This window comes from Rousettus aegyptiacus, unplaced genomic scaffold (genome assembly GCF_014176215.1).
Source record: "Rousettus aegyptiacus isolate mRouAeg1 unplaced genomic scaffold, mRouAeg1.p scaffold_m13_p_1, whole genome shotgun sequence".
Classification (NCBI taxonomy): Eukaryota; Metazoa; Chordata; class Mammalia; order Chiroptera; family Pteropodidae; genus Rousettus; species Rousettus aegyptiacus.
The window spans coordinates 104,633,090-104,705,178 of NW_023416284.1; the positions used below are offsets into that span (position 1 = coordinate 104,633,090).

The window sequence follows — 72,089 nt, forward strand, 5'->3', positions numbered from 1 at the left end:
ATAGTAAATATGGCCCTTTACTTTGAAAAGGACCAGAATTTTGCTTGTGGAAGGAGGTATTAGAAGAATTGTAGCTTCTGTGTTACTGTTAACTGATGGAAGAGGAGTTATTTGTAATCAGACAGAAAGTTGTAATACCACGTGAGATGGATGTGACTCATAGCACTTGATGAACTAAAGTAAATGGTAGATACTGGAAGTGTGTTTGTGCATGTGTGTGTTTTGTGTACAAGGCATGGTTCAACTGAATGCAATTTTATGTGTTCATGTTTCTTGCAAATGAAATCATGCTTCAGCAAACACCAACTTTTTGCTATGCTTAAATTGTTTCTAAATATGTCAGTTGCATTGGCACAAATTCATATTCTAAAACAAGTGTCAAAATAGAATTCATTTTTATAGAAATACATATTAAAATAATTATAGATACAAATGCAGACATTCACACACATTTATATTTCCTATTTCCAGCCACTGAGAGGGCCTTGGTGAGGCAAAATCCCAATAGCAATGAGCATATTTAGCTTTCAGATCTCAGAACCTAAATACCGCCAAAAAGAATCAGGATTTAGAGAAACAGCTCATTCTAGAGCTGAAACAGGGAAAATATAAGATAAGCACACATGAGAAGGGCATAGAAACCAGCCTGAGTAGTTTCCCACTGGCCAAATTCCTGAAAATTTTATCATTACAATGAATAATGATTGTAACATATTATAAACTATGAAAATAAGAAGTTATGAGTCTCTACTGATAAATTAGTAAATGAAAAAATTAAACAATTGGGGAGGGATGGGATATTTTACATCATTTTCTCACAAAACAATGATAATTACAAAAGTAAGAACAAGAAACAGGCACAGCTTTCATCAATGACCAAAGCAAGCAATCATCAATCATAAAATAAGTTTGAAAACAAGTTCCATTCTGTAGGATGCAATGAAAAGCACATAGGTTCACTTTTGCCGTATTGCTGTTTTAAGTTGTATAATCTGAATCTAATCATTAGGAAACATAGAGCAAACCAAAATTGGAGATATTCTGAAAAATAACTGGCCTATAATGTTCAAAAGCGTCAAGATCTTGAAAGTCAAAGAGAGGCTGAGGAACTGTTACAGACTGAAGGACTAGAGAAAAATGACAACTAAATACAAAATGTGATTCTGAACTGAATCTTTTTGCTATGAAGAACATTATGGGGATATTTGCTGAAATTTGAATGGAGTCACGATTTGATAGTTGTTATGGACTGAATTGTTGTTGCCACCCTTCCACCATACTTCAGTTCATATGATGAAGCCCTAACTTCCAATGTGACTATATTTGGAGACAGAGTGTTTAGGAGGTAATTAAGGTTAAATGAGGTCATAAGGTAGGGTCCTAATCTCATAGAACTGGTGTCCTTATAAAAAGAGGAAGAGTATACTCTCTCTCTATGCACACACATTAAGGAAAGGCCATGTAAGGGCACGGAGAGAAGGCAATCATCTATAAGCCAGGAAGAGAGCACTCACCTGGAAACAAATCAGCTCCTTGACCTTGAACTTTCCAGAATTGTGAGAAATAAATTTCTGTTGCTTAAGCCAACCAGTGTATGATATTTTTTAATTGAAGCTTGAGCTGACAAAGACAATGGTCATAATTTAACAATGCTAATTTCCCGATTTTTATGGTTGTATTCTGATTGAGAAAATATATTTTTTTATATAGGAAATATACACCAAAGTATTCAGGAATAATGAGGTCTGAAACTTAAAATGGTTCAGGAAAAAAAGTTCTTTGTAGTGTATTTTTTTTTCTAAAAATTTGAGATCGTTTTCAAATAAAATTATTTTAAAAACTCTCTCTCTCTCTCACACACACACACACACACAAAACCTCACAGAAGTTCTAGTTATTTTAAAGAGGTATTAAGCAAACTAAATATTTGCTAAGGACATTTGGCCTTGGTTTAATAGGTGTAATTTCAGGGGTATAACAATAAAATACACAGAAAAAACACATTTGTTGATGAAAAAAATATCAACTAGGCTAGTTTAGAATAATTTTCTTTTTAAACCAATTGACCTGCATATCCAAACAAACTTTCTGGAGTAGATTAGAGCTTTAACTACTGAAAGGCAGAAACAAAAGGGAAACTGAGACTCTTGGCTTTAGCACTTATTGCTTGTGTGTTGGACATTGTGCTGAAAAACTCTCATACATTAAGCAAAATATAGCCCTTTTCCTAGTACATTGCTTTAAACCAGAAATATAAAACTTGACCCTGAGAACAGGTAATGTACTCTTTCAGATTTATTTGTTTTTTGGGGGGACAGGATTATTCTGTTCATTGAAACCATACCTTGTATAAAAAGGATATTTTTCAAATGGATTGTTTTCAAGTTATTTACAGATATTCCTTTGTGACCAGGAAAACAACTTTTACTCCATTTGTCATTTTATCTGATTCACATATGGAAATCAGTAAATGGACAAAAATGTGAAGGACCGATATTTTGGTATTTTGATATTTTTTATTGATGTAAATGAGTTATGGATCTTAGGAGAAATATATCACATATCAATTCTATACTTTAAGGGTCAAAATATTCCCACAATACTCATCGCTCAGTCAATAGTGACAGAATGCTCATCTTTTTCTCTAGGTCTGAAGAAACTCGATCAAGTCTGAAGTAGGCTGCTGGTTGCATAATGCTGATATCTCTCTATTAATCTTTTCAATAATATCTGAAATTCTACCAATAGAGATTTATTTTTCTGTGCTTCTATGACTTAGTTTATAGAAAAAGCATTTGGAGTTGGTTGTTAAAAAACAAAATTTGAGGTCAAAAGATCTAAGCTTGAATCCCACCTCTGTCATTTAAGAACCCTTGAATTAATATAAATTCTTTAATCAGAATCTCAACTTCTTCAGTGATAATGTCTAACTCAAAGGTCCATTGTAAGGTTAAACTGGATAATTTATGGAAAAGGCCTCTAGTTAATATAAATAACTTAAAATTTTAAAGGAATATTAAGAGAATTTAATTCTGACTTTTCTTAAGTAATCCTAAATGTCTAAAATGTTAGCCTTTATCCTCAAAATAACTTTTCAAAGTAAGTATTATCTCTTTTTATAGGTGAGTGAAGAAACTCAAAGATATAAAGCATTTTTTCCTAAAGACACTTAAACAGTAAAAAACTAAGCAGGAATTAAATTCAAGACCTGGTACACTAATGGGCACCAAACGAAAAGAGAAGGACTTTGTTCAAAGAGGACCTTCAGGATCTATACTTATTGTCAAATTAATTCTCAGAAGTGTCTGGTTAACAAGGCCAGGGTGCATTGCTTGGAGACGACCATAGCTGCTGATTTAGGTTGGGTAAATCTGGGATAGCGACTCTACTGAGAGATTTTCAACGAGATTTCAAAATAAAGCCAGGATAAAAGCCAAGGTCAATAGTTGGAAAAGACTGGATTTTGTACTGCTAAAAAGGCCAGCACCTAGGTCTTGGGGTGGACATGGATAGAGGTTGGTGATTTTAGGAAATAAAGTACACAGTGGAGAGATGTGACAGTTCATGGTTTTATTAACCAACTTTTCCCCCCTTGCTACTCTTCTCAACTGACCTATCCCACCGACCCACATTCACATAAACACACACACACACACACACACACAAGTAACTTATGTCTTCAAAAAGAAGAAAGTATTAATTGAACAGACTTCTGATCTTTCATTACATGAGTAATGTGGTCTCCAGGAGAAAGAGTGTTGGCTTTATTTTCGGTAGAGTTGAGACTTAACTCAGTCTCTGCCTTCTGCCTAGCTGTATGCTTTCCTTACATACTTTTTTTTTTTTTCTGGCAAGTTTTCCTTCAGTGGATGAATTATATTTAGATTTTCCTCTCCTCTTATCTATAACATACTTTAGTCTATCATTGATCCACTAACTATACTTTTGGCTGAGCTATAAACATATATACATACATTTGAGGTCAAGGATTTTATTTAATATGACTCTATTTACAGAGTCTAGTACCTAGCATGTACATAATAAATTACTAAATAAACAAGTAATAGAATAAATCAGAAAAATACTTTTCCTTCTTTGAAGCTAATTTTTTTGTTCATTCAATTTATATCCACTCATCCACTGAACAAACATCCTTTAAGCACATACTCTGTTCAAATGTGAGGGTTACAAAGAAAAAAAATGAGAAGTATCAGCTCGTAAGAAACTTACTTTTTTCATCTTCAAAAGGAAAATGTAACATTAACAAGGTGTAAAGTACATGGAATGACATCTTTATGCCTTGTTTAAATGGAGGTGATGTGAGCTTGAATGTATCCTTCCCAACCTCATCCTACAACTCTTATCAAACTATGGTACCTGTCCTGAGCTAAGTAGTGGCTGGGCCTGGGGGATGTGAAGCCTTTTGCTTCTGGGAGGAAAAACAAAGCTGATAGAGAACTTCTGTCCTCTGTATTGGAGGAGAGATTGGAGGCAGTTGATAGAGACCCAGGGGCAAGTGTCTGGGTAATACTGGTTTGCAGAGATTTGTGAATTCCTGGGAAATGGTGATATATTTTCCTGATTGAGGGTTTCTCAGATGACAGCAGGTTTCTCTTTTCCCCTAGGAACTTTGGGAGGACTGGGCAGATGCAGTGAGTCCCTCCTGGCCCTGATTCTAGAAGAATATCAATCTTTGCCTGCTGAAAAGACTGAACAGGGAAGCTTCTTCAAGCATCAATCTACAAGAATCATATCTTGGCATTGGGCAAATCACTGACCCATTTTATCAGAAATTACTGTGTCTCCCTCATTCTCAAGATTGTTGGCACCCAAGATACCTCAGCAGCTGGAACCTAACGCTCCTCCACTGCCACCACCAATAAATAGACACCACCTACCTAAGGTGTCCCAGCACCCAAAGTGAAGAGAATCAAGAGAACACAAAATAAATGGCTTCTAACAAAATAGAGCTATTGGCAAAGTCCTCCCTTAGGTCAGCATAGTTCTCTTATCTTGTATAATAAACAGTTAAAGATGATAGAAAAGATGGCTGGGGAAGCATAAAAATATCTCAGCTTTCATAAAACTGTCTGAAATTGCAGTTATTAATTATAGGCCAACCTTTCAGATTTAGATAAGAACAAAGAATAACAAAAACTTCCTAAAATTGATCTAAGTAGATCTTAAAAATTAGCTAGTTAATATAAATATTATTATTTGACATCTTAACCTTTTTTGGGGGGGGGGGCAGGGTCTAAATAATGTTATTTAAGTGTTGACAAAGCTGGGCTAGACTTTGACCTTAAATTTGAACAAAAGAAGCACCCTGATCCTCAATATACAAAATCATACAAACAATTAAGGAGATTCAAGCACAACACACATGTGTGCATGCACACATACACAAAAAACACAACTTTGCTGGATCTATAAATATGGACCATAATTCACAACAAACAAACAAATCGATAAACAAATAGGAGAAACAGAATCTCTGTGAAAACAAATGAAATAAAGAAGAGAAAGAATAGATTAAGAAAACAGATCCAGTCGACTTTCTGTGTGAATAGCAGGGGTGCTCAAAGAAGAAAACTGAGGAAATGAGGAGATTAAGAAGTTATTAAACAGTAGAGGAAAGTTTAGCTGAGTAGAAGCAGACTCAAATCTTCAGGTTAAAATGCTTCACTAAATTTCAAGCAAGAAAGATTTTTAAAAGGACGTATACTATTGTGAATAAAGACCACTAACTTAGAATTTTTTTAAAAAGTAAGCTTTTTACTATTTATAAGAATTGTATTACACGAGGGCAGGAGAGAGTATTCACAAATCGGAGGTTGATGACCATCACAACCTAGTTCCTTAACACATCAAAATTACAGGCTTTTAAAAAATATCTGCATGTACTCAAGACTCTCTAAATTTGCCTTATGGTGAGCACAGAATGAGGGGGTCTCAGGACATGCTGGTAGTGAAGATGATTCTTTATGATGCTCATCAAGGGAGAGTACACTGGGCTTTACAAGTGAGCATATTTCAAAAAACCCATGTAAAAGAGAAACTGATGTACATTTGAAAGGAGTCATATATTTAGTAAAATATTTAGGATCTATAAATAAATTATACTATTTATCCTGAGAAATAAAATATTAAATAATTTACTGTTATAATTTTTAAATTCTAGCATTCAAGAACTGAAATTCTGTCAATTATGTATGGCAAGGCTGATTTCCTAGTTAATACTTTGGCATATCTTGGCAAGATTCCAGGACTCCAGAAAATAAAAGAAAAATCTAAAAAGCTTCTTGAGAGAAGAAAATTATTTGACTTCCCTAGATACAGTTTTATGTGACATGTCATTTACCTTTTCTAAAACTCAGTTGTTTAATACTTTAATATAGCATGAAACATTAACTTGATGTTTTATAGTAAATATATAGTAAGTAACAATCTATTTGGATTGATATGGACTAAATATGAGGGGTGTGTGTATGTGTGTGTTTGTGTGCATATGTGCCTGTTACTAAAATGAATTCTAACTACCAAAGACTAATGCTTTATTTTATAATGACATTTAATCCACTGAAATTTTATGTAAATAGACTTTGGTCAGGCAGAGTTTGAACTCTTGTTACAAATAGTAAACATACAAAAGAAATTAAGCATAATAATATTTGAGCAAAGGCATAACATTACTAATTTGACCATTTTTTAAATCAAGAAAGCACTACCAAATACACTCATATTATTACTTCATATACATGCATTTTTCATATTTCTTATATAGTTTTTTACATACAATATTGTTTCACTGACTTCAGTTTCATAATCTTGAGACTGAAGACATAATACCTACATTTAAGAAACCGATATGATTAGAAAATATTCACTTCTTTGTAAATCTACCTCCACTAGGGTGGGGGCAGGCAGAAATACATGAATTTACAGAAAGTATTCACACTGGCAAGAGTAGTCTGGGAGTGCTAAATAGGATTCATTTGCCCATCCGTTTTATGAGTCATATTTCTTCAACTAAACAAACAGTGAATATCAAGAGACAGCACCAGATTATGTTAGAATATTTTTACGTTGGACATTTGGGGCTCAGGGTCTTCCATTCTGGTCCATATTCTTCTTTGATGCTTTTGTTTATTTAGACTTGATTCTAGATAGTAGGAAAGGAAGGTGAGGCAGAGGAATGGTATTTAGACTTCAAGTTCCAGCTGGCTTTGGCTGCTGTATTCATAAATAATTATCATGTTCTTTCCACCAGGTGCCTTGAAAGAAAACAAGGTTAGGGCACTTTATAGTTTTTTTCCACTGGGCCTGAACAAAGGTATTTTCTGTAATTAATATCTAAGCTTAGAAAGAACTAGGAATAAAAATTGTTTGAGTTGGGGAAAGATAAAAGAACAAAAATATTTACCCCAATCACACTGACTATATTCTCTTTTTCCCAAGCCTGTTCTCCTTGAAAATCTTGTTGAACATACCAAAGCATCTTAGCCTTTGCAGGGAATAATTTGGGGGGGAAAATGTCAATGAAGTAAAGAGGTAGAAACTGGAGGATGATAAGAGGCTGATGTTTTGTTATTCATAGACACCTCTATGTACTGAGATTCTTCAACCTTCCATGTTTCATCAGTTTTTTCCTACTTTTCCATATGGTATAAAATCTCACTCCGCTGCCCAGGATCCCTATTATTTTTAAGAGTACATTTTTTTAACTCTCAGAGGAGTGAAAGGGCACTTGCGTTAGTCTTTTCTTCATCTAGTGTCTGCTTTAGAAAATTGTGTAACTTGTAATTTGACCTGTCTGGACACATTGTCTTAATTTCTCTCTATAAATCGCTCACCCAATGTCATCACACAGGTGCTACACACACATCTAGGCTTGAGGTGAGGAAAACTTTCACTAGTGGAGTCATCATTTATATCCATATTTAGAACATTGTACAGTACCTCCCAATAAACAGAATCATCATAGCAGTTGTGGTCAGGTGGCTGTTCCCAGATGGGTAACTTTAGAATTAAACCTGTGAAGTTGGGGAGAAAATAAGTCATGTTATGATGCTAACAGGAAAACCTACTTGCATAGTAATTAGTTAAATACTATAAAGTAATTACTGTTATAAAATCATCTCCTAGAGTTTATATGATTACTCAGAAGTTCAGAACATTTTTAAATTTATCAATCAATATGATTATTAAATTATGCTGAGAGCATAAGGTACAAGGGAGTGTTTACTTTTATGCTGACCTGTGAACATCCCTCCAAAAACTGCAGTTCCGATAGAAGAACCTAGTGCTGCTGCTTGCATGGCCCAGGTAGATCTAGGAAGCCAAAATAAAAGAATCTTGTTTTTGCAAGAAGCCAGCAAACGAATCTCACCTGAAGGTGTGGATGCCTGCCACCTTCAGGCAAGAATGCAGTATTACATACCAACAACCAAACATTTGTTACACTTTTCCTTTATTTCATATATTTATTTTCTTTGAAACCCTTGAATGATATTTAAAAAGATCTTATGAGCACTTAAACTAGAACCACTCTTTTCTTCAAAATGATAAAAATATCTTCCTTAGATAAGGTTTAGTATTTTCTAAAAATGTGGTACCAGGTTTTGATCTGTAAACTGATTCATTTGACAAATATTTATTGAGTACTTGCTTCCTAGCAGCTTCCCTTCTAGGCACGGAGGACCGAACAATGCACAAAACAAACATGAGCTTCTATCTCTCCTCACCCGATCCCAAAAGAAATAATTGTAATGAAATTTAAAAATCAGTAAGGTCAGAAAAGCTCATTTTAACATATATTGTAGAGAAAACTCATTGAAGATATCAAAGTATATCTCTATATGTCATCTTAGAAGTAGTTACCTTAAAATTAAATGAGTAAAAAATAGCTTATAATTTTGGGAATGGAAGAATGTAATAATAAGCTATCGAAATGCGTAAGGGTGTTACATGAGTTACAAACACACTAGGCATGTAGGAGTCTCCTTAGCACAGGGCCTCACTCTTAGCAGGCAGTTAATAAACAGTTGCTCAAAGACTGAATGAGTGACTGCAGAAAAGCAAATAATTGGAAAATAAGAGTGTGTTGGTGTTTCATCCTCATCATTTAAGGAAAAGAATGTACCAAATAGATTATTTTTCTCTTTACTTGAAGGATTTAAAATTTTCAACTATATAAAAAGTTATAAAAGTAACATAGGATGAATGTAAAAATATTAGAAACCACAAATTAAGAAAAAAAGAGAAAAAATTTAATTTCCCTCAAATATTATCCCCATAAAAATGTAAAATATAAAACATATGTTTTTATAAAAATTCCACCATGTTATAAAACTAATGTTTCCATTGAATCTTGATGTTCTTTATATTAATAAACGTAGATCTGGATCATAATTTTAATTGCTACAGAGTATCACACTGTACAAATGTACTGTAATTATAGTTTCATAGGTCGGATATTTAGGTTGCTTCCAATGCTTTATATTTTATAAAATATAAACCTGTGAGAATACATTCTCTTACAAACATTGTGACCTTGTTCAATAATTTTCCTAAAATGACGTGTATCTAGAAGTAAGATTTTTAGTAAAAGTTAATAAGCCACTTAAGCGCTTTTCCAAACTGAAAATTGTCAATTTATCTCCTCATTTCTTTATTTTAATCACCATTTGGTATTACTGTTTATTTAATCTTTATCAATTTGATAATTAAAAAATTGTTTACTCGTTTTCCTTTTCATTTCTTTGATTTCTAGTAATGTTAGATATTTAATATATACTTTTTTAAAAATTTTCTCATGCTTGATTTGCATTAAAAACACTTTAGTGTTGGGTCTTAAAATTCTGTTAGGTCCTGGAAAGAACTGAAAGAAAATGTGAATATTTCTAGGGTTGCCTCCCAAATTTGCAAAAGGGATAAAAAAGAAACATGCAGAAAAAATGGGTCAGCTATACACATAAAGGAAGAAACAAATTTTCTATTCAGTAGGAAATATGATTAAGTTTTTCAAATATTTGTCATTACTGGTCTCAACAGAGTTAAATTTAAACTTAAAATTGGAGAGAAGTTTTTTCTTTTCCAATTATGCAACTCTAGCCAGTGGCCATCTTGAGACATTTTCAAACACACATTCACCTTCTCTTCATGCTTTCAATTGTCTTTAAAAATTGATATTTTCTTCCTTCTGATTTACTTTCTCAGTAATTTGTACTCTGTGATCTTTGTAGCTGTTTTGCACGGATGGCACTCATAAAAAATTGTTTCAATCACCTTGCTTAAAAGTGACACCTGATGGTTTATGATACCACTTCCATTCTCCAGGATTTGATTATAGCTGCTCTTCCTCTGGCCATTTAAATAAACACTATGCCCACTTTGGGAAGAGTCTAGTTCTGCTAGGATTTTAGAGAATAAATAGTACAACTCTGCTTTTACAGAAGAGGAAGCAAAACCAGAGGAGTTGAGTGATTTGTCAAAGGCTATATAACTAGTTAGTAGTAAAGTTGGAGCCATCTGCCAATTTTTCTGATTCTCCAGATCCATCAGCTTTCCGCGTTATGCTAACTCATTCTCTTTTGTATGGATTGTACTGAAAGGACTGCTCAGTGCATCACGTGTGTTCATATGTCCCATTTTGTGAGGTCAAGTAAAAGAGTAAGGCTACTGTAATCTGACTCTGATTATCAAATTGCCCTATCTGCTAGATGACAGTTGTCTATGGTAGAGGAATTTAAATTAACACTGTTAATTTACCAAAAAACCCCGCAATATTAATGTTAGTTAAGACACATCTTCCAATCCATTTCATTCCCTCAGTTATGTGTATTTTTGACTACGATAAGGACAATACTTAGGAACTACGGTTTGGACTGCTAAAGAAGAAGCTCCCTCATCACCGGATTTCACAAGGTGAGAAAAAACAGCATCAGATTGTGGCAGGGGGAAGGGCCAGGAAAAACCGGTTCTTTCACTCACTTGTCAGACACTCCCATGGCTACTGCCGCAATGCCCGCAAGGCCTCCTATCACACCAGGCAAACCATGCAAATTATGAACACCGCATGTGTCTTGGATCATCAGTTTAGTAGCAAAAAGTGGCTAAAATTGTAAAACAAAGGGTTATTATTTTGTTAGATTTACAGAACTCTATAACTGAAATAAAAGATCATGCAGGAAAAATTCTACCTACAGTCCACTTCTCCATTTGTATCTAAAACCCACTTCAGTCAAAGAATCTGAATACATGGGTGGCAAAACTACTCATTTCAGTCTTTAGCAGATGGATTTGAAGGTGAGTGATCTCAAGTCCTATGCCTTCTTACTTACTGACCTTATCCTAAATGCCCTTAAAAGGGCACAGGATCTTTAATTATACAAAACAAACACCAGCAACAAAAACTTTAATGGAACTGTCTCGAGGAAAGTAGCACAAATATTTAACATTCAATTCATACTAAGTTATAAATAACTGATATCGAATTCTTTCCTGCTACTCAACGGAAGTCAGGAAAGAGCAGAAATCACTGGACACGAATGCAAGTCATATGTCTAACAAGAAGGCAAATGATGCCCCCAAACAAAGAGAAGTGCTTATGAAAAGGGTTTTCATAGCTTTTCTGTGCTGGTGGGATGTGAGGTGATGGTGCAGATGCAAAGTTTGACTTAGAGCATTGTCGTACTTACAGTCAGAAACTTAAATCCAAACACAGAGACCATTCCTGCAGTGCTCCCAATGATCATAGAAACATACAGGCCAATATTCATGTCTGCACAAGTGCCCACAGCAACTCCTCCAGCGAGGGTTGCATTCTGAATGTGAACCTGTGTGAAGCACAGAAACGTGAATGAAGTGAACCGTGTGAGGCAAAGTTCAGAAGGACGGAAGGAATTTAGGATTCGATGGACCCCATTGCACATTCTTCAGTTGCAAGGACTACTATTATTTTGAAAAACAGGGTTCTTTGTAATTATAGAAGGCCTTTCTTCTAAGCAGTTGAGATTTGATATCTTTCTTGCCAGGATTTCTTGGTAGTGTATGAGCGATCAGGTTAGTGAGACCAGTGTGGGGAGGCATGTGGCGAAACCAAAAGAAGTTGCAATAGAAAGGTGGGAGTATAAAGAGCAATTATTCTAGCAGTGTTTTGTCTGCTGATGCAATATTGATATTCCACTACTCAAAGAGGGAATATGGAAATATCAGAGTGTACGCATTACACATAAAAGACAAGAGCTTTCACAAATGTCACTGTACTGAGAACATTTGAGGATAGAGGAAAGAGTCACTAATTTATATTTACAAGAATTCCTCAGAAAAACAATATTTTGGCTACTCTCCCTGAAAAGAAAAGGTTCTCAGTACTTTTACACAAGAACCACTAAGCTGTACATGTTATTTTTTTTTCAACTTTCTCTTATGAAATCATTAGTAGAGAATTGAAATACATGTGCTTTAGCTATGCTTGAAAAATATGACAATATGTTTTTCTTCCACCAGGTTAAAAAAAAGAGAAGCTGTTCATAGGATTACTCCTTCACTGCCATTTCTCTACCTCAGAGGCAAGAAACACAAAAGAGCAACTTGGGGGATTTAAAAAAAAAATGTTATATTTTGAAATGATTTTAGGCTATGTGAAAGTTGTGAAAATACTGGAGAGAGTTTCCATATATCCCTCGTCTAGTTTCCCCCAGTGTTAATATCTTACATAATCATAGAATTGGAAAATTAGCACTGATACAATAATATTAAAGACCTGAATTGAATTTTACTAACATTACCACTAATTTCCTTTTTCCTTTTTCAAAATTTTATTCGGGATCTCGTATTTCATTTAGCTGTTATTTCTTTGAGAGGAATATTTGCAATTAGGAAAATAGAATCCACTTGCATCTTCCACTCTCATTTTCTACTTTTGACAAGTCCTGTTTCTAAGGAAGATGTTCTAAGAATTTAGGGACAGTTAGCTCTATCACTAAAGAAATACGCCTCAAATCTTTGATTTTTACATGACTATATTCCCTACTATAAATTCCTTGATAAATTTTTAAAATTTGACAGAGTATGAATTTGATGAAGAAATGAATGAATAATGTTATCTTCAAAATATTCCTCAAGGTCTGCAGTGTTGTGATTTGTTTCTGGCAGCTCAGCAGTGATGCAGAAACGACCTACTCACTTGAGAAACCATTAGTGTCAATTAGCGAAGCTTCCATGGGGGTGAAGGAGAGCAGTTTTCCACTCCCAAATATACCATTTTGGGAATATCAATTATTTTGTGTTGGTTAATTTTAAGAGACAAAAATCTCAGGAAGAACCTTTGGCTTTTCCTCTATACCTAAAAGAATTTAGACAGAGGACCTGCTCCAGGAAAGGACCTATGACCATAGATAATTATATTTTAATATGTACTACGTGTGACAAACAGGAAGGAACCCAGCAAGGCCCTTTTGATCAAAGTTCTTTCTGTGTTCCACTGTTAAATGTGGTCCAACGAATATTTATTTACCAAACATATGCTTCTCCATCTCCATGTGAATTGTTTTCCTCCCATTCGATGTCCAAACCATCACTCCCCCTTTCCTTTTAGCTCAAGATGGCACACAAACCTCAACTGTCTGATTTTTCCTTGGATCCCATATTCTTATGGATACCCATATATGCATACATAATTACATTTAATTATTTTTCCCCTGTTAATCTGTCTCATGTCAATTTAATTCTTAGGCCAGCCAGAAAAACTAAGAGGGGAAATAGGGAAAAATTTCTCCTTCTCACAGAGGTTAATATGATACTTACCATGTTGAGCTTGCCTCGGTCCTCGACGAGGCTAGAGAATGCATAGGCTGTGAGCACACTGGCAGCGAGAGAGAAGTATGTGTTTACAATGGCCCTGTACCGTTTTTCTCCAGCATCAGCAATGGCTGAATTAAAGCTGGGCCAAAATATCCATAGGAAAAGAGTTCCTGGAGTAAACCACAAAAGAGGAATATTAGTTCTGCATATGGAGGACAGTCCAGGGGAGGTAGTTTGACTTGGGCACTGACAATGTTTCTACTCTTGGGCTTCGTTATCCAAGAGTTAGGGGAAAAGCCAGCATAAACAAAAGTTCAATTCAGAGGATGTTCCCTTCCAAACATCTTCACATCTGTGTTGGAGTTATCTTTCCATTGTGCCTGACCAAATAAACAAGAATCTGGCAAGTTCACTCCTACTCACCAATCATTGCAAACAAATCTGAGTGGTACTCAGACTCCTCATTCTTATGTCCCCTTCTCAGGCCTGGTCGATATAAGATGCCTGCTACAGCCAAGCCAAAGTAAGCCCCAAAGGCATGGATCGTCATTGATGCTCCTATATCAGAGGCCTGATGGGGCAAAACATTTACATAAATAGACGTGAAAATAAATCTCAATACAGGAGTAAAGTTAATGAAAGAAATGCTTTATTGGTTGAGTAATAGATCAAGAGAAAGACAAAATGTGTCAGAGAAAGGGGGATAAAACAAGATAGTGGAGTAGGAGAAATACAGGCTTTGGAGCCACAAAGAACTGACTTTTAATCCCAGGTCAGATACTTTCTTATGATGTGACTTTAAACAAATTACTATGCCTTGCTGAATTTCAGGTTCTATAAAATGGGGAAATATTACCCAGCCAGCAAAAGTGAGACCATGTTGTAAAGTGCTAGGTATTTAGTGGCAATTCAATGCATTTTAGGTTATGTATCCAGGTTAGGGAGATTTTCAGTGAAATATTATGCATTGCACATGGTGTAAAACAAAGACGATTTTTGCATTTATTTGACATTGCAGATAAAAGTCACTTAATTACAGTGCAAAAACTTGAAGCCTCCAAAAGTCCAGGTCTTTCTCATATTTTTTCACTATTTTATAGGGTGATATGAAAACAGGTCTGAGGTCCAAGATTTATTTGAAGAAATATATATTAAGTCCTTCTTTAGTACATTGTATGGCTTTGACCCAGTTTTCTATATTTCCTGCCTTTTGACGGAAAGGGCAGAGTGCCAAACCTAAGGCATTGATAGGAAAATAATATGACTTTATTAATTTATTTAAGATTTTCATACTTAATAAACTTCTATGTACCTTTCAGGTCCAGCTTATCTGTCATTTTCTCAGAGAGCCCTTCTTAGTTCTCCAAATCTAAATTAGGTTTCCCAGTTACATTCTCTCATAGGCTCCTCTACTTATTTTTCATAGTATGTATTATAGTTTATAATAACGTGTGTGTGTGTGTGTGTGTGTGTGTGTGTACGTGCACGCTCGTGTGCCTATGGGTGGGTAGGTGAATTTATGATTATTTGTTTGATGTTTGTCTCCCTCACTAGAGTATACACTCTACAATAATAGGAATCTTAACTATTTTGTTTGTCACTGAATTACCAAAACATGACACCTAGGAAGTTGTCAAAAATAATTGCTGTTGGATTAAATGTTCAATAGAAGCATACACAAAATATTGAAAAGTGCCCAGATATGTTCTATTCATAATCCTTGGGTAACTTAAGGAGATTTTCATGGAGGAGAAGAAATTTGACGAGGCATTAACAAAAGCCTTAGAAAAGGCTATTCACCTAGTAGTTGAAATAGAAATAGGAATTGATCATTGATAGATAATATAATGTAATAAAAAGAGTTTGGGAGTTAGAAAAATCCGAGGTTGAATCCAGATTCAGGCAAGTCATTTAGTATCTGTGCTCATCAATTTTTTGTGTGTATAAGTAGTAATGACAATAATACCTACCTTACAGTGTTACGATGATGAAATGAGACATTTATAAAGCTCCTGGTTTACAGTAGGCATTCAAATAAATGAGGGCTATTATTATTACTTGCTATGGTATCACTGTTGCCAAGGTTTGTCCCTGTATAGAGTGGGCATCCATTATTGTGACAACAATTGATATCCAAAGCTAGATAAGTATAAATGTTCTAACTCTTACCATAAAATTCTCAGCAACCAGATATTCATTGCCAACAAAGACAGTAATTTCTATGATTGTCATGATCAACATTTGGATTGGACTTATTTTTCCCAGGACAGCTCCAAAAGAAATCAGAACTGTGGCTGTGCTGAAATCTGCATTTATCATGCTGAGGGGAAAAGAAAGAATACATTAAAGAATAATGCACACCCAAAATGAAACTTTGAGTTGTAATGAACTCTAGCATCACTTTATCCTGAGTGTAAGGCCCATCTCCCCATCGGTCTACAACAGGCACTTTTTCCAAAACTACTTTTGTCCTCTCCCATTTTCCAACCCCTCCTTTTTTCCATTCATTATACATTCTCTAGTTCTCTAACATTTACTTTATCTTAACCTACCTGGTCTTTATCTCATTTTTGGTTTTACTTTATTTTTATTGATCTGATAAGTGAATTCTTTCCTAAAGTGTTTACAATTCAAAAGTAATCTTGGAAAAATACTTAATGGTAGATTTTTGCTTCCCGTAGCTGAGATGGAAGGAATAATAATTTTATGCAAGGAGATTTCTTATACCCTTAAAGTCAGACCAGAGAGGACATATACATGCATCCATCATCCAGCTCAAGTAGAGCAAGGCTTTGATTTGCATTCTTGGAGCACAACAATCTTCTATTGCCTAAGGAGACAATTTGGCAGCTAGTTCAGAGGCTGACTGACCAGAGACTAAACAGAGAAATAACTGCTCTGAAAACACAATGATTAAAAAGTAAGGGATGCTCACCTTATGATTCCAATGGGAATTGTCTGTCCATGATAGTGCAGGATTCCCCGTATAAGAGTGCCCCATTGGAGGCCCAGAGCAGCAATGAACAGATTGATACCCACACTACTGAAACCATATTTCTTCAAGAAGGTCATGAGGAAGCCAAACCCAACGAATATCATAACATGCACATCTTGGAATACTGTGAAAGAGCGAAGAGAAAATAAATCTGTTAAGGGACTGCTAAGAAAGTATTATGTCATAGTAGATCCCATTTATTTAATGCTACGTCCTTTGCATAAGACACTGCAAAGGGAGTGCATTAACTGGGCAGCCAAAGCCTGGGTTTCCGTGCCAGCTTGACTCCTTACCAGCCATGAGACCTTGGGCAAGTTTTTCAGTATTTGAGCCTCTTCTGGGAACACTGTGCACTAACATCAGTGTGCTTTTCATAGTGTGGCTTTTATCCTCTCCCTGAAGAGTTTTCTATTATTTTCCACCTGAGCAAAATTTTGCAAAACACAGTGCAAGTATTACCTGCTCCTGCAAACTTATCCCATACTCCCAGGGAAAATTAATATTTCCTCTTGTCTTTCACACACAGCTTTCTGTATATACCTCAGCTTTAGCATTTGTCACATTGTATTTGCATTTATTTAGTATGCATCACACTATAATAGTCAATGAGTTGTTCATCTCCTGCACTAGACAGAGAGTTTTCTGATTGATGGGATTAGGACATATTCATCCATCGAGCCCCAGAATTTGGCATAAAAGCTTGCATATAATAAAAGAGGGAATAGTGACTAAATGAATGAGCTACAGTCTCCATTTATCAAATGTGTATAATAGTACCAGCCCTGTAAATCTTACCAGATTTTTATTTAAGTCAAATGGGATAATGTCTTTGTTAGCACTTTTTAAACCAACGTAAGAAATACTGTATCCTTTTTCTTTATCATTCCAGATTTATTTCTGTTCACATACACATGTACATTGATTTTTACAAAAAATATGATCATACTATAAATACCATGTATAATGGTATCTTGGTGTCAATTTAGATCTATATTTTATTGGCTGTGCATATAGAGCTATATCATTAAAACTATATAGCCTTCCACTGTATAGATACACCAAATTTTTTATAATTTTCTGTCACTAGACATTTCTGTTTTATTAATATTTGACATCATAAGCTTTGTCTAAAACATCTTTTACCCCTATCTCTGGTATAATCCTTTTCTTAGGTGAAAGTCATAAAAATGGAATTGCAGCATTTGGAGACTATGAGCATTTTTAAGGCTTTACAACATTGTCTTTAAGGTGTATCGGTTTTATCTTGCTTCCAAACAAATTCCTCTGTATAGCCAGTGCCCCATCTATAGCTTTCAGCACAGGTGAAGACTGCCAGAGCACCCCAGTCGACACTCCTGCCCAGTCTGTTGACCTTGAGGTAGTTGCCCAGATGAGGCATCACCTATAATTCAAATATTCTCTTGGCAACACAACGGCAGTCTGGAACATAATTTTTTGAGGGATATTTTCACTAGAGGCTGAGATGGGGGCAACCTCTCTGCCCTATCTAAGAATTTGTTCAGGTTCCAGGGCTATTTTAATTTTAAACTTCTGGAAAAGTTTATCTTTCCTGGATTCATGTTTTGCCATGGAATGCAATTCTTCCTCAGATACTTCACCCATGTTCCCATAATCTCTGATTCGTCTTCTTTTCCCTCAGCTTCAGGCATAATCTCACCTTCCATTTCAAATTCTGACTTTGTATAAGCCTGCTTATGTCCCAATCTGCAGTCTAGAGTCTGATGCTCATTATTGCAGTAATGTGCCTTGTGACATCTAGAACATGTTCTGGAGCCTCAACAGCCACAGACACTGTGGAAATGAGTGCCAGACTTGAGCCAGAGACACACGGATTTTCCTGCCCCTGGGGAAGGATCCTCAGAAGGTGGCTCATATGAGTAAAAGTCATTTATTCCTAGGTAGCTGGTGTCTAAAAATGCTCAGACAGCCTCCACACGACAGCACCCGGCAGCAAGGGAGGAACTGGCGGCGATAGAAGGCGTTGCTTCTTCGGGACAGGGGCGCCTACAGCTGCAGCATAAAGGCCAGCAGAAGGCCGCATGGCCTGCAGGCTGGCTCCGTGGGCCCAGGCAGCCCTGCTAGCAGTGCCTGGCCATCAGGGCCTCCAGGACACCTTGCTGGGGAACTGCTGGCAGTGCCGCAACCAAGCTGGCACCGCCTCTGCGAAGGCCAGCTGCGCGGCAGGGCTGTGCACGGTCGCCATGGACCACGGGATCCGGCTGCCAAGGCTATGTCTTTTTGAGGAGCAAATACTTGATTTGGTGTCTGGAGGAAAATGCCAATCCTACCACATGATTGTGTGACTTTGGGCAAGTCACTTATTCTCTGTGAGCTTCAGTGTTCTCATCTGCAATCCTGAAAAGGCCTTATTTCACTCAGTGGAATAACCTTGATGGCGAAGGAATGTGCAGTAAAGAACTATACAAATAAAGCATATGCTAAACTATGAGGTTGTGAAAACACAGAATTTTCCCTCAAGAAACTTACAATTTAGTTGGTGAGGCATATTTGGTAGAACCGTACGCAACTGACATTTTTACATTGAAATTGCCAATAAAAATTGTTCTAATATTGGCAATTTCTTCTGGTTCACGTTAATAGATACACAAAGCTAACAGACCAAATCTAAAATATAAAACAAATTTAACAAATATAAAACAAGAGAGAAAATATAAAACAAATATAAACATAAAACAGGAGAGAAAAAAAATAAGACATTTAAATGTTGAATTAATATTAACCACCGTGGCCTGAGGTTTAAGCAGAAAGAGACATGAGGGAGGACATGCCTAGAAGTACATCAGAGGAAGCTGATGTTAGAATCCAATTAACGTATCCAACGGGTGGAGTCAGGATTTGAATTTAGGCCTGACTCCAATTCCTCCATGCCCTGGGCACTGTAGGGATGTAAGGATAAGCAAGGCAGAGTTTCGGCCTCACAGGCCTATTTCTAGGCCTTGGCTTTCTCTACCCCTCTGTCTCCTACCATCAGGCTCAGGAGAAAGTGAGGTTAGAGTGGGAGACTAGGTTACTCAGGTTTGTCAATACCTAAGGGAGGCTAAGGTGCACTGCCCAGATCCTCCCTTCAGAACAGAAGCATTCATTTCTTCCATTTCCTGTGGCTGTTAGTGATGCTGCCAAATGACAGCCCTAAGTTCTCCATCCTCTTGGGACATGCTTTTGTCTTGTCAATGTCACAGACCTCCCCTAGGTAACCTGTACCCAGTGACTGATTCACATGAGAATCCCCTCGCCTCAGGAAAGGAGCACCTACAGGTCCCAGTCTCAGAGTTTCCTGCAGGGTCAGCTGAAGCCTCTCTCTCTCTGTTCAAATCCTTCTTCTGCAGGTGCAGATCCTTAAAACACACCATGATAAACTTCTCTCAGGTTAATGTCTATCTTAGAGTCTGTTTCCTGAGGAACCCAACCTGTAGCATCTTCCCTATAGGCTTCACCCTTTTCTGCAGAACTTTCCTCTCTTTCTCCCTGACACAACTTACATACCACATTTATTTCAAATTTTGCAAATTAAATCCGGGACAGTGATCACACCCAGAAGAGGATGATGAAGCTGGCTTTCTAAGAATACTCAAGCATTTGAAAAAGGCCCCTTGGAAGCATGGGAACTTATCCTAACAGGATAGATAGATAAGGTTAATATCATAGATTAAGTCAGTAGAGTCCTTTGGTGGTCAAGAAGCCAGTCTAACTTTTGCATGAATGCAGCAAATATAAACATAAAGAGAATGAGAAAACCAGACTAATCTTTCTTTGATTCAGGCACACACTAGTGTCATTTACTCCTTCAGCCCTATCCATTAAACAAGGCTTTTGGGTTATTATTGCTCACTGGAGCCACCTCTCTCTCTAAAGAGATAGTATGAGGAAGGTGAGAAAGTGAACAATAGATCTCTGAAAATTGTCCCTTGTCAGCAAATTTGAGGGAAGTCTCAGAGAGGAGAATGCTGCACAATCCTTTTTCTGCGGATGGGTAACTGACAAGTAACATCAACCTGTTTGATTTTTAAAATATAGGTGGCCATCTTTCTTGACAAGTTGTTTCTTCACCATTTAATTTCTGCATGTAAACATTTAATTTAGATTATAAACTAAGTTGAAATGGAACTTAGAGAATGCACATGGTTTACTAACTGGCTGTGGTTTTACTAAACCTTTCTAGGGCAGTGTTTTCCTCCTTAAAGGAAAGTTGGGATTAAATAAAGTCCAAAATCTCTTCCAGCTCCACAATTTGTTTATGGCTATAAAGTTAGAATAAAAATAAGTACCCGCTTTTACTGGTTCTACTGTCTAAAAATTATACCAAGTTATTTTAATGAACATTCTTTTCTTTTTTCTTAGAGTAGTCTTGTTCCTCCTGTAATCTGATTTTAAAATATGCAGTAACCAACTAATTAAAAAAAAATGCTTCATCTAATTTTGTAATATCTCACACTGGTAGTAATTATTCTCCAGATTCTGTCCCCATCCCCCTTTGATGGAAATACAAACCTTTTACATGGAAGGAGTTTTACTTGTATTAACTGAGTTCCGTTTTTTAACCCCACCTCCCAGCCTCACCTCCCCGCCCCTCCCCATATAATTTCTGTTACTGCGTTTTGCCACAAGGGGGCTTAAGAACCCCATCTATTAGGTTGCTAAAGAGAGCTTACGAAATTGTGAAAGCTTTTGATAGATCGTGATTCTGTATAAAATATATGGATAAAACTGTTCATAAACAATTAGAATTATGTATTATCTTTCAGTCTGATCTAAGAATTTGTGGGTAGGGGACGAGGGACAGGGCCACAAGTTTAGTTTTGTGATTCAAGACTGCCATTAAGAGAATAAAAAGACATCTTTGTAGAGGTAAAAGGGATTTCTTTAGTGGTTTGATTTTTTGTGAAGTCTTCTAACAAGTTTTAAGGACTGCCAAGACATGCTTACATCAGATATTCTCAACAAGGGGCGATTTTAGCCTTCGGAATAAATTTGGCAATGCCTGATGTATCTGTTCTATTTTACTTCCACATTTATCTCGCAATAAGATATCTTGCAAGCCTTGATAACTGGACATGTTTAAAAGGCAATATCTACGCCTGCTGCCAAGAAAGTCTTCTGCATCCCACACCCACTCTTTACCTGGCAAACCAGATCTTCTGCACAGTGTTACCAGTATCATTGTGCATGTCCCTCTTATTTTATTTGTTTACCTGTTTATATGTTTTGTTACCCTATGTGCTCGCTTATCATTTATTCAAATAGACCACTGAGTGAGCACTGATAGTAAGGTACACTCTTTTAGGAGAAGTAAATGCAGGTCTGAAGGTAGAAATCATAAGGTGGCTTGTCCCTGGTAGACCCCAGCAGAAAGTCTGGCACCTGTAGCTTTTCAGGAAATGCTTCAGTTATGCATGAATAAATGAATCACTGGTGAGGGCTACTGAGAATTCATCTAATTAGGACTGTAAGGCTCTTATTCAGAAATATTGTTTTTCTGGATTAAGTGGTGAAAATTGTTCAGCTCATTCTCCAATTAGAAGTTTGTTGACTTTTTTGTTTTGTTTTGACTTTTTAAAAATAATTTTTAAATTACAGTTGACACACGATATTATATTAGTTTTAGGTATGCAATATAGTGATATAACTTATGAAGTGACACACTCTTAAAAATCTAGTACCCATCTGAAACCATACATAGTTATTACAATAGTATTGATTATATTCGTGATGCTATACTTCACATCCCCATAACTATTTTGTAACTACCAATCTGTACTTCTTAATCCCTTCCCCTTTTTTACCCACCCCTGCAAGCCCCCTCCCATCTGGCAACCATCAAAATGTTCTCTGTCTCTATGAGCTTTTTTCTGTTTTCTCTGTTTATCTTGTTATTTTATATTCCAAATGTAAGTGAACTCATATGGCATCTGTCTTTCTCTGTCTGACTTATTCCTCTCAGCACAATATACTCTGGGTCCATCATTTTGTTGCAGATGGCAAGCTTTCATTCTTTTTTTATGTCTGAGTAATAGTGCATTGTGTATATGTACCACCTCTTCTCTACCCATTCATTCATTGATGGACACCCAGGTTGCTTCCACATCTTGGCCATTGTAAATAACGCTGCAATGAACATATGGATGTACATGTTTCTTCAAAGCAGTGTTTTGGGTTTCTCTGGATAAAAACCCAGAAGTGAGGTTACTGGGTCCTTCTTTGTCTATTCTTATAGCCTTTGTTTTAAAGTCAATTTTGTTTGGTATAAGTATTGCTACCCCAGCTTTGTTTGTTTGTTTCCACTTTTATGAAATATCATTTTTCATTTCTTTCAGTCTCTGTGTATCTTTCAATCTGAAATGGGTCTCTTGTAGGCAGCATAGATTAAGGTCTTGTTTTCTTATTCAGTCTTCCACCCTATATTCTGATTGGAGCATTTAATTCTTTTTCATTTAAAGTACTTATTGATAGATATATCATTATTGCCATTCTTTATTCATATATATATATATATTCCCCCCCCCCCCATTCTTCTTTTAAAGAAGTCCTTCTAACATTACCTGTAATACTGGCTTGGTGGAAATGAACTCCTTTAGCTTTTCCTTGTCTGGGAATCTCTTTATTTGTCCTTCGATACTAAGATAGTTTTGCTGAATAGAGAAATTTTGGTTGTAGGTCCTGGCTTTTCATCACTTTGAATATTTTGTGCCAGTCTCTTCCAAACTTCAAAGTGTCTGTTGAGAAAACAGCTGCCAGTCTTATAGGAGCTCCCTTATAGGTAACTAACTGCTTTTCTCTTGCTGCTTTTAAGATTCTCTCTTTGTTTTTAACTTTTGTCATTTTAATTATGAGGTGTCTTGGTGTGGGCCTCTTTGAGTTCCTTTTTGGGATTCTCTGTGCTTCTGGGGCTTGTATGCCTATTTTCTTTGTCAGGACAGGAAAGTTTTCTATTGTTATTTCTTGAAATAGATTTTCAATTCCTTGCTCTCTCTCTTCTCCTTCTGGTATCCGCATTGTGCAAGTGTTGCTATGCTTGATGTTGTCCCAGAGACCTCTTAACCTATTCTCATTTTTTGAGTCTTTTTTCTTTTTGCTGTTCTAATTGGGTGTTTTCTGCTACTTTATCTTCCAATTTGCTGAATCAATCTTCCACTTCATTTAATTTGCTGTTGATTCATTCTAATGTATTCTACATTTCAGCTATTGTATTCTTCTTTTCTGACTTTTTTTTGTTTTCTATCTCCATTTTTATGTTTCCTATCTTTTTTTTGAAGTTCTCATTGAATCATTGAGCATCCTTATAACCATTGTTTTGAACTCTGCATCTTGTGTATTGCTTGTCTCATTTTGTTAGTTGCTTTTTTTTTTTTTTTTTGAGATTTGTTCTGTTCTTTCATTTGTGACATTGTTCTTTGTCTCCCTGTTTTTGTTGCTTCCCTGTGTTAGTTTCTATGATGTTTCCAGGTCTGAGTACAGTGGCCTTATGCAGTAAGTGGCCTGTAGGACCCAGAGGTGCAATCTTTTTGGTAGCTCGAGCCAGGTGCTCCAGGTATGTTTCCTGTGTAGGTTGTGTGTGTCTTCCCGTTGTAGTTGTGTGTGTCGTGTGAGTCCTCTTATTGTAGTTGAGCCTTGGTTGCTGTTTGCACATCAATGGGAGGGATTGACCCTCAGGCTGATTGGTTGTGGTGGTTGTAATTCCAGTGGGGGAGCTGTTGTTCAGAGTTTGACTCTATGGAGCAAGATTTGTTTTAGCAGGGCTGTGGTGCTTAGGCACCAAGTCTGTCCTTCGGCTGTGTTGTCTTGGAGGCAGCTGGGTGGTGCTCCAGCTTGGTCTAAAGCCGGCCACTGGGTGTGATGGCCCTGTGACCTCCTGGGCCCCACTACAGGCCAAGTTCAACTATGTCCTGTGCCCTGTCTGGGACCCCTTGGTATGAACCGCTAAGCAATCTACAGATGGCTGCCACTTGTACTGGGCTTGGAGGTGTCTCAAGAGGCCAAGTTGTGAACTGAGGCTAGCTACCACTAATGCCAGGCTTGGGGCTGCTCGGCAAGAGATGTGGGGCACGCCGAGGCAAGATGCTGCTTGTTAAGATTTTGTGAACTTCTGAGAGATTTTAGGTAAGTCCATGCATGATTTGTTTTTTAATGGTTGTCGACCAGAAAGGTATTTGTCATGTGTCTAGCTTTTCCTTTTAGTGAGTTTCAGTCTTCTGAGCCATTAGTGTTGTGTTCTGAACTCATCTTTTCTCAGAAAATAGTATCCTTAGGGTGGTATCTTTCCTCCCCCACTTTCCAAATATTTTAATTTAACATATTTTAAATATTTAGAAAAATAATACAATGAACAACTATATACTATTCACCTAGATTTATCAGTTGTAAATAGTTTCCATATTTGCTCTCTCTCTTCAAATATATATGTATGTATCATTCTAAGTTATTTGAAAGTTAGATAACATTTTGCCCAAAACCACCCTAGCATGAGCCTTTTAAGCAAAACGACATTTTCCTAAAAAACCACAATATTATCCTGACATCCAAGAAACACAACATTAATACAATAATATCATCTAGTATCATCTATATTTAAATTTCTCTAGCTGTCCCTAACTTGTCCTTATACATAATTTTTTTACCCATTATCTATTCAAATTTCGTACTTTTTTTTTGTCATATGTCTTCAGATTCTTTTAATTTAGAGCAGTTCTCCCACATGCCATTTATTGACCATGGTGTTTTGTCTTTTATGTAAAATGTCTCACAATTTGTATTTGTTTGATTGTTTCACCATAATTAAAATCGGACTAAATATTTTGGCCAGAATATTATACAGATGGTGCTGCGTACTTACATAATTTGTTTGCTCTACTCGTGATGGTAACTTTCATCACTCCATTAAGACTGTTCTGCCAGATCTCTCCACTATAAATGCGCCTTTTGCCTTGTAAGTAATAAGTAATCTCTGGGATGATTCTTTCAGACCATGCAGTCCCTAAGAACTTTTCACCTAATGGTTGTAGAACCTACTGATGAATCTTGCTGGAATCAATTATAACATTTTTAATTTCTAAATGATAATTTTCTGTATCTATTACTTCTTTTCTATTAATCAGTTGACATTTTCTGTGGACAAAAACTTCCTCCTTCTCTTCTTATTTCCCTTTAAGGAATATTTCTATGAGCTCACTAAATCCTTTTTTTTTTTTTTTTGAATTTCAATTTGTCATAATCTATTACCATCACAGCATTATTTTTAATGCTCCGTATACTTCCAATTTGTCTGGTTGGTGCTCTTTCAAGCAGGATTCTATATTCTTTAGACATGTTCCAATTAATCTTTATGCATTTGATTTACCTTGTGCTTTCTTCGCCCTGACCTGGTACTAGCAATTTCTCCAACAAGCCCCCGAGTGGGGAATTGTATTTAGAAACTAATATTTGGGTTCTATTTGTGCCTATTGTTCCCAGTTCTTTTGAATATACAAAACTATTTAATTCAAAGGCAACACACAGTGTCCTCCTGCAGGATGCTGATATCTTGTTGTAAGGTCATAAACCACAAGCAATATGCTAATTCAGGCATCGTAAGTATCCTAGGTAACCCTTAGAACAACAGCAAGCAATGTCCTAGGAATTGTTTATACTGCACGAATAAGTTACCTTTTGCCTGTAAATATGTCTAGACTTGCTAAGTCTTTTGGTAATAAATGAGCTGAATGATATCTGAATTAATATAGAAACAAATTCTTAAATGTAGATTTTAAAAAGAAAGCATTATACTTAATCCACTGCTAATATTGAAATTGCTAGTTTAACTGTATTTAAAGTGGTTCCCATGTGTGATTTGAAGATATCTGGATGTCTCAGAGATACTTTTAGGGAGATGGAGAGGTTAAAACTATTTTCATGATACTAAGATGTTATTTTTTTTCTGTTTAGATATTTCCACAGATGGAAAAAATAATGGTATGCAAAATTACTAACACTTAAGTATGAATGGAAGCAGGGCACTAAACTATATTCATAGTCATGGTATTTTTCACCACCATGCACTTGCAGGAACAAAAGCCAGTTTTACTTCAGAATTCCTTGATAAAGCCATAAGAATTGTTCATTTTAACTACTAATTTTCTCTCATACATGTTTTTTTTTAAAATATCCTCTATAAATCAGTATGCCAAAATGCAATGATGCGCAAAACATTACTGAAATCCGATGATTATTTCAGAAAAAAAGGCACTTTTATTATTGTTCGAATTGCAAACTGAATGACAACTTTTTTCATAACATTCCATTTTTACTTAAAACAAGAATTGACATAAAGTATGGTTTTTCACACAGGTAGTTACAATTTCTGAAAGATAAAAGAAGTGATGCTATCATTTCAGTTAAAGGAGCTGACAGTTTTTGCTGACAGAATACATTTTGAGTTTTTAAAACAGAATTTCAGGAAGTTTACGTCTGCCACTATAAGCTTATCAGTTTCCTAATACTTCTCAAAGCTTTTCTGGTGAGATTGACAAATACCTTTTTTTATATGATGAAATATGTCAACATCTGGAATAACTGCAAAACTGTGAATCAATATTCTTCTTGTGAACAAAGTACAATGTTATGCAATCACACATGGGTAAAAGATTCACTCAAAGTGCAAGATAGACTAATGGATCTTAATGTAACAGAGTGCAACGAGATCATTCATGTGGTTTCAATGCCCCATAGGTATTAAAAACTTTGTGGTTATAAAATCTCTAATAAAATGTGAATGGTCCATAAGGGCTTTCTGCTTAAACTCTACTTTAGTATGTCTACCTATTAGCAAAGCTTGGCTGACAGTCACAGTCAAGCTTTATTCTTTGTCAATTTATTTGCCTCAACAGTCTGACCAACCTTTTGCTAGGTTGGAAGCCAAAAACCATACACTATAGGTAGTTTCTCTGATGAGTATCTCTGAGGTCATTCATGACATGAAACATATTCAGATGTGCCATATTGCTTACATGGCTGTTCCCAGGGCTGCTCCCACCCTTGTTTTCTCTGCTATTCAAAAAAGCATAGCAGAATGCAAAGAAATAAGAGGAATGAATAAAATTATATATGATTAAATTTACTTAAAAGATAAATTAATATCCTACTTTACTAATTTGTGAAAAACTCATAACTTTCACTGCACTGCAATTGAGAACTGTTATAACACACTGCAAGCTTCCTAGGCAGGAACCAAGCCTTCCCTATTCTTGAAGCACTGCTTTTGGCATGGTGCATAGCCCTGGGCAGGCACCCCAAAATGCTTGTTGTCTTGAATATTGTAATATACGGGAATAACCACAATCATGTAGTTTATAGGGCTATTCTACAAAATATTTTAACCAGGGATGATAATATAGCTGACCTGAAAAATTAGTACTAGCCATAATTTTAGGTTTTGAGAGCCATCTTACAGAAAAGAAAACTTTTGATTGTGTATAGACTGGGTTGTGGGTAGCATTTTGAATGAGTGAAGACTGCCTTGCATGTAAAACCTCACTTTATGTTCTGCTTAATGCCCATCTTTGGGCCCCCAGGGGCCTCTATTGATCGAATACACTCTCCTTTTCCCTGCCCCCTACCCATGTCCTGGCCCCCTTATATCTGGGGAAGGGGTTATAGTAGTGTGTGTGAGTATATGTGTATGTGTTGTCTATTTATAAGTAAGGCATTTGGCTCATTTTATGTATAATACAAATTGATCATTAATCATCACTACTATTGGTAAGTGTTACTTGATGTTTTCTTTAAAAAATTCACAAGAATCCTGCATTTGATATTGTCTTTGATTCTTCTGCCTTTATGTATATGTATATATATATATATATGCGTGTGTGTATGTGTATATATATATATAAAGAAAAATATATATATATAAAGAAAATATATATAAATATATATTTAACACAGATGATGTATCAGAAAATCCTGTTAGATACACTTTCAGTTATAGTCTGAATTTAACCATTTCCTTGTACTTTTTCCACTACTGTCTTGGTTCAGCCTGCTATTATTTCTCTGCTGGATGACTAGATTGTCTTTATAGTATGTCTTCCTCTTCATTCCTGCAGCTACCTACGATCTATTCTCTACTTAACAGCCAGAAGAATGCTTTAAGGCCTAAGTCACATCATATTCTTTCTCTCAAAGTCATCCAATGGCTCCTCAATTTACTCCGCATGAAAACAGTGTGCTTACAATTGTTTACAAGGTTCTGTATCACCTAGGCTCTCACACCTCAGACTTTATTCTCCACAATTGTTCATTATGTATATTAACCATACCAGGACCTTTGCATTTTGCTATTTCTTGCACACGAATTTTTCTTGCCCTATAAGCATATGATTTGTCCTCTTGCTTCTTTCCGTTCTATTTAATGTCACTTCACATTGGAAAGAACTATCTAGATGAAACATTAACCACCTTTCTCAACCAGATTTCTCATTTTTCACAGAACAAGAAAATAATTTAAATACTATTTCATAAACCTCTCAAAGATGTAAAGGACTGATATCATTCTAGATGAATAGAATAAAAGTTAATTAATTGCATGCAATGGATACCTTGGGCTATAAAAAATTAATTCTTTCCCACTGGCTTGGTTGCAACAAGTTGAAAAGACAACTTCCCTCATCCTTAATATTGCTTCAATTATTTCTGTGGAATTATATTACCATTTAAATGTGTATAAAGTATATAATTATTTTTACAAATAGAAAATATATAAAATTATATATATACACATACACATTTTTTCCACCTTGCGTGTTTATAGTCTGTTTCTTTCCACTGGAATGTAAATTTTGTAAGGGCATGGACTTTGCCTGTTTTGTCAGTTTTGTTTATTCACTACCCAGAGCCCTAGAACCTAGAGACTTAAAGACTGTTTTATAAGAGTTGGGAGGTTAATAAACATTTTCTTAATGTATCACAAAATGAATGAATTTTCATGTTTCTTGTAAGTGAGTATAAGGATGATATGACCGCTAAGCAATTGATAAAATGACATTGTTTAGTAATTCTTCTCTCTGACTTGTTTTTCCCTCAAATTCTGAATTGAAGTTTTGCCTAGGCAATGTGACATTAGAACTTAGAGAATGTAGCTTGAATTATGCAAATTATGAAGCTCTTAAGCTCTAAGGCAACATTATTTTAATAATACTAACTTTAGATCATATTTTGTTTTCTATGCTGTGTTGTAGCCCTTTGTTTACATGTATAACAGACAGCAGAGTCTTAGAATAAAGAGATCATATTTATTTTGTCTTTGAATAAGTTTGCTGTAACACATGCTTGGTACTAAATAAAAATATTTATTACATGAATAAATGAAATATACAAAAGTATACAGAGTTGAACAGAATTCTGTTCTGTTTTGGTGTTCTCTAGCTTGGAAATTACAAAATTATTTAAGCAAGAACCTCTTAGACATCTACATAGTGTAAAAAGAACTAGACTTGGAGTCTGACTCTCTGACTTATGGTTCTAACTCTGTTCTTAACTTGCAATTATGCATTTTGGCTGAGCCATTTAGCAGCTCTAGGTCATAACTTATACATGAGAATGCTCCCCTTTATATAAATCCCCTCTAAAAGTATAGAAATGAGGAAACAAAAGCTGTTTTTAAAAAGATTACACATTCCTTATAAAACTATGATAGTTTTATAATACTTTAAAATTTTTTTGATTGTTTAAAATTCTTTGAGCTTCATCTAAAAAAATAAACAATCTATATTGTAGAGATATGTTACCACTACATCCATGGTTAATGAGGTAATGAACATGCCTGGTTCATCGTAAGCAATCAGTATACAGTAGTAATTATTGTCATATTAACTATGTTATAGCTTGCTCTTCCAAACTTTAAACTAAATACCTTCTTTCCTCTGTCCCATTCCTGGGGGAGGATTCTGCTTTCAAAATGTTAGGTGCTCATACTTTTCTTCTCATCTCAAGGGAAGAAACTGCCTTCCTTTCAGAATTTTATGAAACCCTGAGTACAACCTTTTTGATTAAGACTACTTCTTGTTATACTTTAGGGTCCCCACATGAAATCCTGACTCCTCTTCTAAATATTTTATTTTGTTTCTACTCTCTCTCCTCCAAAGTTAGCTATTTTGTTTTATTATGGGAAGTGATATTTTTATACCTTGCAGAACTAGTGAATCAGTTCAGGGGAAAAAATAAGGTCATTTAGTAGCATGTAGGCAACACAAGAAATTCATCAATTATTTTAATTTTTGGCTTGTTTTAATATTTTAAATAGATACAGATTCTATTCAAACACATTAATTACAGAGACCAGATGCCACAGTGTAAACTTGTAATATCCTTAGCACTCATAACTATCATATGATTCTGTAAGATGCTCAAATGGTTAGAGTATTCAAAGATTTCACATTCTGAAAACCTGGAGAATCTAAAAATATATAATAAAAGGTAGATTGCCTACTCACGAGAGTATAATACAAAGAATTCATCTGTTGACTTGGTCCTGTTGGTCTGCTGAAGAATGTTGTCATCCGTTTCATATTGAACAAATAATTTAAATAAAAAAATCATGGCAACCTCCAGGCTAAGGGCCATGAGAGGGAATTTGAACCTCATGTTTGTGGTGAAGGACAGAAACACACTGAGGGCTTCACAGGCTGTGGGAGGTTGATAAAAACAGAGGTACTGCTCTGCGTGTGGAATTAGGCTGTGTGTTAAAGACACTCCAATGAGATTGCAAGAAAAAAATGGGCAAGACTGTTTAAAATGTTCCACCCATTGGGGAGAGTTACGCCCTCTAATCAAATTGTTCTAAAATGCTGGTTTGAAGAATGTGCAGGCTTGATGGTGGTGGAAGTGATCTATGGCACAAAGTGTATAGAATTCTATTAAACTTAATTTAATACACTTTTTGAGTGCTTCTTGTATAACACAAGAAAATGTAAAATGTGTCTATAACTTTCTTGAGGAAGTTAATAATCTAGTTGGGAAGACAAAAATAGAAGTAATGATTATATAAAATGGATAAGTAATATAACAGTGATTACATAAGCATTAGGGGACATAAATAAGGGAGCAATTTTGTCTTAGGCCAAGAACACTAGCACATGAAATGATATTGATGAAACATAAAAAATAGGCTTTACCAGTAAAACAGATAGAGAGATCAGCATAAAGCACAGTAGAACATGGCACATTTGAACGATAATAATTAGTTAAGTAAATTTGGATTATAGGAGAGATGAAAAGAGAAAGCTATAATTGTGGCTGGGCTGGGTTGTAAAGAGCCTTGAATTCAATATTAACAGTGCTAGATGTTGAATATTAGCTCATGGGCAATGGAGGAATTTAAAGAACTACAAAACGATAATGTTTTTCTTGAATCCTCACTTTGCTTTACACGAATGTAAATATATGAGTAGACAATATATTTTTTAGTTTCAAAAATGAGTGTCGATTTAAATAGAGGTACAGCTTATACTTTCTTGACAAATAGTCACCTTTAAATAAGATGCTAAGCAATTTAAAACTACTATGACAAGTTTTACCTTAATTCTGGAGTTGTTCTCACAGAAGAATAGATCTGTGTTTGAGAAATTATAGCTAGCAGTTAAAAACATTGTTATCACTCAACTCCATTTTCAAAAGACTCTATTTAGAATATAAGGGAGGGAGAAAGTGCAAATGACTGCTGGGCCAAATTCCACATCAAAGCAAATGTTACTAAAAGAAAGTAGCAAGAGTTTTGTTTTGTTTTGTCATGTCTTTTCTTTCTGGTATATTTTTCCACACTAGAACATGAGATATTATGATTAAATTGCTCTCTGACATTTTATAAATCTACAATTCAAATGTTTTGAAAATGGCTATTTCCATTGTTCCTCACTGGATGGCCCAACAGGAATGGGTTCACGTGCCTCACTGTGGGAATACATGTGTATGTTCCACACTTTGATTTCTGGTGTTGCAGTGGCCAAGACTGCTCATGAGGACTCCGACAAATCATAAACGTAAAATGTTTATGTTAATAAACTATGCACTAAGGTTGTAAAACACCAAGTAATATTGCAAGACTATCTAAACAATATCCTAAATAAACGTGGTTTAATTTAATAAAATGATAAAATAGATTAGATATATTGGAGTAGTAGACATTGAGGAGTTCAGATTTGTTGCCCTTCTGAACAACGGACCTTCATACTGAAATTAGCTGAATCATGTACAGTCTGGGAAAATAGTTATATCTCTCTTTTAGATCTTCACTCAGACTGTTCTCTCTAAATGGAAAACCCTTTCCACACATTCTCTCCCCATGCCCTACAAGTATTATCCTTCACTTCTTGGATAAAATGTTATATTCTCAGCAAAGCCTTCCTTGACCATTTTAGCCCATTTTAACCCAGCTTCTCACTCTTATTTCTCATTAAATCATGATCTTATCACTTTTCATGGTTGGTTGTATGTACTATGTTTATGTGGTGTTTGTTATTTATATGACATTTTAAAAAATACTCGTTTTCCTCAATTGCCTATTGCTTCCCAAGGAAAAAAGCTATGCCTCTTTTGTATATAATTTATTATCTAGAGTCAATACCATGATGAGCATACAGTGGACATTTGATAAATATCATTTGAATGAATTAAATTAAGGCAGTCTTGAAGAGGGGAAGAAGCTCAGAAAGAAATCCAAATGGGATGAGGGAGATAAGAGCAGTCTTACTGTATTGTAACAAATTGCATTTAAATTATCAACATGTAGAATTCCACCAGTAACTTTAAAATTGCTCTTCACTCTCTCATTCTAGTCACTGAGGGTGTATCTTCAAGATCTTTTTGGCTTGAAAAGAACTGAGGCTCACACTCAAATTATGAAGCTGGGAAGGACCAAAGATCTGGTACATCCTTCAAATAGCACATGGTATATGACCTTGAAGGTTCTAAGAGTCTTTAAAATAAACCTCTCTCTTGACATTTCTTAACCACAAAAAGAATAGGCTGGAGAGTAGGGGAGTTCTAAAGTGAAAATAATTAGAGACAGTTAATAATTAGATACCTAATAGACTTTCGGTAGGTGAGGTAAATTTGAAAATGTTACGTATGGGTAAGCCGTATTCTCAGCCCAGGTTGATCCTTAACTTACTGTGTGGCTTTAGGGGAGTAATGTCATTTTGGTATCTTAATTTATAAATATATGTAGCAGTTATTATTAGAAACTTTCATTGGAGTTAGCAATGATTGATTTAAATAAGACCATTACTGCTTTTAAATTCTCTTTCTCTCTACCTTTGAAGGATATTGGAGGATGTAAGTGCTGAAAGATTTGCAGCATTTACTATGCTCTGGACCCTGAGTCAGGTGCCTATTTATCTACCATGCTTAATCTCACAACAATTGGGTATGTTTTCCTATTTTACAAATATAACTTGCTCCATTGATTTTAAATATGTAAATAGTTACTCAAATACACACCTGCCATACTGGTACTAAGTCCCTTGACTCCCTGTCATTGCTTCTCTAATGTCTAATTTCCAAAGGGACTGTGAGCTTTTTTCGTCTAATAGGATGGCCAGTTTAACTTCTCTTCTCAAGTGGAAAGAAGACTGGAAGAGTTTTTGCTGCCATATGGTATCTGGAGAAGAAAAGGTTCTTCTTGTTCTCACAAAGTGAACACTTTTGGGCATTTGTTGAAGTCTCTGATTCCCTTATCAAAACACTTTTTAAATGTACAAAATAAAATACATAGAATTATCAAGGAAATCAGTTATACTGAAATTCACTGATAAAAATATAAGAAAATCCAAAAGTCCGATATAGGTTCTTCTTCATAATGCCAAAAGTAACAAAATCTATATAATAACTAGTACAATTTCAAAATAGGAGTAATGAGCATAACCAATTATTACTCATTATTTTAAGATATCTGGAACAAATATAACTGAAAAGAAATAATTTGTCATTTCTATTGGTGACAAAGTTAGAAAAGTACTAAGGGTTGTTGTTTACTATAGTCATAATGGAAATACTAAATTTCAGTTAAATGCACTTTTTTCCCTATTCAAATAAATAGGCCACCTGAATTCTACTTATGGAAACCTTGGTTAAAATTTTGTTTAAACTGTGGCCTTAATTCCCCTTTTCTTCAATGTAATTTTACCTGAGGAGTCTCCTTATCATTTCTTATCCTTGGAAATTCTCAGACACCTTAGTTTATACTGATAGATCTCTTTAACTCTTAATCCCAGAAAGAAGTGGAAGAATATTAGTTAAAATCTTCCTAAGAGACCTTGTACTCCTTAGACAAGTCGATTCAACACTCATATCCCCCATATGATCGGCCTTGTATAAGAAGAACTAGAGGGCCTGTGAAGTGATCCTTAGCAAAGATAAAATAAATAGTGCCAAGTTTGAAGAGAATGCTACCGACCGATGATAAACCTGAGGCTCAGAGAATTTAAGCAACTTGCTCAAAGTTGCACAGTGGATAGTAAGCAAAACCTGAGCAAACACAGGTCTATCCAGCTATCCAGGTCTTTCAGCTATACTATTTCGTTATTCTATAAGATAACTAATATGCGCGCTGATCTCAAGATACTGAAAATATCGAAGAAACTTCTAAAACATCAAAGAAAGAAAATTGAAAAAAATTTTTAGTTGTATTCTTTTTATTGCATTTTATTTTACTTCAATTTTGGAAGTGCTATCAAAGTAAGATAGTTGTCAACTTTCTTACCTGAAGTATTCTTTTCCCAATGAGAATTCATCTAGATAACAGAAAACATCTTTTGTATGCATATAGTTATTTAATAGATGTCCTCAAACTTTGTCCCTGGGTTGTAGTGGCTGCAGAATCCTAAAATTGCTATGAATTTTAAACTTTGAAGACTGAAAAAAAATGTCCAATACACTTTTCAAATCAAAATATTTGAAAAAGGCATCTACATTCTATTGGGGATGACCACATATATATGTCACAAAAGAATTTGAACTCATGTGAAAGTCTGTAATAGAGACTTTGGTAGAGACAGAAAGTAGATTAGTGGTTACTTAGGGCTGGGAAGGGATGTGGGGGTAGGGGGCTGATTACTAAGAATATGAAATTATTTTTGAGGTGATAAAAATGTTCTAAAACTGACTGTAGTAATGATTGCACATGTTGGTGAATACACTAACATCTATTAAATTGTATACTTTAAATGAGTGAATGGTATGTTTTGCAAATTATATCTCAATAAAGCTGTTTAAAAGTTTTTTTAATTTAAAAAAAGTTATCTCTCATCATGGGCTAGGGCAGAAATTAAAAAGTGAATGAAAGAGCTGCCTTCCCTTAGGATGCTTGAATCTAGTAGAGGAGGTTAAAGTTAATAGCAGATAATTTTGTTAGAGCTGTCATCAGGAATTTGAATTAAACTAAAATTTTTGTTTTAACCACATAATATGTCTTCAGTTAGGTAGTTCAGTCAATTTTCAAATCAGGAAAGCAACACTACATGCTGTATGTAAGATCCATTTCTTCATTCTAACAATACCAGACCAAGATGACAAAAGGGGAGGAGGAGACGCTAGAAACTTACTTAATTAACAGCTTCCCTCAGCAACAGTCTTTGTGCTTTTAAGGCTCTGTTCTACCTTGGTTACAATCAAGACCTTTCATTCTGAAAAATTTGAAAGTGTAAATAGCAAGGAGTGACCCACTTAAAAAGGGGGATGTATTTATAAAAAGACTGATTATGGCTCAATACTTACACATGATAACATTCAGATTTGAAGAATCTTTGTGCATGATCATTGATTAATAAGATTTGGTCATTAAACTGCATGTAAGGGTAAGATCCCTACTCTTTCTGGAGCAAAGACAACATTTAAATAAATATACAATGTATTAAAATAATGCAATATATACTATATACTCCCACATACATCATTTTTCTCATCTTTAACATAGCAGTGAATACTCTTGTCCATTTCAAGCAGTAGTTAGTTGTAAAGACTAGATGAGAGAGTGCATAAAATGGTATTTTACAAATCATAAAGAGATAAGAAATCTAGGTCATTGAAGAACTAACCAGGTGACAAATATATGGGACAGATTTTTGGAAAAATTGAAAATTTCTGCATAAGTGCAATAAATTGTAAAAATGAAAGCATACTGTTTAAATAATAAAGTTGTTGAGATGGTTCGATCTCATCAACATTAGAAATCAGTAGAAATTTAAAAATGTTTTTTTTATTTTGAATAATTTTAGGCTTACAGAAAGTTTGCAAAGATAATACAGTCTTTATTACCCTTCATTACATTTCTCCTGATATTAATATCTAAAATAATCACAGTACAATGATTGAAACTAGGAAATTAATGTTGATATAATACTATTAACTAAATACTAGAGTTTTTCACTACTGTCCTTTTTCTTCCCCAGGTTCAATCCATTGTCCTGTGTTATGTCAGTCATCACATCTTCTCAGTCTCCTGCAATCTGTGGCAGTTTCTCATCTTGCCTTGTCTTTCTCGACCTTGATGTTTTTGAGCACACTAGTCAAGAAGAGTACTAGTCAAAAAAAGTACTGGTCGAAGAGATTGTCTGATGTTTTCTCGTGATTAGACCGGGGTTATGAATTTTGGGGTTAAATACCATAGAGGTGAAATGCCCTTTTCATCCAATTATATCAGAGAATACATAGTATCTATATGTTTTCTTATTGGTGATGTTAACCTTTGTTACTTGGTTAAGGTGGAGAAGAGTTTTAATGTTTAGAAATATTCACACTGCAAGCCTTATCAAAAAAAAAAAGTATGTCCCAAACATGTTTTTTTCTCAACTAATAATAAAAATAATTGCAGTAGCTGCTATCCTACTGTACAGAATTAAAATAAAGAAAGAAAGATAAGGAGGAGAAAGTAGAGGAGCGGGACAGGCGACAGAAACTTGAAACTGGTTCAGAGAGATCCCGCCAAATTATTGCTGTGGCCGTTGCACGCAGGACACTGTACAGATTAAAGAAAGGGAAGTCACATAAGCCAGGCACGGTCTTGAGCAAGCTGCTTTTCAAAGATAAGGTTGGAACTGAGGACCTCTCAGAAATATGGCATTTATGTATGTATGTATGCATGTATGTATGTATGTATGTATTTATTCATTTATTTTCCTTCTAGAACTTGGTCTTTTCCCCCACACTTTATCAATGTGCCTCAACTTGCTGAGCCTGAGGCACCAATGCCTTTAGAATAAATGTTTGGTGGTCTTTTTGACATCCACTGGCATCTGCTGCCTGCCAGGCTCTTTACACATGCTAATTATAATCCTTAAAACAGCCCAGGAAGGTAGGTCCATTTCTTATTGTCATTTTACAAATAGGACACCAAGAAACTGAATGACTTCTAAAGTCTAATACCAGTTAGAAAATTTCAGAACCCAAATTAAAATGGAAATCTGTCTGACTCTGAAACTGTTGTTCTTTGGCTAATTGGTTTTTGCGCTGTTCACTAAGTTGTTTTGATATTACAGCCTAGAAAAAGTGCTCTCATCATAGGAATATAAATAATTGTATATGTACATACAGGCAGGGCCTAGCATATGACTGAACTTGTATGTATACATACATATGTATATTTATATTTAGTTTTAGTTTTTAAATTATGAAAGCTATAAACAAATTTATCACTTTTAAATGATAAAGAGCTTTTTGTTCATTCACTCCCGCTCCCATCTCAATAGTCTGGTGTTCATCTTTCTGGTCTCTCTTTCTCTCTTCTATATGCATATATTTAATTTTTTAATATCCGAACCATCATAATATAAGACTCTTATTAAAAACTTAACCACATGTATTGGAATATCATCTTTACTTCTTGATTTTTAAAGATGGTAAAAATGTTTCATGCTATAGATGAACCATATATTCTGATGTTTTAAAGATTCCTTTGAGAGGATTACAGCCCAAAGAATAAAAACTGTACACTGAAGCATCAGGCACCAGGACACGCAGGGAAGGAGGTGTTCGGAAGCATTTCGGAGCATGCAGTATAGATGAACTTCGTACCTCAGACTTTGAATCTAGACTGGCTTCCCATCCCAGGTGCAGTGTTTACTTGGTATGTAAATTTATGTAAGTCAAATTCTACGATTGGTTTTGTTTTCTAAAAGATGGGGATAAAAATTACTTCATAGGGTCATAATGAGGGTTCTAATGGCGGTACACATGAAAGACTTAAGCAAAGCCCAGGACAGAGTAGGGACACATTAAACGTAACTATTACATTTTTTGTCATTGTTGGCTACCCACGTCTAAACTCCATTTTGAGGAAATTTTTAAATAGAGGTCATGTTTTCCATTGTAGAAACTCAAGTTGGGTGGGTAGTCTAATCCTCCCCCACTTCCCTTTGGCAGTTTAAGCCTGTGACGTCGATTTGGTCCACTGAAACTCATTTCTGAAATTGAGAGAATTTGACGGCTGTTATACGAAATACACAGGAGCTGACACCCTGGGGGCTGCTTATAAACAGCAGTAGTGGTGGTTTTCTAACTAACGTGATCCTGTGCTGCCACCCACCTGTGACTTCAGCTTGCCTTAGTGAGACTCGTTTTTGTGATCTGCCTGGTACCCATCCAATAAATCCCATTTTCTCTTTACAAAAGATTCGATTTCTGAAGTTTGCATTTGAGACACTTTATGATTCCTCTCTGTGCCCTTCTTCAATTTCCTTATTCACTCAAAATGTTCACTGAGGACTCTCTATGTACTGACAGAAAAGCCAGAGTGTGTAATATTGCTCCTCCTTAACAAATTCAAGGACATGCCTAGAAAAAATACATTCACACTAAGATACTCTGACTAAACTGCAATGAATTTTTTTATCTGTTGCTGGATTTGGGGCATTTTTAAAAGTTAGAGTCACGAGATTGTTTATCTGCAAAAGTGTTTACCACTTACTTCTGGGGGGAAAAAAGAGTCACTTTAAGGTAAACAAGAAATTAAGTGGCTATTTATGTTTTTAAAAAGTTTTTAAATCTAATAACTTTTTTCTCGATCATATTACATGTAGAAAAAGTATATCAGCAGATGTTGTCCAGATGTAGCAACGTGGAGATTTCCATATGAATTTCTACAGAAACTCCTTATTCAACTGTCATTGGATGATTCTTCTGGCTGAAGCAGTCTGATTATTTACAATGGCTTCTGCTTGATGCACTACTATTAGGCTAAAACTATTTCCCTTTGACCTAATTCAAATCCAACTTCTCATCAACCAAAAGGAAACCTCAGGTTAAATCTCCTTATGTGACTTTATTTTTAATCAGTTTCCAGCTTTAAAGATTAGCTCACTTAAGACCTGGCCGCTCAAGAATTAATTGATCCATTTATAAGGCTCCTTGTGATTTTAAACTCTTAAGAGTCCATGACTTTTTGATTCTTGGCTCTGCTGTATTGTGATGATTTTTGAATTCATAAATTCAAACCAGTGAATTCATACATGCTGTTCCTTGAAGATGATGCCACCCACTGACCAACATTTTCCTTTTTTCCAAATCTTCTGAAACTACTATGCATTATTTTTATGGTATTAAAGAAACAATAAACATCATTTTAAAATATTGATGGATTTGATTATAGACATCAGCAGTGATATAACTTAAAATCTGCAAATTGTAGCTCAAAAGGACTTTTTATTTTCTCATTGGCAGTAAAAATAAAGGCCTTGGAACTTAAATCCTGAAGTCAAATAAAAATATTTAAACACCTTGATGTCCCTTATTTAGCGTGAGGATACTCCTAACTTTAGAACAATTCCATGCCTTGAAGTATAACTTGAGTCATTGTATTTCTAGTCCTACGATGTAGTTTACCTGTTATGCAAACAGGTAAACCCCTGAAAGTTATTCTGTAATATTTAGACTTATGGATACCTAAGATTTTGTTTCAAGAACCAGAAGAAAACAGAGATTGTTTTATGTTTATGACAGAACTCTTTAGTTGCAATGTGACTTGAATCATCATTGACATAACTAAATAGATGGTATTGTCTTAGAAAAACAGATTTATATCATCTACTTTACTGTTATAAATGCAAAAGGGATATCAGCATAATAGAAAATGTTTTTCAGACTTTGGACAAATATTTATATTTGGCTTTTAGCTGCTGTTAAAGGGAGAGTCAAGTAATTGGAAAATAAATAAGAGAGTGATGTAGAAAAGTGAAATGTTCTCAAACAATTTATAAGTCAGGTAAAAAACAGATAGCGGACATAGACTTGGTAAATAAGGAAGAGACCGTCCTTGCATGTATTATTCATTAACATTTTAAGTCCATTTGTTAAGACCTATGACAGCCAAATGAATGTTTATAAGTTGATCCTTTCCTAGTCAAGGATGATCTACATCTGTCCCTATTTTAGGCTGAAAGTTAAGAGATTAAATATATTGTTTTGTTTTCCAATTTAAAAAATTGAAATTAAAATATCAGGATTCTTTAGCCATTGATTACATAAGGTTCACACTTAGTTTGCTTAATTTAATCAAACTATGGGAAAACTTAAAAGTTAAAAACGATCAAATTAATTATTTTAGAAAAATATTACAAAGGTAAATACATTATTCCTTTTAAAGTATATGTTGGGTTTGTATCTACAACTAATTGACCATTTTTTCCCCCTGAGTTGGCTGATCATTTTAGTCAAAGAAACAAGTCAGTTATTCAAAATTTACTCTGATGAACTCAATTTTTCAAGCCAGGCAGAAGACTCAACACAATTATAATCTGCAACTCACTGCTTATCCACAAGTCTAGCAGATGAATGCAAGTTCGGAAGGTAGGAAATAGGGAAGAAGAAACTGGTTTCAGTACAGGTATTTTGTTTTTTTAAGAAGAAAAAAAGAAAGCAAGTTGTTGTGGGTTGAATTGTGTTTCCTATCCTGAAAGATATGTTGCTTTTGTGTTAAATTAATAATTCATAAAAAGATTTTGCCATCGTGACTTTATATAATGCTAAATAAGTGTTAACGATTACTATTTGTTATTACTTTTATTGTCATTATTATTAAATTGCCTAATTTCCATTTCCAGAGATTCTGATCTAATTGTTCTGAGATGGGGACAATTATTAGTATTCTCAAAAGATTCTGAGTGATTCTAATGTGCAGTCAAAATTGAAGAATCTTAATGAAAATAACTTTTGATTCAAACCAGCAGCTGTTCAGTTAGTCTGGATAGCTAGCTCATGTCACTGTCCTAAATTGTGAATGGTCAGGCTTACAATATTCCAATGATTCTTATTATTAAATATCCATTAACAGATCAATGAACCAAGAGGTGATTTTTATATATAATATATTTACATATCATATATATGCACAACGGAATATTATTCGACCTTATGAAAGAAGGAAATCATAAAACACTGGCGAACCTACAGGACATTAAATGAAATAAGCCAGACATAGAAAGGAAAATATTGCATGATCTCACTTACATGTGGAATCTAAAATAGTCAAACTTATAGAAGTAGACAGTAGAATAATGGTTTTCAAGGGGTGGAGGATGGGGAAAATGGGGAGATATGGGTCAAGGGGTACAAAGTTTTAGTTATGCAAGATAAAGAAGTTCTGGAGCTCCAAAGTACAACATTGTGAATACAGTTCACAATACTATATTGTTACTAAGTTGCTAAGAGAGATCTTAATTTTCTCACCATACACACACATATACACAGTTGTAACTATGTGAAATGATGAATATGTTAATTAGCTTGCATTGAGGATATTTCACAATGTAGATGTATATCAAAATATCAAGTCGTACACCTTAACATATACAATTTTTGATTCACAGTTTTAACTTAAGATGAGGAAAAAAGAACAGAATATTAAAAAGGATATTGAAAGAAAAAATGAGTTTAGAAATTAAAAAAATAAATGATGATAGACATTCATAAAATAAATAGGAGCTTTAAAAGATAAAATTGAAGAAAGCTCTATGAAAGCAGAATAATATTGACAGCAAAGAAGATGTAAAATGAGAGAAAAGGTAAAGAAAATAAGAGGAACGATCAATGAATCCAACATCTGAATGTTTGCAGAAAGAAATAACAGGGAAAATAGAAGATACAAAGTTTTCAAAGAAATTTCCCAGAATTGAAGGGTGGAGTTAGGCAGGGCGGTGGAAGATGGGGGGCGGTGTGGGGAGGTGGGGAGTGTGGCAGGCTGGTCAGGGCTGGAGCAGAGGTGACAGGAACCTGGGCAGGCCCCAAAAGGTGGAGTTCAAGATAAAGAAATCCACTGAATGGCTGCTCAGGGATTGAAAGAAAAAAACTCCGCAAATTTACACCAATGCAAATCATCTTGAAATCTGAAAAAAACTACCAATATCTGCTTTCTATGAAAAGTAAGACTTTTAACACTTTTAAAAGAAAATAGGAGAGTATCTTACAAAGTCATACTAAGAAAGTTTTTTAAGAAATATAAAAGGCAAAAAAAGCAACAAAACAGTAAAAGATCAATAAATTCAATTGTATTAAAAATAACTATTTGTATTAAAAGTAATCATTTAAACACTATACAAAGGTAGGCTACAAATATGGAGAAAATATTTTCAAAATATATAACTAAAAATTTTTATCTAGAATATAAAAAGAACATCTATAAATTATTTTTTTTAAAAAAACACCCTTCTCACTGCTATCCTGAATAAACATAGATAATAAGAATAGGCAGTACACTAAAGAGAAATTGCCAAAAGGCCAAGTAACGTATTTGCAACTTTATTAAGTTAAAGGAATACAAATTTAAACCATAATAAGGATCATATTTGTAAATTTTAAAAAATATAATTACACCAAATGTTTTCAAGATATGGAGAAACTGGGAATTCTGTTGTCAGCCACTGGGAATGTAAACTGGTCCTGCTAGTTTGGAGAATAACTAGGCAGTTTCCAGTAAAGAAGAAAATGAAAATTATCTTTGGCTCAGAAATTTTAGTTCCAAAGAATATTGGAGCATGTTAGCAAAAATATGTGTCAAAATGTTTACTGGAACCCTGCTTGTAAGGGTGAGAGATTGGAAACAATCTAAATGGCCACAAATAAGAGAATGAATATATAGTGTTGGAGAATATAATTTAATGTTTCACACAAAAGTAAAAATGAATGTGGAAATCTTCAAAGCATTAGAATGAATGAATCTCGAAAACATAATATTGCAGTAAAAAGACAGGCTATTGATGATATGTACATAAAATTTGAAAATATAAAAGCAATATTAAACACATCTAGGGGTACACATATAGAAAAACTATGTAGTGATATTTATATGCATGATAAGCAACAAATTCAAGATAGAGGCAGGAAGAATAAGGTGGTTTACAGGGAATTTCAACTCCACAATATTTTGTTTCTCATGCTGTCAGGTGAACATACGGGTATTCATTATATTAACCTCTATATCATGTCTAAAATATTTTATAAAACAAATTTGCACAAAACCTTATTCTTTTTGCCAAAACTATTAGAACAGTATGGTATACTATGGCAATAAATATACATTATATAAATCTGCGAAAGATGGTGCTACCAGAAGCACTATGGAGAGAATAGACTAGATAGTAAAGCCATATAAATATATGTGTATGTGTATAATATATATGTATATGTATACATATGTATATATCTACCTCTATCTATTTATCTATCAACTATCTATCTATCTATCTATCTATCTATCTATCTATCTATCTGTCATCTATCTATTCTATCTATACTATTATTATTATTATTATTACTATTATTGCTGTGTAAAGGGAAACTGAGATTATCTTTGCTGGTTGTAATAGGATAAGAGCAATTGTAAGACCATAGATGCATTCCTAGTGCCAGGAAAGCTGTTGATTTTCTCTAATAAAGACTTGACATGTAAAATTACATTTGTGAGTGGGACCACCATGAGATTAAGCTTGCAATAGTCTACAGTTATTATCTGTATGCTGTCTTGCCTTTTCACTAGCTAAATGGACAAGTTAAATAGAGATGGGGTCAAAATTACCATTCCTTGATTTTTTGTCTTGATTGTAACAAAAATTTTTGTAGTACCCAAGTCATTTGAACTTATTTTTGGTTTACTATCTTAATGAGGCTTCTCCTTGGCTTTCTATCACGATAGCCCTTAATCCTTGGGTCAGAGAACCAAGGTAGGGGTTTTGAGAATTTCTAAGTATAATTTTTTTTCTATAGTTTGGAACTGCAGAATTACCCATAAGGTCAGTCTGCAGTCCTACTGCATCTAATCTGAGATTCACTTGGACCAAGATTTCATTGTCTTGACCTTTCTAAGTTCTATTCTGATCCATATGGTATGGGGGTATTTGGAGATTAGCATTGGTTTCATCATTATCTAATAAACAACAAAAAAGTTTTCCCACTCTTGTTGCTTACCTTGATAAATGGATCCATTTCTTTTGAGGGAAGGCTTGACAAAAGGTTCACAGAATGCATTATGATAGCATTGCTTGGTCCTTTCTCTAGGGACATGGCCTCCCCCTCAACTAGGGAGGTGAAATATGTGAATTGATTTAGGTCTAGTAACTGGATAAGTGTTTGTGAATTATCACCATAGCAACTTCTTTCACATTTATGCCAGTGGATTTGATATGTATATATTTTTAATTTCACTGGGCACAGCATCTTCTTTGGTCATCTTTGGCCTGCAGATGTCAGCCAAAACAGAGCTCTTCGAGGATACAGGTGTGTATCTTCATCAACGGATATTTTTAGTGCCTTAGTGAAAAAAAGAGCTTATGAGCCCTGTTTTAAAAATTTCGAATACATTTATTCATAAGAGTTACACACAACTTTAAGCACATTAACAATTATGATGACTAAAGAATTTATTAAATTCAACATTACATTTTTATCTATAGTTCACAGTTACTGAATTTATTGTTTTTGTCACCTGGTTCCTTCATTTGAATATTATCAAATTTAATTGATGAAAGAGGATGTTAAATAGAAGACTTTTTCAAACCTTGTTTGATTGTTTAAAAAAAAAACTAAAATTTTTACAGTAATTTTGATTTTAAGTGGAGTAGCTTTGCTTTTGAGAAAATGCATCACCCTTAAAGAGTATTTTATTTTATTGATGAAGGGCATTTGCAGGTAGCCTGGCACTTTTCTTTCGCTCGTATTGAATCACACCCGTCTTTTCTGACCACATCTTCACAATTTGAGATCTTATCCACATGCATGCAGTTATTGGCTAAAATGAAACAAAAGGCAAATGAAATGCTGTTTTTGAATTAAGGTATTAATTATCCAAAACTACATAATCCCAGGGAAAATCCATTTATTCTTAATATATTCTATTATTCAAAGTCACTACATACATTAGAGGTAATTGTCTTAAACTGCTTAATAAACATACCTGATATAGCTGTTATAGAGTTCACACAATGCAGAAGTTTATGAAATTAATTTCCTGTGTTTCAACAAGGTGCGCAGTAACAGAAATAAACTTAATTTCCAATATATTTCAGGTGCTGCTTATTTAGTCCAGTGTATATGTGTGCGCGAGTATATGTGCTGTTGTATCTGCTGTGCAATGAGTGGATTGTACCAAGGGGCCCTAAGGGCAGTGAATGGGAAAACAAATCCCACTTACATCCCATTCAACAACCAGATAAAGGGTTGGTATCCTTTACTAGCAATGGCTCTGTTATATGTATTTATGTATGTATGTAGTGTCTGGGGATTAATAGAAGATGGGCTGGAATCTTCAATATGTGTGCTTAAAATAGCCCAAAGTTCTTTTTCAGATGCCTGCTTCTCATGAAATGCAGCTGCTAGGGGGAAATCAAGTGATATAGTTGGCAGAGTGTTGTGAGTGTGTGCGGGGGTTGGGCAGGTGGGGTGGGGTGAGATGGGGTGGGGTGACTGTAATGAGGAGAACAACAAATTTCCCTTTCATAGATTCCCTGGCTTTTATTTAGGGGCAAAGGCAAATCGAGCCTGACTTTACCTGAGACTATAGAGTCAGTTTCTATACTTTTACCTTTCCCCTCCTTAACTGAAAAAATAGGAGCTAACCTATGAGAAGAACTAAAGAGAAACTTTGTCTCCACTTTGGCCTGGGGTAACTTTGCTCCGCACAATGACATCATTGTGGATCTTATTGTAGTCATCACCACTCTCAAATGGCAGCTGAACTTACCACTTTTGCTTTTAGCTTTGTTTTTATTGCCAAGATCAAAAAGACTGAAGTAGGAAAAGGAGGACTCAGAAGCAGAATGAGGTCATACATATATCAGGGCAGAGTCCTAGACTGTCATACTCAGAAAGGTCAGTGCCGATGTAGGCATCCTTACATAAAGATGCAGAAGGAATAGTACTTACTGCAGAGCCCATTATCACAATGATGAGGGCAGTCTTCACATGGTTTTCCTCTTTTATATGGGGTGCTCATGCTGTTCACATTTCCACTGGCAATGGAATATTTGAAGGACAGAATGAGTGACAGCACTAGGAAATAATAAGCTGTGCCATGTGAGTAGGATACACAGTAAGAGTCACAGGAGGTAAGCAAAGGAAGAGAAATTTCTGAAGGTTGGATCTACAAAGACAATTTCAAAGTAAATGGATAAAATTTAAATATATGCAGAAAAAAAGGAGTTGGGGCTCTACTACTTTTACAGTGAACCAAAGGGATGCAACTAGAAAGTTTTATAGCATGGTCCCTAAGAATTTTTAGGACTGACATATCACAGAATATTTCTTATTTCTTCATTGTATGAATTTGCTTTCATTGGGGATCTTTTATATACCATGAACTATGCTAGGCGCTTAACATAGCTTATTATATTTAATCCTCAGAAAAACCTTGCAAGAAATGCATTTCTATTGCCTCTTTACAGATAAAGAAAAAGGAACTCCAAGTTGTCACTGGTAAACTGAAGGCCACACAACTAGTAAGTGACAGAGCCAATGCTTGTGTTGGATCCTGTGGACCACTGAGCTCATCTCTATACAACATGCTAGCAATACACTCCTGGCTTTATAACACCTAAGAATGTTTTGTGTATCCTTTCCAGTCTTTCCCAATATTCTCTTTTCTCCAAAACTCATATTCAGAGTTCTCCATGAAACTTTTTTACTCTATCTATAACCTGAGATTGATGAAAGGGGTTGGATTATAGCTCAAGGTGCAGGCTACTTGGTTCCCCATATGCCAAAATGGTCCCTTGTGCTGTACTTACCTGGGGCAATATTGGCAAACATAGAAATAATGAAACTTCTTATGAGGACAGAAAGCTAATGCACAGCCAAGCTGATGGGAAGTGGCCCAAACAAGCTGTAAGTGAAAAGCATAAAATTTTAATTAAATTTATGGTGTTCAAACTGTGTGGCTTATTTGTTTCTTAATTGCTTATTAGAAATTATCAGGGAAGGAAACTTTAAAAACTGAAAAATATTGGCTTAAGATTTTTAAAATTTCTTGATCATTATTTTTAAATATCTTCAACTATGAGGCCTCATCTAACATCAAAGAAAGCTTTATATACTTATGATACCTTTGTTGTAACAGTGAATCATCTTCAAATTCATAAATATGTAGACAACGGGGAATTGTACAATAAGGGGAAAGTCACCTAAGGGCAATTTGATTTTTGTAGGAAAAAAAGAAAAAATCTTGATCTTGTTTTTTTGTGCAGATATCTTAGGGGCCCCAATATAACTTTTCTTTAGTTTTTATATAATACAAAAATACTTATACAATAACTTAAAAATAATTTATATATAAGCTAATATTCTAGATTCTTTTTCTCTTTAGCATTTTATTTTGTGACTACCTCACAGAAAATAGCTCAAGACTTATTTGAAGGTCACTTAGTGTTGCTTAAATATAATTAAACTCATTCCATCATTTTATTCCCAGAGATGTCATTTAAAAATTTATTATGGTAAATCAAGATCATGATGACCAGATGAATGTTTGTGGGTATCCAAGAGATAATGGGCTGATGCTTCTATATATTAATGAGTAACACATACTTTGGGAAATAGGGCAGCTTTCATGCTCACATATAGATTGCCAAGCTAAGATGAGTACTTGGAATCTCCAGAATGAACTGAGGAGAAAAAGTAATTCTGGTTGGTAGTGGACAAAAATCATTAAGCTTTTGTCATGTTATTTTTACCTGGGTGTAATGGTTAAAATCAGCATTTTCTTGAGTCATTCCAAATCCATATTTGTAATTTCTAACTTCATTGTAAAATTGTTGGATTGCATCTGACCATGAAATGGGGTCAGTGGAACTGAAAATATTTTCCCCACAGCCAGTAACTAAAAATTAGAAAAGACATTGAATCAATAGTTAAGCCAGTGCTTGCAAAGAATTCTAACTAAAAACAATTAGAATACCATATTTTAGTTTAGTGATCAAGAATACCTCCCAAGGGTGTACAGTCATCTCTCACTGACAGATCTATTGAAGAAACCTGATTGCAATTTTGACAGCTTTGCTCTGTGATTGAAATCACTCAGTTCTGTTCGAAATGTAAATAATGATTCATTTTCAAAGTGATTATCTAGCTTAACACAATCACAGTCATATTTTTATAAAACTAGTAAACTGATTAACACTCAATCGGCAAATATTTATTGTCTCCTATGACTTTATAGTATTCATATAGGGGATATTTTAATGTTAAAGGCATGATTTTGACCTTTGACTCTTCAGCTAGCAAAATAAGAGGAGCATATGTGAAGAAGACAGCAAATAGATCAGCCATTAGGTGGGGTATCCAGTGGGAAAATGAAATCAAAGGGATGGATACAAGAGAGACAATGGCATGTCTGTGGTGACCAAATTTTAGTAAAAAAGTACAAGACAGGTTAGCATAGAGTGGACAGACAGAAGGAATGAACTGGGGACCTTGGAAGTGATGTACAGATTTAATTCTACATTAACACCATTTACACTTATGTTCCAGAAAGTTATACTAAAAGAAATAATAATTTTCACCAGGAATTTATGGGCTGGTAATTTTGACCATAATCTATTAGTGGGAGTTTTTAGATTTCAAGAATAAACGAGATATGGCAAAGTAAGGACGATGAGTACCTAAATAGACTGAAGAAAAAAAAATATTTAAAAAAAATTGTGTTAGTTTCCTCCTTCTTAGCTTTTGCCTCTGACCATCAACTCAGACCCATTTTACAATTTTGACTAGGAGTAGCAGGAGTAATGAGATTTTATGACAAGAGTTTTAAAAAAGAAAATAAAGGAATACAAGCTACATGTATGTGGGCATAGGTGATAAACTTAAAAACCAATCATCATACATTATTCGTTGGAGAGGTTTGACTTATAGCTAATTTGTCGTTTCGCTGCAGGACTGTGAGTCAAGGTACACTTGATCGCCCAGTTTTGAGCATTCTTTGCAACTTCGTCATTCCATCTCTTGAAATAAATACAAACATTTAGAAATGAAATATGATACTTTCATGATATAATCACTATACATATGATTACATTTAAAACAAGGCCTATCTGATTAATTATTTTCTAGTATTTCTTATTTCTCCATTGTTCTACCAAAAGATACATTTCTTGCTTTCCTAAATGACTTATTATCAGGAAGTATCTTTCTACATGAGGTCATATATTAAATATTTTAGAGAAAAAATAGTCATCTACTTTCTCAGCAGCAAAATAAACATTTCAAAACCAAGGCATGCTCTTTTTGAGGGATAATCAAAATTGCGATTTACATATATATATATATTTTATACTAGCTTGGGACTATAGTTATTTAATTACAAATGAGAACTAAGTATATGCTGTTACTCATCCCTTTATGTCTATTGCATTTACAGCAGTCTTTATATGTATCAATATATTGCTGGATGCTATAATAAGTTTTAATAAATTTGTATTGTACTAAATGAAATATAACATTTCAAATATAACATTTGAAGGACAAAATGTATGGGAAAATAAATGCTTATACTATCTCACATGCAAAATAGAAAAAATATAGGAAAATCAATGCAAATAGGAATTTAGTATTATTATAATTCGGACAAGTTAAGCCAAATTGCTAGACACTACTTTCAAGAAAAAACAAAAAAAAAAAAAAAAAAACAGTTCCAATCTAAAACGAGATGTTCAGAATAGAGTAGACATCTTGTATCTTTGAGAATGCAATATCAATTACTTATTATCATGAGGTATTTGGTCTGTACATTCAGCACAACTTTCTCTGAAATAAATCTAAACATATGGATCAGCAGAAAAATTTATTCTTATAGCCTAGATTAAACAACTTCCATAGAGCCTCAGAAATGGAATGAGCCAGAAAGATAACAGGTTCTATTTCTCATTTATTATAGGGATCGCCTCTAAAACCCACACATTTTGCCTGTAATTGAAGTATATGTTTAGTACCTCCTGAGACAAACTCATTGCAGCACTAATTGCTAAATAGATTTTTTTGATCTCTTGAGATATAGTATACCAACCAACTAGCTATGACTTTTTGATTCCATCTTAGCTCTGAGAAAATTTGGAACAAATCTAATTCATCTGTCATATAACATTTTAAATATTTAAATTGGGAAGAGTAATATTAACTTATTTTTATGAGTATTCCATATGTCCTTGGCATTTTATTACCATTACTATTTCTCTACTGATCCTCACAAAGATGTAATAAAGTTTGAATTATCATTTCTAATTGTCAAGAAAGCTGAGGCTCTTCCTGATTAAATAATTAGCCTAGAGTCAACTATTTTATTTTCCTGGGATATTCTTTATTCATTCTAATTATCTACTATTTCATCATGTTTTGGTTTCTGGGCTTCCCACCATCAATGTCTTCTGTATATGCTCCTTCTATTAATGTGTTGTCCATATCTGTACTCATTCTACAGCACATGATCTGATGATAGCTGAAGACTGAGACTCTCATTGTTCAGACCTATACACCATATTTTATTATACGGTTTAAATTTTTGTTTGCAGTTTGGCATCTACTCACTCATGTAATATAATTTACAAGTTTTTTTCACATCATCTGCCCATTTATTATACCTTTCTTCTATATCCATAGAGTCAACACTTTTTTTTTCAGTTTAAATGCAATATGTTACATTTAACTACCAGCTAATGTGGCAACTTTCTAGTGAAATAAACAGATTATTTTACTTATATAGATCCTGGTTTAATGCCTGTTGTTCAATGATTGGATGTTCCTTGATAATGACTTATTGAAAAGACATGGCTCACCATTTTAAGCATATTCCTGGCACTGGGATTGACCATCCTTCTTAAGTCATTGTGCTTGTTAATGATCTCCATTTGGACTGCTGGGTATTGGGTCACTAAAGACAGTATGGAGGTGTCCGACTTTAGAATGAAGCAAAAAGAACAACGTTAAAATATTGAAAATCAAAGCAACAAAACAACCGATTTATTTCAATCTAGAAGTTAATAAAAATGTTTAGTTTTGTGTTCTTCAACTTTAGCATCAAACTCACCCAGAGGGCTTGTTAACATATAGATTGCTGGGCTTTACTCCCCCAGAGTTTCTGATTTAGAAAGACTAGGTGGGGCCAGAGAATTTGCATTTTTAATAAGTTCTCAGGAACCACCCTTTGAGAATCAGTAGTCTAAGTCACAGAATTGTTGTGGGGGAACTTGGGAGTATCCTTTTGAGTATCAGCATTTTTTTTTTTTTTTTTTTTTGCCTTTAAAGATAGGTACATTTGATCCTTGAGACCTGTTTACACATGACCTTATCTCACAATATGCAAGAATTTAAAGCCCTCAACAATGGTCTAAGTAGTACTGGAAAATTCCAATAAAACAAAAAATTGTGCCTGAAATTCTGCAGAAACAGAATTTAAGCCATTTGCTATCTGGCAAAAAATATTTACTCAAACTAGGATTTCAGTCTTCAAAAAATATAAGTATGTATATATGTGTGTATAGTAAAATAGAAAAAGACTATCATATTTAGATATCATTTAGATTGAAAAATATGAGGTCTGCCAACTATATTCATTATCTTATAAAGATTATGAATTGTGTGCATCTTAGGTTTAAGCGAATCTCAGAACTTATCTTTCTGTCTTAATAAGAGTGCAATTAGAAGGCAATATACTTTTTAAAAATGGAAAAATTACTCCTGAAAAAAAATTAGGGACAACTAATAATGAAAGAAACCCCAGAAATCATTTAGTAAATGCTGTCCTGGTTTTCTCTGTTTGCTGTACCATCCAAGCTGTGCACTGTCCACCCTTCTCTGTCCTGCTGTGTGTCCTGAAGCTGAGTTCTCTGACCTGCACTATCTGGGCTCCCCTGTCTTGTGCTTTCTGGATGGATTAAGCCCAAGGGAGGCACTGATAAGAGAATAGAGTGTGGGAGGTCAAGGCGTTTCTTGTTCATTCCCTCCCACTCTCCATTTTGATCCCACTATTATTTCTTTCTTTAGTCCCATAGGCCTTGTGGTTGCTGCTGGTCACTGCCTTTGTTCCTTTAACACAGTTCCTTCCTCTGTAATCATCTCTTCATTAAAGCCCATTTATTTAAAACATCTGTGTTGGAAAAAGAACTGGTAATTATGTGATATGATAGCAGTATTAGCTAAGGATATGGTAATAATTTTGCAGCATGTAAGTATATCAAATCAACACTTAAACACTTTAAACTTATACAATGTTATGTGTCAATTAAAGCTCAATAAAGTTGGAACACAATACAAAACATCTGTGTTGAATTCTGTTCCCTGTCTAGACTAAGTGGAAAAAGCTCCTTTATTTTACCCATTAAAAAAACAAATTCAGAAAAGTTAACTGAATTATATAATAATCTCTTTTTTTATCATATCTAAAAACTTTTAAATTTGGAAGTGCAAATTAATAAATAACATATCCTTTGTGCTTATAGGCTGTTTCAATAATGAAAGCAATATATGAAAGCTACCATTGCTCCTTTAGAAAATAGCTTACCATGTTAAGCATTTTGCTATCAGTCACTAATGTGTCTTTCTTATTAGTTGGATTTATTAATTTTTTGACTCACTCATCAAAACCAATTAAGCATTTGGCAAAACAACTAAAAACATTCTAAAATATAATTTCAGAGACTTCATAAGCGTTTGAGTATAAGTCCATCATTAAAGTGACAAGGTTATTTAAATAACTGAATTAGTACTTAATTTCTGTTTATTGTAACCTTTTACTTAGACAACACCTCACATTCACCTTCTCATATTCACTAGTATTGCTTTTCCAATTACATCATTTCCAAGCACGAAGCAACAAAAATAGTCACTTATGTTTTAAAATGCTATGTGCATAACAAGAGAGCTGAGTGCCAAATATGCCTTTAGAGATATAGCTTACACCATCAAGAAAAGAAGCCAAAGCAAGTAATAACTGAGATTCTTGGAAGGTGTAATGGCCCCCTGGAAGCCAGAACTGAGTACTAAGTAACAGATCCAATACAATCAGCCTTGGTGATACTCGTAATATTCATTAATACATTGTCACATTTTCTTTCTTTACATCTTAAAGAAGCTGTGAGATAATTTTAATTTCTATATTTTATGGAAGTACTATTATATACTTTAGTACTACTATATACTTTATACACTTTTATAGACTATTATATACTTTAGTACTATTATATACTTTATATACTTTTATAGACTATTATATACTTTAGTACTATTATATACTTTATTATCTCCACAAAAATTGAAAAAAAAAAAAAAAGGCTTAGAGATATTCCGGACCAGACAAGCTACTTCTTAACAGGCATTGCTCAGAATAAATGGCTATATGGACTAAAACTATATGCCCATTTTATAGATGTGGACTCTGGGAATTAGACATGTTAAAGTCTTCTATCTACACATAAAATCAAAGAACAAAGAAGCCAGAACTTGAGCCGAATTCTTCAACACTAAATAAATCCTAAGGTTTTTTTCAAGTCGACACGTTGGCACCTGGAATGCAACTAGCATTCAGGAAACAGCACTTCTAAACTTTAGTTAAAACTCTTCTTCCCATATGTTGATACTAATCTATCTACATGGTTGGCAAAGATGCCAACAAAGCTCTGTAGGTTTCTAACTAAAGGAAATTCATTTTACTTGTCTTCTTTTGAGAAGTATGAAAGTTGCATTACACTTTTTTGGTTTCCTCAAATGACTCCTTAATCTATAAAATGCTTTAGTTCTACAGTAAACACACTATCCCTTTAAATAAATATAGAAGTCAAATTTTAATAATCGCTCAGCTTCAAGGGTATAAAATTACTTTCCCTTCTCCTGGTACACATCCTAACCTGCTTGATCTTAAATGAAGCCACCAAATCTTCTCTCCAAAAGATGGTAAGAGGCATTAGAAACTTATGGGCCAGAACTTGCATTTCTGTCTTAATTTCCCCCTTTTGTAAGGAGAAGGATGTATTTTCTCTCAAAGTTCATCTTTCTCTTGCTTTCAACCTACAGCACTTGCACTCTGTCTTTTGTCCCTGCCATCCCACTGAACTGGCATTTGCGAAGACCATCACAACCTCATTAGTGGTAAATATAATGGAAACTTTCTGTTCTTCATCTTACTTGTCTCAGGAACATTGAGAAAGGTTGCTTACATTCTTTAACCATTTTTCCATTTGGCTTTGTGATGCTCCAGCTTCTCTTTCTTCTCAATCTCCTTCCTTTTCAGCTCCCCGTCTTCCGGCTTACCCTTAAATCTTGATAGTCTTCACAATTTTTCCTAGACCCCTTTCTCTTTTTACTTTATGCATTTTCCACTTTTGTAGTTTCAGTGCCAACTCAGACCTTATTCACACTTCACCTGAAACCTACCTGCCCCACATGAATTCATCCTTGGCTCCTCTCAGAGCCTGAGCATCACCAGGTGCTCCCTATTCTAGTGAATGGCATCGCCATTCTCCCCATGATACAAATCAGATGTTGCCACTCTCTCCTTAATCCAGGTCTAAGCAGCCTCTAAGTCCTAGAGCTTCTACTTTGGAATTAGAGCGCCACTCCCATCCACAATCAAGTACAGGCCACTATTATAATTTATCACCTACATTATTGAAGAAGGTCCCAATTAGTCTCCTTGATGCCAGTCTGCACTTCTGTCATATGATAGAGTGATTTTTCTGAAATGCAAATCTGCCTGTATCACTCTTTAATTTGGACACTCCCTGATTTGTACTTAACATTGCTCATAAGGCCTGTGGGACCTGAGCCTCATCTTACTATTCCAGCCTCATCGAGTTGGACATCTTTTCTAATCCCATCAAACATAATTGTCTCTTACTTCTTCACACTACAAACTGGTTTATTCTCAAACTTCCATGCTGTCTCTCTCTATTATTTGTTATACTTCACACATGATGTAACCTTTTCCTCAAATATTTTCCCTTCACATCTACTTTCTCTTTTCACTGGTCTACCTCCTACTAATTGAATTATCATAAGGACTAAATGAGTTGAAGAACACAAAATACTTAGAAATTTTTAAAATTAGCAACTGTTCAGTAGTATTCTTTAGAACCCCATATTTGCCTTCACTGTGTACTTATCATACTTTTGAAATTTCCTGTTGACTCATGAATCTTCTGCTATTCTGAGTGTTACGTGGGAAGTTACTATGTTAATCTTGCACTATCCATAGCATGTAGCACTATGTCTGGTATCGTAGACACAAATAAGTGGTTGTTAAACAAAACTAAATTGAAATGTGTTGAGCTAAACTTTGGAAGCCAAATTATAGTTTCATGTTTGAATTCTGATTGTTTAGGACTTCGTAATATCAAATACATACTTTTGTGGGTCTAGAAACTAAACCTTCAAGCATATGTTAAACTTTTCAACTGAATAACCTATTAACGATAGAAATAAATCCTGTAAGGCAAGTAGTGAGTTAATTTTATACTTATTTATAGTATACTTGTCATCTGATGCTCACTGCTGACCCACTGTCTTACAGCTTAGTAGAGTTAATCATTAAAAAAATTATGATTACTGTAAAGATACACATCAGTAAGAACCAAGATGCATTATGTGATGAGAGAATAGTTTTTTGTTCCCCTTCTCAGGAGATTTGCAACCATCATCTTTGTTGATGTAATAGTCACCATAAGCTATGGGTAAGGCAGCCTTCTTGGTAGATTTTAAAATTTATTTTATAAGTAAAATTCTTACCATGCTTGCAGCTTGTTGCAGCAGTACCATGAAGCATATGCCCACCAACATCATTGTCTCTGTGAAGAAATGAAGAATTTATGAGACTTATAATTATGTAAAAATAGCTACTTTATGTAAAAACAATTATGAAAAAATTTTAAGGAATGGACTAATATAGCTTTTTATAGATTGAAACTTCTATGACAGTAGATTTTCTTGGTCAGACAAACAGCTTTTCTTAATAAAAATCAATCTCACTCTTTACTTACAAATGCAGGCGTTATTCTTGTGTTACCCATTTCTACATTGAAATCGAGCATCAATTTTTCTTAATACTTTATAAAGACAAGAATTTGAGACCTAACCAAAGGACAAAAATAAAACATTGATCCGTAACAATTCATATCAATCTTCAATTGTAAACAAATTAGTTTAAAAAGTTATTTTTTGAAATTTCTTTGGGTCATTATAATCCTTACTATACCACTGAAAAAAGTAAGTCATAGATGCATAAGGTTATATACAAAAGTAATAACAGTGGATACCTTTTAAAAGTGATGGATTTATATTTTCATTACAATTTTACTTGTGGTTTCTATAATTCTCTATTGTTATTATTATTATTAAACAATTGCTAAGTGTTACTTTTGTAATAATTCCCTCCTTTATTTTAGAAGTTATTTCTTGAAGCTTTTTCTTGCCATTAAATTTTACTCTAATTCTCCTTTATGACCATTAAATATTAAAATTGGCTATCATTGCTTCATTAGGGCTCCTGTCTGGAAAGCTGGACGGCCTGTCTTTTTCAACTTACTTATGTGTATGTGGTTTTGAGTATCCTGAATACCCTAGTAGCTTTACTTTGAATGTACTCCAGTTTATCTATAACCCAATTAAAAAGTGTTATGTCAACTATAAACATAATATTCCATGCGTGATCTATCTTTTGACATATTTAATATGTTAGACCAAGGCAATACTGAGAAAATATTCAAAATAAATCCTGATCATTAATACACTCTCATCTACTAGTAGTAAAGTTGAGAATAAAATTAAAGGCTATAAAAGGTTTTCCTCCCACCATGGATTGTTTTTATTATTAAATAATACAGCAAATGTTTTACCTGAGATAAGCAGGTGGCAAGGATAAGATATTCCTATGTCCAAAGGGAAATGAGCATATTTTGATCTTCAGCATAGCAGTATATATACAGAACACAAATCACTTCTCTTTCCTGTTGGGTTACTCTGAATTAAGCAAAGTGGTAGTAATGTGTTATGGTGAAAATGTCCTACAAAATTTTATCACCTGCTTCAGTAGTAAGTAAACTCATTATTTAATTTTAAAAAGGAACTGAGTTAATTGCTATTGTCCAATAATTAGGTTTAATGTTAGTAATAATGGGTTAGGAAAGTCCTAAGTTTTCCTACCATGATCTGGAGAGTGTAATACTATTTAGCTAGGTAGTGATTTATGTGTTTTTGTTCTAAATACTATTCCATGTAATCACTTGCTAATTAGCTTTCAGTAAATTGCCTTTACATAGTCCAAGGATTATAAATCCTACATTATGTTCCATTATTAAAATTAATCATATAATCTACTATGAAATTAAAAGAATATAGAAAATTATTTTCATTTTCAAATGCCTAAATATTGAAACAAAATGTTCAAATAGTTTTTTAGGAATATAATATTATGTTACTAAAAGAAAATATCTCCCAAATAAATAAAATGAGAAAAAAATGAGCTTAATATATGTAATTAGTTTGTTCTAAAAGCTGTTAGTTTCTTATGCTTTCATTAAAAAATACTTTTCCTCCAAGACTGTATTAATCTAGATTAAAAAAAGTAGTCACGTAATGGTTTGTGGGGTAAGCTTCAGCACACTACAAGAGGAAAAAATAATAATAATAAAAAGAAAGAAAATGGAATTTGGACACAGTGGAGTTAGTAAGAGAAGCTTTCCTAGCACTACACTTTCCTCTGGGAAACACTATATAGGGCTGATTTTCAAGCAGAAGCAATCTCTGTCAGAGGGGAAAAAGAAAGCTATGCATTACAGCCTGGCTACCTCAACTGGGCAAGATGAGGCTGAAGAAACCCATTTCTTCCCACTAGCACGTGGAGTACCAAGGTGGGAGTTCTAGCCCAGGGTTAGGAAAGATGTTGGAAATGAGGCAGATAAGAATTTTGAAAGTCTATGCATGAAACTCTGGGCATGCCACCCCTAGAAATCTTCCTACCAGGTTTATGGGCACCCCAAAGCACAAAGTCCTGAACAATACATCTCCCTCCCCTGACCCCACACTCTACTTCTAGCTCCTTGTGCATGCTTCCGAATGAGCCTGTGAGAAAGAGCTTACACAAATAGTGAGCACAGTATGAAAGGAAGCCTCATTTGGTGGGCAAGAGACAAACTACAAACCTGGGCTCTAACACTACTTTCTGGAAAACACAAGAGAAGTATCCAGCAACCAGTTGGGTAAATTAAAAGAACCATAGTAGACACAAAAGATTAAAAATTTGCCCAAACAGAAAATAAGAACTGTGGAGCAGATATACTTTCACGAAGACAGAAAAAGAAAATTGTCTCCGGTATTAACATCACCATAGAAATAATATTGCATCTGCTGAAGGCAATGAACAAGTTAAGGAGGTATCTGCTACTTCAAATGCAAGAGCAGATATGCATAACTACAAGTAATATTAAAAAATCAAGATGATATGGCATCACAGAGAAAATGACAAATGTCCTGAAGCTGAGCTCGAAGATGTGGAATATTGTGACCTAACTAAGAATTTAGTTAGCTGAATTCTTAAAAAATACAGAACTGAAAGAGAAGAAATAAAAATAGCTATTATGAATAAACTTGATGAGTCCTAAAGAAAACTCATAAAGATAGTTCAATGAAATCAGGAACAAGATATATGAACAAAATGAGTTTTTTGCCACCCCCCTCCAAATTAAAATTATAAAAAGAACCAAACAGGAATTTTGGAGCTGAAGAAATCAATGAATGAGATGAAAAATGCAATATAGAACATCTACAGCAGGCAGACCAGATGGAAAAAAGAATCTATGACTTGAAGTATAGGAATTTTGAAACAACACAATTAGAAGAGAAAACTAAGATTAAAAAGAGTGAAGAAAGCCTACATGACATAAAAGGAGGCAAATTGTCACGTTAGATTCCATGAGGAAGATAAATCCTAGAATAATTGAAATTTCAGAGAAAGAGAAGGAGAAGGGGCAGAGAGTATATTAAAAAAATAATAGCTGAGAACTTCCAAAATCCAAGGAAAGACAGACTTACAGATCCATGAAGCTAATAGAACACCTTGTTATTCTCAATGCAAAAGGACCTTCTCCAAGATACATTATAATGAAATTGTAAAAATTAACAATAGAGAAAGAAACTTAAAGGCGATCGAAAAAAAATAATTTACAAAGGAATCCCCATTAGACTACAGGTGTATTTTTCAGCAGAAACTCCACAAGCCAGGAGAGAGTGAAATGACATATTCAAAATGTTGCAAGATAAAAATTGACAGCCAAGAATACTTTCTCTGGCAAAGTTATCCTTCAGGTATGAAGGCAAAATAAATGCTCTTCCAGGCAAACAAAAGCTGAGAGTTCATCACCACTAGATCTGCATATAAGAAGTGCTGAAAAAAGTTCTTCAAATTTAAATTAAAAATACTAGTCAGTGACATGAAAACATATACAAGTATGCATATATTCACTGGTAAAGGTAAAAAATATACAGCCAGACTTAGAAAAATGTAACTCTATTTCAGGATACTATATTAACCACTCAACTATAGTCTAGGTTAAAGGAAAAGAGTAACAAAAAAATACAGTCACTATAAATTGTTAACAAATACATGACATAAAAGGAGGCAAATTGTCACATCAATACTATAAAAGAGAAGAGTAAAAGGCCAAAGCCTTTATGAACAATTGAAGAAAAGTTACTACTTGCCTGACATGGATTATTTTATTTATAAGATAGTTTATGTAAACTCCATGGTAACTACAAAACAAAAATCTAGAGTGGATCTATAAAAAATAAACAAGGGGAAAACAGAGCATACCACCACAGACAAATAACCACTTTACAAAGATAGGAAGAAACAGAGGGAAAAATAATCACTGGAAATACAAAACAATCAGAAAACAATTAATAAGATGACATCAGTAAAGCCTTAGATATCAGTAATGACTCTAAGCATAAATGGATTGAATTCACCAATGAAAAGGCACAGAGTGGCTAGACGAATAAAAAACAACACCCAACTATATGCTGCTGCAAGAGACCAACTTTAGAATTAAGGATGCAGGTAAACTCATCTGTGGATGAAGGGATGAAAAAGGATATTCCTTGCAAGTAGAAATCAAAAGAAAACCAGGGTAACTTTAAGCCTAAAACAGTAAAAAGATACAAAGAAGGATATTATACAATGATAAACATATCAATCCATCAGGAAGATATACAAATTATAAATATATATGTACTCAATATTGAAGCACATAAATATATTAATCAAATACTAATAGATATGAAGGGAGAAATAAACAATACAATAATAGTGGCAAACCTCAATACTCCACTTTTAAAAATGAGTAGATCAACCAGTCACAAAGAAACATTGAATGTGAATCATGCATTAGAAGCACGAACCTAACAGATATCTTTATAACATTCTAACAGCAGCAGAATATGCTTTATTCTTAGGGCACAAAGAACAAACTCAAGAATAGAGCTTATGATAAGACACAAAACATATCTCGGCAAATTTAAGATTGAAATCATACCAAGTAGCTAGTCTGACCACAATGGCATGAATCTAGAAATTAGTAACATGAGAAAAAGTGGAAAACCTACAAATATGAGGAAACGAAACACTGGGTTAAAGAAGTCAAAAGGAAAATCAAAGTATATCTTGAAACAAATGAAAACAGAAACAACTTATCAAAACCTATAGGATGCTGCAAAAGCAGTTTTTAAAGGAAAGCTTACAGTGATAAATGCATAGATTAAGAAATTAGAAGGATCACAAATAAAGAACCTAACTTTATACCACAAGACTCTAAAAAAAGAACAAATTAAATCCAATGTTAACAGAAAGAAGGAAATAATAAAGATCAGAATAAAAATAAATGAAATAGAGACTAGAAAAACAATAGAAAAGGTCAATGAAACTAAAACTGGTTTGTTGAAAAAATAAACAAAAGGGACAAACTTTCAGTCAGACAACTAAAGAAGATTCAAATAAATAAAATCAGAACCGAAAGAGAAGAAATAACAACTGACACTACAGAAAGATATAGGACCATAAAAGACTATTATGAATAATTATACATCAACAAATTAGATAACTTAGAAAAAATGAATAATTTTTTAGAATCAGACAACCTTCTAAGACTGAACCAGGAAAATTATATAAAGTCTGAACAGACTAATAATAAAAAAGGAGATTGAATCAGTAATCAAAAACATCTCAACACAGAAACCAGGACTAGATAGATGGCTTTACTGGTGAATTCTACCAAACATTTGGAGAATTAACTCCAATCCTTCTCAATTTCTTCCAGAAAATTGATGAAGAGGGACTATTTCCAGATTCATTTTATGAGGTTAGCATTATTGTGATATTAAATCCACATAAGGGCACTGTAATCATGGAAAATTATTGACCGATATTCATAAAGAACATGGATGCAAAAATTCTGAGCAAAATATTAGCAAATTGAATTTTAAGAACTTATTAAAAGGATTATACACCATGACCAAGTGGGTTTATCCCTGGAATTTCAGGATGGTTCAATATGTGTAAATCAATAAATGTGACACACTGCATTAATGAAATGAAAGAAAAAAATTATATGATCATCTCAAAAGACACAGAAAAAAATTGACAAAATACATCTTTCCAAGATAAAAACTGTCAACAATTGAGTAGAAAACAAACGAACATACCTCAGCATGAAAAAGACCACATATGACAAACCCACAGCTATTATACTCAAAGGAAAAATATCAAAAGTTTTTGCCCTAAGATCAGAAACAAGACAGGGTAATCACTTTCTCCACTCTTATTCAACAAAGTACTTGGAGTGTCCTAGCTAGAATAATCAGCCAAGACAAATAAATAAAAGTGTATAAATTTGAAAGGAAGAAGTAAAATTATCTCTTTCTGGATCAAATGATTTTATATATTGAAAATTCCAAAGATTCTAGTAAAAAACTGTTAGATCTAATCAATGAATTTAGTAAAGTTGTAGGGTATAAAAATCAATAAAAGAAATCAGTTGCATTTCTGTGCACTGTTATGAAACATTTGAAAAAGAAATTAAACTATCCTATTTACAAGAGCATCAAAAACAATAAAATACCTAGGAATAAAGTTAACAAAGTAAGTCAAAAGATATGTACAATGAAAACAACAAGACTTTGCTGAAAGAAATTGAAGACATGAACAAAGAGAAGGACATCTCACGTTCACAGATGGGAGGAGTTAATATTGTTAAAATGTTTATGTTATCTAAAGCCATTTATAGATTCAACTCAATCTCTGTCAGAATCCCAATGACATTTTTTACAGAAATAGAAAAAATGATCCTAAAATTTGTAGGGAGCCACAGAAGATCCTGAATAGTCAAAGCAATCATGAAATAGAAAAATACAACCAGGTTTATGGCCATGCCACCCTGAACAAGCCCAATCCCATCTGATCTCGGAAGCTAGTTTCTAATAGGTAGGTTCAACATGCGTTCTCTTTCATGTTTTTATTATTGGTGAAGAATCAAAATCTCAGTTTGTTATTTTAGTAGCAAATTGACCAAGCTTATTTACTCATTCTTGTCTACATAAGACACTAATATTTTAAATTTAAATAATATTTAAATAATTAAATTTAATTAAATTAAGTACTTGAAATAAGTACTTATTACACGATGGCTAATATTTTACATGCTCTGATGGAGTTTACAATATAGTTTGAGAGCTAAGACTTAAATAATGAAAACAATGAAGAAAGAAATATGAAATAAGTGGCACTTTAATACAGATGAATATTTGAAGAGAACTTCCTTCTTATATTTGCTATAAAATACATACTTGAATGAGTCAAGGCTGTGTAAATTTGGGAAGAAATTCATTAGATGGAAAACACTGTGTTTTACCAAGAAAGCTAACTTGCGATATTGGCAAAAGCTACAGGAGATGTTAGTCAGAGGCAGAAATATTTCAAAGATAGCAACAGCAAACAGCTCAGGAAAAGATACCTGCAGGCTAAGAATGAATAATGACTAACAAATAGAGTCAAGAGATGGGACAATAAATAAGCTTATGATAAAGAAAGAAAATGCGAGATGAGGTAAAGAATAAGGGAAAGATGATTTTTTGCTTTGTCTTTTAAAAGAGCTTGACTAATTTAGAACAGGTAATTTATAAAAAAAATATTCATGTTACTAAACATGAAAATTTAGAGACTGTATAAGGCTTCCTGATTCATCTATATTTAATGACAAAAAATGCATGTTATCAAGAAAGAAGCAGTCACATAAGTATGCATAGCCCTGTGTCATACCATGGAGATGAAATGATAGGTTTATCAAATTCTTGAGTGAAGACTTCCACAAACCAGGCAATTAAAATGTATCTCTTTAAGCCTGTTAGCTATTCAGGACAAGATTGCTTAATACTTCTTTTGAAAGATGATATCCTTACCCAATCTTTTGGAAAATACCAAAGATGTTTTTATTATTTTTGTTTACTGGTTTGATAATATAACTCACAAGTCAGGTTTTTATATAATATATATTAATTAACTTTCAGCCCTTGTGTTTCAGAGACTGCATATTTTTTTAGAGCTTTTGAACAAATCTTTAAGTATTTACATAATGAGATGACCAATTAATCATAATTAAGATAGGCTTCTGGGTACAAGCAAATGAAAGAAGGTGAGATAGTTGGAACATGTCATTGCATGAAAAATATTTTTCGTGTTTGTTAGATAGGTGCAAAAGTACAAAGAGGAATGAATATCACTACCAGAAAAAGTAATCAATTATTTTCCTTCTCATGTTTAATTTGTATATGAAGGAAATGTAAAGTCCAGAAGGTTTTTTAGTAATACCATGATGATTTATGACAAAAAGGCCATGACAACCTGTGCTTTGAGTTTCTGCCTTAGTAATTTGAAAGTATCTTTAATTTACAGATGTAAAATACCTCTGAAAATAATTTTCATGGATATCATAAGGAGATATCTTTTCTAAAAAGTTGATTTTCCATGACTGTCATCACTATCGTCTTTATTATATTGGAAAAATCGTGGTTTTTTTGCCCTCCATGTGAAGATGGTCTTCCATCCATTAACTGACAGTCTCACATCATTCTTCACCACTATCAGGTAATCTTTGGGTGTAATTCCTTATGAATAAATTTCCCCTGATCTCATTAACAAATAAATGTGTCATTGTTTCTGTGTTCTCAGTTGCCATCGTTAAATAAATTCATGCAGAAATGATGGGATTTTCTTTTCTTTTTTTTTTTTTAAACCACGAATGATTGAAAAGAGCCATTTTCATTGAGATACCATGTTAATAGTGGACACTGTTGGTGCCCAGATCCTTTTCACCAGCTGGTGCACCCATCCCCCAGCTGCTGTGAGTGTTGGTTTAGGTGTGTGTGGTTAATGGTTCAGTTGCCTTTTTTTCCACACAACTGCCCTTGCCCTTACCCTTGTCCAAGTTGTTATCCTCCCTCCAACATTTAGGAATACTCAGGAGCCAATGATGGCACCATAAAAAGGCCTGTTCCCTTGTTTCATGGTGGGATCAATTTTGCCATACAATTTGTGCTCTAGTAAGATCAGAATGAAGGTAGTCTGCAGTGGAAACAAGTTCTTGCTTATCTTTCCTGAATCCTGTTTTCCTTATTCTCAATGAATCACTTAAATCAGAATTCCCCTCTTGGTGTCCCTTCTGGGAAACTGACCCAAGACACTTGTTTTTCTCTAGGTTAACGTTAACCATACAATGGATTTTTCTAAGCTATAGTCTCATTTAGTGTTCAAACTCATTCTTAAATTTTAAAAAAAAAGTGAGAAAGAGAGACATTTAACCATTTAAAAATTCCCTTGAGACCATGGAATTCAAGTCTAAGCAATTTTATTTGGCGAGTGTCTGATTTATTAATAATATTACTATACACATGAATTATCAGATAAGAGAGGATTAAAACAAGCTACTTCAGAGTTTATATACTCAGTTGCCTCATTTGACAAAATAATATATAAATTAGGAAACCACACTCTATCAGATTATGTGCATCAATGAACAAAACAAATTTATAATAATAGTGGAACTTTTAGTAACAAACACAGGTAAGGCATTCTGCATTGTTTATTCTAGCTACTTATTGTTATAATCAGACATAGAGTAGAGAATAAAATATTAGCAACTGCCAGTCCAAGTAGTTTTCTCCTGATTTGAGAAGCAGTATAATTCTGAAATAATCAAAGGAACTAAAACGATCAAAGAAGCTGGGATCAAATTCCAGGTCTAATTTAAAAGGTATGTAAAACTGGCCATGGCAAAAAATTTTCTGACTTCCAATATTCTGATGTGCCAAAAGATTACCTATTTCTCAATTTAACTTGGAGGCTAAAATAAGAAAATACACATGAAAGTGCCTGATACAGAATAGTTTTCAGCCGATTTGATCCCTTTTGAGGACTCTGGTCAAGCTTTTAGTCACTCTTCTGCTATCTCATATATTCAAGTAAAAAAGTGTGATAAATGCCCATCATGAATATTTTTAACTAAATCCAATAAAAATATAACAGAGGCATTGCTGTGATATAATTTGCAGTTTACAATCTGAGAAAGACATATATTTATGTAATAATCCCACAAAATAACCTGGCTAACTGTCATCATACGGAGAAAATCTGCAATTAATTACATAAGGTAGTTGCTGATGTGTTTTGGACTTTACCTTTCCCACCCATCCAGCCTACTTCCACACCCCTTTCCATGTACTTTCCTAAAAACTTTAATTATGTATTGGGCATTTTTGGTAAGAACTTTTTCTAAGGTGAAGAATTTTCTCTATTTGTAGAGTTCTACCAGGTACTGTAAGAGATTGTCATCAACCTCAAACTTTATGACTTCTCACAATTCATATCAACACTGATAGAATGATCTTATTAGGAACCTGCTAGTCATCTCTGAACCTCATTCCTAAGGATGATCTATATCCCATAGGGCAGTTTTAGTTTTCGAGCATTTTATTCTTTGAAATATAGTTTTAAAATCTTATGTCTTTTGAAAAATATTTTTATAGATAAAATATCAACTATATTTTACCGTAAACATATAATGTGACAAATGCTTAAATAATTGTAACCAAAAATGCTGTGTTAGAGTAGAAGTATAATAAATTAATTAGGATGAATTTGGAAAGGATCAGACATTACTTTCCGGATGAGGTACTATTTTTTTGAAGATTAGAAGATCCATAAAGAAGTGGAAGAAATGAAATAGTGAACTTTTCCCCAGAAGAGTACTTAATCAATAGCTTAATTTTTTAATTGTTTTTTTAACTCTACTTCTTTTGGTTTAATAATAGTTTTAAAATATAAATTAAATAATAAAGGAAACATACACTTGCTTAGTCTCTAAATTTGTACAACAAATATATTTAAGCTGTTAGCAAAACTATTATTAAAAAGTAAAGTCACCACTTCCTGGTGTTTTCTTTGCTCAGCTTTAAGCCCTGAGAGTCAGTTTGGAGATTAATAAGGAAAATACTGAAGCTGCAATTCCAAAGCTTATTTTGATTTTTTAATGTAAACCTAGTGTCCAGTGTATAAAAATAGTACCTACTTTTTTTTTTTTCTTCACTTCCTCCTCTTTCCTTTTCTCTTTAATTTCATCTTTTTATCTTTCTCTTTTTCATTCACAGCCACAGATGTCCTGGATCACATGCATGGGAAAGATTAAGGCAAGTAGAGTTCACTTTTTCTGCAAAATAAACCAACAGGAATATTCACGTTTCCTTAGTGACTTGGGAAAATTTGTGTTTATGTTGGCAAAGGGATAGAAGAAAATAAGTTCTGAAAGTAGTTTATATTCATGATATTGTTTAAATTTAAAAGGTATGAGACTTAAAGACATTTCAATGACACATTACTAAGTGAAATCAAAACAATTAAATTACCTGCTTACTATGATTTAGGCTCAATCTATTCATGAGGCATTTCAAGAAAAAAAAGGTATACAGCATTTAATAATATATAGATAACAGATAAAAAAAGTCTCTTTTTGTGTTCCAGGTTGGGAATTATTTAATAGTCTTTAGATTTTAATAAGAGATGAGTGCTATAGAGTTATTCTATCCTTCTGATACTTATGTCCAGAAACGGTTCAATGATTTTATATTTATAACCACCTGTATATATTTATCTACAAGATATTTCATGGAAAAATATAATTATAATTCTGTTTACATATTTCACTTGACTGAACTAAAGGAAAAAAATTCTTTTTTTCGATGTCTGAGATAAGCACCAGCAAACATTTTTGGTGTAGATATTCTGGTCTAGTTTTGTGTTATACTCATATTGTTATGGCTAAGATTTTTGAAACACATCAACTTTGTAAATAATTTTTGATGATTTCTCGACGTCTTGTTATCCTTCCTTCTTCCCATCATCCTTATTTCTATTTGGGATTTATTGTAGTTCTGGGAATTATGAGTCCACACTTGACTCCTGGCAAGGGAGGGGAGAACATGTGACATCGACTAAGCTAATAAGGCCATTATTCAGGCCACCTTATTTCATAGTGCTTGACAGATATGTGCCTTAAGGAGGTCCAATTCAAATGAACTTCAGGGAATATGTTTACATGTTAGTATAAAGATATTCCTTTTCTTTCCTTTGGGTGTTGTGTAACCTGAACGTGTAGCTGAAAATCTAGTCATGATTGCCACTGTTATACTCACGCTCTTCAATGCTTTTTTGAACTTATTAATCAAACTTTTGTCCCCATGATTCCATGAAAACTGCTTTTCTCAAGGGCATCAGTTACCTCAATTCTTGGTTCTCCTCTTTTATCTGATGTATTGGTAGCTTCTCCTTCATTCATAAAACATTTTGTTTTCCCACATGGCCTCCAATGAAGTAAAATTAACCCATACTTCAAAGATTGCTCTTTGGTTTTTCTCCTCAAACTGTTTGTTTTAGTATTCTAAGGCTATCTTTAGATCTTTTCTCTTTCTATTTATATTCACTCTGTGATATCTATCAAATCTTACATCTTTAAATACCTATTTTAATATGCTGAGGATTCCCTATTTTATATCCTTATTCTGGAGTTCTCTCATCTCTAAACTCAAATATCAAATTATCTACTCAGCATCTCTACTTGGTTACATAAAGGTCATACACAACTTATTCACAACTAAATTTCTGATCTTCTCACCCAAACTTAATCATCCTCTAGTCTTCTCCATCTAATGAAATAGTAATTTCCTAATTCTAATTGTTTGGGCCCCAAACCTCATAGATATCCTTGATTCCACTCTTTCTCTTACATCTCACATCAGATCCATCAGCAAATCTCTACAAGCCTTCCATTTAAAATATATTCAGAATCTTATACTTTCTCATCACTGCACAGCAAACATCTGTCCTATCTATCTTCATCTCTTATCTGTAATATTTACCATTACTTCCTAACTTCTATACTTCAGCTCTTGCCCCATTTAGTCCAATCTGATAGCACTAGAATAATCCTGTTGAAACATCAATCAAATTACATCATTCCTCTGCTCCGATCCTCTAATAGCTATTCCGATAGTTCGTCTGTTTGGGGGAACTATCTCACTGAAAATAAATAGAAGTTCTTACAATGGCCTACAAGACCTTATATGATTTGTCTCATACCTGTTACTTCTCTAATCCATTGCCCACTGTTTTCCACCTTGTTTACTTAACTCTGGGTCTATTACTATGAATCATATTATATTTTTTCCTAATTTATCCTCTTAATTGTCTATCTCTTTCCAGTAGAATATAAGCTTCACAAGGGCAAGGATTTTGTATCTTTGTTTACTTATAAAATTTTAACACTGGTTACAGTGCCTGACACAAGGTAGGTATTAAATAAGCATTTGTTGAGTAAATGAAATGATGAAGGGTCCAAAGCAAAACAAACAAAACAACAACAACAACAAAAGCTCCTTGTGATTCTTGGCCTTGCTTATTTATATGTACAACTTCAACAGGAAACACCTCTTTGATCTACCAAAGTGTCCCCTCAATTATTTGAAATCTTAAGGTCTTAAATTGAATAGAGGATGACATTCTCATTATAATACAGAAATTATAATTTAGGATCAAATGCTATTTAAGAGGTGATGTGATTCTTAAAATAATTTGGAAGAATTGATGGGTCATATGTTCATACACAGTCTAGTTTTCTAATGTCAAGTTATTCTTTGCAAAAGCTGTGATTATACATAATTAATTCTTAAAAGATATTTCCCCATTGGCTCCTTGGGGAAATCGCTCCTTGGCTCCCATAGCTCTTCATGTGAAGTCTGAGGCAGCAGAAAAGAACACCCAGTCCCCTGTCACATTTGCTAACATTCACTGATTAATTTTTTTGTCCCTTGACTGGACAGAGAAGTCTCAGTTTTTCAGAACCAGTAGGCCTTGCAAACACTCACCAACCTACCTTGCTCTCTGCCATTCATCCTGTGCCCTGTCTGGAGTGGGGAGAAGTTATATCCTTTCACTCCTGCTTGAGTTACAGATCTTATTCCTTGAAATTTGGCCTAAGAAGCTGGGGGAGGGGGGGGGGGTCATTAAATGTTACTTTTTATTTATTCCTAACTGTTACATAAAAATTCATTCACTGAGGAGATAAATACCTTGCATTTAGTTCCACAGTTAAAACTACAGATTTGTTTTAAGATTACAACATAACTTGCAGGTAAAGCCAATACACAGAGGAGGGCGCAATTGATAACATCTCAGAGAAATGAATCTGGTAACTTGAAAACATTGAAAACTTTTGACTCCAGCAGTCTGCCTACTTTGATTCCTTTTTAGTCATACAAGTCAGAAAAAGACCCTTTATTATTTAAGTCATTTTGGATTTTTTAAAAAAACAATTTGCAATAAAAGATATACTTACATGGTTAATTAAGGATATGCATAAAAAGCAGATATTTTGAAATTGTACACTCTGATGAATAATATAAGAATAAAAATTTAGAGGCTATTTACTATATATCTTAGATTTAGTAGGTATGTATTAAATACAAGTTACCCTCTACATACTGGTGGCATTGATGCCATTAAGAGGAAAATAAAACATCACTTCCTTTCAGAGATGAAGTAGAATAGCTTGGGGTACTACAGTAGGAGGAAACTCTACTTATTCTTACTATGCTCCCATCTAAGGACTCCCAAATAGTTTTATTATCCTACTATAGGAAGGGAAAAAAGATTGGGGATAGAGTTTATAGCCAATTTGTTAAGGGTCATAACATTTCAAATTAAATGCTTTCATTTATAGGAAAGAGAATATGTCGAAAAATTTTTAGGCAGAAGGGAAACATATGGTATATTGTAGGAAGTATAATTTGATAGCTGTGTACATGATGCACTGGATTTGATGTAAGTTAGGACACATATAATTAAAAGTTCAGGAAATAGAGTTTAATAATATTCAAGTTTGGCTATCATATCCCTACAGTCTCATTTTTTGTTGTTGTTGTTTCAAGAATTTATAGTAAGTTATGGTTTTTAGTTTTTTTTTAACTTTTTAAAAATTAAGTTTATTGGGATAACATTGGTTAATACAATTATATAATTTTCAGGTGTACATTATAATTTTACATCTGTATATTCTATTCTATGTTAACCATCTAAAGTCCAATTTCCCTCAGCTACTATATATTTGATCCACTTTACCCAGTTCACCCTCCTCCTACCTCCTTATATTTTACCTCCTTTACCCTGTCTACCTCCCCG

At 34.1% G+C, this 72,089-nt stretch overlaps 2 protein-coding genes and 1 pseudogene across 5 annotated transcripts; all 3 read right to left on the reverse strand.

Annotated features, from left to right (window-relative positions):
• Positions 1–1,788: 1,788 nt before the first annotated feature.
• RHAG (Rh associated glycoprotein) lies at positions 1,789–31,508 on the reverse strand. 4 transcript variants are annotated; one of them, XM_016137663.2, is made up of 10 exons: positions 31,303–31,507; positions 16,742–16,925; positions 15,976–16,126; positions 14,230–14,377; positions 13,810–13,976; positions 11,700–11,837; positions 10,993–11,114; positions 8,258–8,331; positions 7,960–8,033; positions 1,794–7,274 (listed from the first exon to the last, which is right to left on the reverse strand). In XM_016137663.2, exons 1-10 carry the CDS (start codon positions 31,451–31,453, stop codon positions 7,203–7,205), a joined length of 1,281 nt encoding a protein of 426 aa, XP_015993149.2. In that variant the 5' UTR covers positions 31,454–31,507; the 3' UTR covers positions 1,794–7,202. The 4 variants fall into 4 exon arrangements, with proteins under 4 accessions (XP_015993141.2, XP_015993158.2, XP_015993149.2 ...); XM_016137655.2 differs by having other exon boundaries at positions 1,789–8,033; positions 31,303–31,508; XM_016137672.2 differs by lacking the exon at positions 8,258–8,331 and having other exon boundaries at positions 1,790–7,274; positions 31,303–31,506.
• Positions 16,934–21,366, reverse strand: LOC107506812 (annotated as a pseudogene).
• A 14,398-nt stretch (positions 31,509–45,906) lies between the features above and the next one.
• LOC107506890 (cysteine-rich venom protein-like) lies at positions 45,907–58,226 on the reverse strand. The gene is given in 9 exon segments (XM_036223454.1): positions 45,907–46,076; positions 47,210–47,295; positions 48,070–48,164; positions 49,012–49,157; positions 50,160–50,277; positions 52,105–52,224; positions 57,047–57,105; positions 58,153–58,168; positions 58,170–58,226. Coding segments are annotated over 9 exon segments (825 nt in total). The 3' UTR covers positions 45,907–45,948.
• Between the last annotated feature and the right edge of the window lie 13,863 nt (positions 58,227–72,089).

Bases quoted from the DNA above. Each gene is read 5' to 3' on its own strand.
- RHAG (XM_016137655.2), bottom strand. From the start codon at position 31,453: ATGAGGTTCAAATTCCCTCTCATGGCCCTTAGCCTGGAGGTTGCCATG. The intron at 16,926-31,302 runs GTGAGTAGGCAA...GCTCTTTCACAG, and splicing joins ATTCTTTGTATTATACTCTC to TATTCCAAGATGTGCATGTT. The intron at 8,332-10,992 runs GTGAGTGAAAGA...TTGGCTTCCTAG, and splicing joins GCCATGGGAGTGTCTGACAA to ATCTACCTGGGCCATGCAAG.